Source organism: Astatotilapia calliptera, chromosome 10, assembly GCF_900246225.1.
Source record: "Astatotilapia calliptera chromosome 10, fAstCal1.2, whole genome shotgun sequence".
Taxonomy (NCBI): Eukaryota; Metazoa; Chordata; class Actinopteri; order Cichliformes; family Cichlidae; genus Astatotilapia; species Astatotilapia calliptera.
Window position 1 is genome coordinate 16853601 of NC_039311.1, and position 61019 is coordinate 16914619.

Here is a 61019-nt window from a genome sequence, read left to right on the forward strand (position 1 = left end):
AAGCGTCCCAAATGCAAACACAATTTGAAGGTCTCTCCCTTTCGCTCTACCTTTAAGAGAAAGTCAGTATTGAATTTTGAGGAAAAAAGGTCTCTTTTATACTCTCCTAAGCTCCAACTTATATAGACAGTAAGGTCCACCAAAATAACTCCTCCAGCAACAACAATGAGCTGCCTCAGGGGTCAAAAACTGCTTTCAACCTGAGTGGACAACTCATTGGACAAAGATTGCTTCCTATTTATAGAAGCGATTGCAAATTACTTCACGAAATGGTGTTAGTTAAGAAGGTATGCTGCTTGTCAGAACCCACAGGAAACTCATAAACATCCAGGCTATATATGAATCTTTAAAAAAATGTGTTAGAAGCGAAGGGATCCACTTTCCTGCATTTGAATGTGTTAAGGTATGCCAGTACATTTCTTCAGAACAAAGCCTGCTGTTTTATTATTCAGCCTAAGTTTTTCTTTTCCTTTCCCCCTGTCAGCTGGGAAAGTGATGGATTAATTTGTTCAAAAGCAAGTTTCAGCAATGTTAAATTACAACCACTTTTCTATTGCCTTTAAAAGCAGACATTCAATTTAGCAGCAGCCGTGCCACTCAAAAGTAGAGCTGAAGGTGACAGATAATAGGGAATGTGGTAATACGGTTTAAATGTATTATGTTGTTTTGAAAACTATTGAGATTTCCAGGGCAACCACTTCTGTTTGAGTGATAATAGCATGGTTACGGCAAAACCGAAAGAGCAGCCAGTGAGGGACTCTTTCATTGCCTTTAAAGGACTCAGAGGTAAAATGTGACTTTGAATGGTTTCTGTTATCAGACCCTCTAAATGCCCCTTAACTGTCATGGTTCAGTCCTCTAAAGAATCTTTAAACAGCACTTTTCAGTTGTGCTTTTATAGAAAGCACTATAAAAATATCAAACAAATCAAAAAGATATCACACAGGCCTCTGGAAACATTTTGTGCAAAATTAAATGGGTGGGGGGGAGTAGTATTACAGATATAGTTACATAAGCCTAAAATAACTGCGGGTAACTGCTATGTCCTCGACAGATCACTGCAGCTGAGTCAAACCTGCTCTTTCAAGATTCGAGGTTAGTGAACAGTGTACAGTAGCGCAGGATGTACTTAGAGATGACATGTGTGTATTCCGAAACAATCTGTTTATTCTCTCTGGGGTCTGGAGAGTGATATCTGAGCAGTGAGAGGCATTTCTGCTGTGGCAAGCCATGATTTCTTAGGAAGAACTGTTTACTTATCCTTGGCATCACTGGTATAGTGGAACCTCTAAGTAACCGCAGCGTGTTGATATTACACAGGAAACAGCTCTCAAAAGTCCCTGAAATTTGTACTAATTGCACTGTATTTGTATATAAGAAGACAATACCATTACTCTGGGGATATGTGCATGATTGCTTCATATTTAATGGTGTGTTTGCACATGAAACTAATGACAAATTCTATTTTAATCTTATTCTCAACAAATGCACACCAACCTCCACTTACAGGTTTAAGCTCTCAACAATCTAACCAAAAAGCAAAGGCATATTATGCATTTAGTTAAAGTTGGTTCAAAACTACGGGGAGGCACAAACCCAGCCAGAGGGGGATCACAAGCCGGGATAAATTGGAGGGTCACATCAGGAAGGACATCCAGTGTAAAATCAGTGCCAAATCGAGTATGCAGATGCGTCCGCTGAGGCAACCCTTCAGGAAATAAGAGAGCAGCCAAAAGTACTTTCTAGTTTACAAATAAGCTTAGTCTATCATGTGATATTTAGCCATTAAAAATTTGTAAGACAATTTTAAACTATAAAATTAAGTAAGGCAAGCTTCCTTCTTTGCAGTGTTTTTAGCACACATCCTGAGCTGTGAGGACAGTCATTCACCAGGCTTTCTTTATAAAGTGCCCCTGAAAAAAATAAGATCAATTCTTACATGATAACGTGATTTTAGAAAAGCACAATCCAAGCAGGAATTACTTGGACAAAAGGTATTCTGCAGAGCAGATTAGTTTTATATAAGAGAATTTTTAAGGCGACTCGTTTATCTTATGCAAAAGTGAAGGGATAGGAAATAAAATCCATTGAAGTTTTCCACCTACGACAGTGCCTAGCCAATATGAGGAAATAAAAAAGCAAATTACAATCCTTCACTGTGCGTTGCTGAGACAATCTTCTTCTTTTCTATAATTTTTGCTGACTGTAACAAATATGAACTGTGCGTGTTGGGGATCCGGGGTGGGGGGGCTCGGCCTCAACGCATCTCCAGGGACAACTGAGACAGATCAATTTTAATTACCCAGTAACCTCTCAGAGAGCATGAGCGTAATGATGAATCAAACAGCTTGGATGGCCACTCTTACCTCAGGGAACTCCCTGAACAACTGATACAAAATATAGCTCAACTCCCACGGATGCAAGCAGAGGAAAAGAGGGGTTATGAAAACCTTTAAGTTACTTTATGCAGTAAGGCTCGACTCAGCTAAAGGCTGGCAGAGGAGGTGAAGAGGAAACATGGGTCTAACCTGCGGCTGTGTGAGAGTGTGAGGGAGTGATATGAACAAGAAAGAGGGGGAGGAGACAGACAGACAGAGGGGATGCTGCAAAGGGAGCTGTCACTGCCAACTGGATGCTCATACTGGAATAGGAGCCATGTTACATTTCACAGACAAAGACGGTGCCTGTTTGCTTTGTAGCTACAGAAACTACCTGCCACACATTCTCCTGCCTAATCTCTCACCGTGACCAGAAAAATTGAACCGTCTCGACTGTACTACAGTCCTGCTTATTCATAAATGGCCAACTACAAAAGTTTTCATTGTGATAAGTTACTGCAAAAATCTAAGAGGACAGAAAAACACACACACCAAAAGCACAAAATGTGCTGCAGCAGCAGAGCAGTTCAAACCAACAGCTCTGTGCCCACTCTTCAGTATGCTCGAGCGTTTGTATTAACAAGTAAAGCAACACCGCATTTCTGATAAGGGTAATTCACCATTAGCAAGCATCTCTTGAACAAAAACAGAAAAGAAGCCCCCTGCTTTTGAATCCCTCTGCTACTGAAGCCATACTGTGTTTCGCCTTGAGGCAAAATTCAATCAACCAGTGTAAGAAGCGTTGCCTTCATTACAGCGAAATGTCTATAGTGTCACTAGGCAGCTTAAAACGATTTAAGAGGCAGGAGGAATCTTCTGCTGGTTTTCTACCCCTCTCCACATCGCATTACATGTTGTTTAAAAGTCTGTTCCAATCAATCCCCTTTTAAAAGGCCTTTTATGGGAGCAGAATTAACCTCAGGGCTATTTTTAGAATCAAAAACATTTCATGTTTTCTGACCAGTCGGCCACACAAATGCTGTGTAGGAGAGGTATTTTAACGTGCTCTACACACAACCAAATCTGCCTCACACCTTCTTAAAAAAATGCTTATTCAAATACACAAATGTTATGTCTAAGAGTATTACTACTATAGCAGATTGCAATGACTGACTTTAAATTCCATGTCTTTGATTGAGCAGTAAAAATAAAATATTCCACGTTGATTTTGAATGTGTAATTCAATTAACTACCTTCTTTTCTGGATCAGCACTCAGCTGCTTTGGATGTATGTTCCTAAATCACTTTCAGGTGACTAATTCAAATTCATTGGGCTGTAAAACTGCAGGTGATCGTGCTTTAAAAGCAAGCGTTCCTTGTTCTGGTGATAGATCGTAATAATTATGAATGAACCAGATTTTAAAAAAAGGCTGAGTCGAGGGAGACAGAGAGTTGCTTTAAAGTAGCCTACATGTGGGATTCAGGGTGAGAGCAGGGAACCCTGCAGCCTCAAGGGTATAGTCATTTAATCTGACTCCACAGAGTACATCAAAGAAATTAGCAGCAGAGACATGACGCATTAAATTAATTTTAATTAAGAAATTTCTCAAGAGGATGCCGAAAGTGCAAATAGAGAAGGGGAGATTCTTTCTTTTTTTTCTTTGAAGACTAAGTTGACATGTATTTGTAAGCATGCATGAAACAAAGACCCTATCGAGCTATTACTGGTAATCCACTGTGTGTTGTTACAGTGAATATACCGTCCAGTATTTCTGAATGATTACGTTGACTAGCTGTGAATGAGCAAGAGCAGAGTACAAAGGAAGATGGATAAGCGGTCAAAGCCCATATATCTTTCTTGTATCCAGTCCGCACAAACAAAGTGTGGATCCAGTGTATCCGTCCTGGCAGAAGCAAACAGTGAATAATCAAACGCTCTCTGTAGCCAAATGAGTGTCCCCGGTGACATTTCATTGTGACCGGACCTGCAGTTTAAATGCATTTTCTGCCAACATAAACTCTCACACAGCAAAACACAAAGACTGGCCGGGAGACTCTTTGAACATGACTGTTTAAACTTTCAACAACGTTACACACTTTTAAGAAGAATTTACAACACAGCCAAATGTGTAAATCAGGGAGGGAGAGAGGAACTGTGTTTGAAGAAGGCCTGGTGAACTGTTTAGTGCCAAATCCAAGGACCTGAAGTTTGTCCACGTCACTGATAATTAAGACAGAAGGGATGTGAGCTGCCTGAGTCAATTCTCTTCCTATAGGCATCCATAGTATAACTGACATAAACAAATCAGTAAAACACAGTGAACCTGGTTTAAGCCTGATTAGGTGATAAATCTCAAAGAGTTATTCTAGTAATTCCAATTCTTAAACATTCAAATAGTAAGTGAGTCCGGTGAATATTCTACATATGTCTCTTTTCTCTACATCAATTTGAGTTGAATTCCGAATATAAGTAATCCGGATTGATATTTATGTGATTTTTAGTGAATTTTCCTGGCTTCTGATGCTAATAAAATTCCCACAACTCATTGGATAAGCAGCTGAATGTGAAGGTGGAATCATGTAGTTTGTCAAGTGTAACTTTCATTCAGTGGAAGTGAGACTAAACGCCTGGCTGACTTGCTTGCTAAGATGTTTTTTTTCTCCCTTTCCTCTTGCAGTGCCACTGTGTTCGATGCGTCTCCAAGTGCGCACAACCCGTCTGCAGCAGCATTATTCCGCAGACCGCCTGCCAGGCATCTGGCTGCTCTGCGTTTATTTCTGGAGGCGCTGCTTTTCGCTCAATCACCTCCAACAGGTGGATAAGAACACTGGTGGATGTACACCCTGGGGAAAACTGGAGGCGTTGAAAAACCAGGTGTAATCCACCGAGGGAACTTGGTTGTTGTTGCCTATTTTCGTCTCCAGGATTTGTTGCGCGGTGAGTTTAATGCGGTGTGAGCCGGTCTGCGTTTTTTCCCGCACCTCCTCCTTAAAAGACGGAATGGAAATCGTGATTAAACCTGACCAAATGTGGATTCTCAGGAGGAGTGCTAAGAAGTATCCAAAAAACGAGAAGGAAGAATGCGTACTACACTAAAAAAAAAAAAAAAAAACAACAGGAAAAAGACGCGCTGACATCTCTAACACTAACAAGCGGGATTTTAACACTGCTGTTTCTACATTTATGGGGATACAAATTCCAAAAAGTTGAGGCGAATTATTTTCATGCTGTTTTCCACAGGAAGACCACTGAGCTCCCTGAGCGAAGTTCCAATGTCCATCATCCCAAAGGTTTGTCATTTGCTTCTGTGTACTACTACTGATCTTTGACTATATAAGGCTCTTCAGCAGACAAGAGTAAGGCATGTTACCCTCGGAAGGTTTCTGATAAAAAATTAAAACCGTGGCAGTTTAATGATTGTTTTCACTCGTACTGTAAGCGCAGGATGGGCTTTAAATATGCTGCATGGTCTGTTGGAAATCCATTCGATGCTGCTTGAGAACTACAACTTTCAGAATAAAAGATTCCCTGCCGTGGCGTTGGTGCGCTGCTGCACCGTGTAATCAAACAGCTGAGATTTCCCATTTCCAAGTAATGAATTGAATTCGGCAAACTCATTAGGGGAAGAGAGCCAGTGCACAGAAAGGCTACCTCTGTATGTGCGCGCGCGTGTGCGTGCGTGGTTGTGTGTATTGGCTCGTGCGCTACTGAGCGTGGGCGCCTGCGTGTGCGTTTCAGTATTTGCACACAGAGCTATGAGCAGGCCGTACCTTTTGTAGTGTTTCTGCTTGGTTGGCAGCTTCCCTTAATAGCGGCTGTCTTTTGAGGCAATTTCTGTCGCAGGTTCAAGCAAGCACCAGAAAATATAACATAACCCTCACATTGCAATATGTAGCCTGATCTAATCTGTGTGTCAGATAAACACTAAAACACACTCTTGTCTAAAACATTATAATATTTTGGCAAACAAATGCAAACCAATATAGTTAGGTCACAGAGAACCCCGATGACGTAACTTACTGTGTTGTTTTTGAGCAAAATTAAATTATAATTTTGTTTTTTTAAACACAGATATACATTGTTTTGTTTGGCTTGTCCTTTGCTACTTGTTTTTATCGTAAACCACTTGTTGTACTGAAAGCAGAGTTTAGTTTTCTGCTAAACAGACTCCTTATGTTGACAGTTGCATGCAATTACTTATACAGGTAAACTGGTCTCTGTAAAATCAAACTAAGGATCTCAGATGAGGTATGAAGTGCTGCCATCAAAATGCAGGTCCAGGCAGGATCAAAGGAAAATATTGTTTTCCTTTAATATTATCCACTTTTAATACTTTTACCCTCAATCTTAAACATTCTCTGCTCCTATAGATGATCAATCATGTTCAACATCTGAATTCTTAACAGCAGACTGAAAAAAAAGTTCTCACACCTAAAACTGAAAGCATAACCAATCACACAGCTTGTTTATTTAAATTAAATCTTTGTTACAGTGTTTTACAAAGTACCCTTATCCTCCTTTTAACTGTGGCTAATGCTAGAAGATTGATATCACACTGATGATTATGAAAGAAGGACTTGACCACTTGAAGCAAATTAACTCAGAAAGACAGGAAACACAGGGGAAACAAACTATATCCAAACCTACCATGTTCTCATATCAGTAAAAGAGCCAATAATGATAGCATCAAAAGTTTTGAACTGTGCCTTTAAATGTGCTATTTTAGGATGTGGGACTATGGGCACAGCATGAATATTTTTACTCATATTTATTAAAGAAATCGCTGCATTTCGGCTTGTTCTCATAAACTAATTAGCTGCTGCGGGTCCAATCATTATTTTTCAGATAGATGCAGTAATGAGTTGTCCTGAGACGGTGGGAAGAGAGAGAGGGGAGCCTTTAGGCACTAACTACTTGAACCTCTTGTTTTTTGTTATGTTTACGACTGTGCAACGTTTTCCACTTAATGTTGTTTTTGACTCACCTGGTTTATATTTCGCCCTCATCTCCAGCACTTTCTGTGTTCTTGTCTGCTTTGCTCATTTCAGTTTTAAATTCTCAGAGGGCTGTCAGAATATCTTGGAAATATGTTCAGAGGTGACAGTCGACACATCCGCACAGATGCTAGTTTTCAGTCATTATTATGGTTGCTCCAGTTTTGAATTTTAAAATGGGTTTGTGACAGAAGCATTGTACTAAAGCTGCTTTTCACATGATTTAAACAATATTATCTCATCTTTTTATCTACATTCAGTATTTCAATGTTACAATATATTTAGAGATGTTTTAGATTGTGAAGAAACCAGGGACTGTTGCCAGAGGAAATAAAACAAAGTGCATATTATTTGAGAAGATGCAACGTGTCAGTCAACTAGTAATGATTAAGCACATTACATAAAGCAGTTAGAAACTTGAGATTTAATGAATCGTACCATCCAGTGCAGCTGCAAGTATTTCCTGCAGTGTGTGCTGTGTATCGTGATGGCTGTTTGTGAAACATGTTCAGCAGGAGCAGCCGCAGTCATGTCTACGCTTGATCTTTCTGCTTTATATTAGAGCTCTCTAACAGGACACCAGAGGAAAACAATGCAGTGGAGGTGTTTTTGATTTCTTTCCTACCTCACAACTTAAACATTTTTATCCTTGATTTTTGCCAGCATGTAAACATTGCCTGGCGTTAGATTCTGAGCATTTGAAACTTACTAAATGCTACAAGAACAATAAAAGGCAATTTTTTCTTTATTTCCAAATAAAACCATAATATTTAAATGGTTTATCATGTGTTGAGCTCGACATCTGTCTAGACTGTTCTCCACCTCTCACCCGATGACAGCTGACTCCTGACTGTCTTATTCCACTTGTCTACTTGTCATCTTATATTATATTTCTTCATTATTTATATTACATTTAAAATGACCTTTTATTCAACCGTAATTCTTGCACAGTTTGTAGGAAAACGCTTATAAACAGGCAGTTCTTAATTAGATCATGTAGCGCATGTAATAAATGGAGAGGGGTCAACTACTACTGTAGCTTCATCTCAGTATTACAGCCCTTTCTGCTCTGCATGTGTATCCGCTGTCCTCTCTTTTCCTTCTTTTCCTACTTGTTATGCAAAAACCAACAACAAGCTTATTCTACAGCTTTGTCTCTATCCTCTCTAGTGTGAACCCCGCCAGCCCAGCAGCAGCTGTAGCAGTGTTAACAGGGTGCTGGTCAGCTGAAGCTTAGAGAGATGTCACAGCTCTACTACCGGCGGACTGACAGCTCCTCATACCGGGACCGAATCCCGTTGAGAATTGTGCGGGCCGAGTCGGAGCTGTCACCTTTAGAGAAAGCCTACCTTGGAGCCGTCGAGAAAGGGGACTATGCGAGTGTCAAGCAAGCGCTTGAGGTGTGTGTGTTTGGGTGGAGGAATGGAGAAACTGACTGATAAAGGGACGAATTAATGCAGATGCATCAAGCTCAAAATTATGGATGAGGGAATGGCTCAATATTAAAGCATTAATGTAATTTGATTGACGTGGAAGAGATTGGAAGATTCATGGGCAGGATGCAAAGTCACAATAATTGCTATGCATTTCAAATAATACGCAGGCTCTTTATAGAAACCAGTAGCAGAGACAAAGTGTTGGCAGGGAGCAGCTGCTTTGTAGTCCCGTAGCAACGGAGAGGCTGAAAATTGTAATATATCAGGACATGTCATCTAGCAATATAGTGACAAATGACATCACGATCCACAATAACAATTTGTGATAGTTTGCCCGCTTGGCTTGTCCATATAGAGATTAAGAAGGGACATCTGCATTCTTACAACTTCCTTTTTGTTGTGATATTTCTTAAAATATTGCGTGTGTAGGCAGCTAATGACAGAAAGCTACTTACAAAACAGTAAGTTAAAAAAGAAAAGTATAAAGTGTAAAATCAATGCAGCAGAAACATGGGGTACTCTTATTCCTACATTCCCCACAATTCAACGTGACTGCCAACAGTTCAACTGATATTGAGTTGTGTTATGCCATCAGTAGTGGCGAGCTTAGTCTTGTGCTGCTAGCTTCAAATGCAGATACAAAAGAGTGAGCTACAGAGATCTGGTAAACTCACTCCCACTCCACTCCTCCAGATTCAGAGGAAAAACTACAAACTTTTAGTAGCTTGTTCAGTTACAAAAGGTGCGAAGAGTTTACAGTTCCTTTCAAAAATGTTCATTCCCCGTGTGTCTTCCTCCATAATCTGAACCCCAGAGTCCCAGAGTATGTCTTGAAACAAACTCTGGCTTTCAATCACTTTATTTTGGCAGGAGGCTGAGATCTACTTCAAGATCAACATCAATTGCATCGACCCTCTCGGCCGCACAGCTCTGCTGATCGCCATTGAGAACGAGAACCTGGAAATCATCGAACTCTTGCTGAGCTTCAACGTGTATGTCGGCGACGCCCTGCTGCATGCAATTCGCAAGGAAGTGGTGGGAGCTGTGGAGCTGCTGCTAAATCACAAGAAGCCGAGTGGTGGCATGCAGGTGAGGAAGGGACTGAGGAAAGTGGAAAGAGTTGCATATTAACATAAATTTACAAGAGCCACAAGCGCCTCTCTGCCGAGACTGTTCTCGGCTGTCCAGGTTGGAGACATGCTAGCAGGGAAACAATAGTTGACATTTATTTTCTCTCCAAGTTATTAGCTTTTTTTTGTTTTTTTTTGCTTTTCCAACGAATTGTTTTATGTTTCTGTCCTTTTAGTAGTTAATTGCATTTTTTAATTTTGAGTTTTGTTTTTTGGGTTGTTTTTTTTTTTTTTGCTGTTTTTAAGTGCAGTGTTTAATCCATTTGTGTGCCAGGACCTGTGCCAGTTTCATTTGTAGCCAACATAATAACATTCTCCTGGCTAGTACAGTGTACCATTTAATAAATGCACCGCCTTTATCATTTATCGTAAGCTGAATGCCTGCATTAATGAATGATTAACATTTTTTAAAAAATCCTTTACTCTTTATGTTTAGAGCATTACTTCCAAAGTATTCCCACCTTAAAGCTGCAAATGGCAAAAAGAGCCGGAATATACAGGTGCAGCTCTCATCCTCCCTTTGCCCTCTACTCTCTCCACCCTCAGGCCCTCCCACTAAAAGAGCACTTTTGATACTGTGAGCTGCATCAACATTAAATTGAATTAGACACAGCTGTGCCTGATTGTTTGGATGCCGTTTGCAGAAGGCTTAAATATTTGCAACATTCAATTCAAACATTTAACCTTCATCAACAAAACCTATCCAGTCACTATGAATATGGTTAGATAAAAGAGGGAAACGTCCTGCAAACACAGAATTTTGAAAAGTTTTCTTTCAGTGTCAAATAGAGATGTTCAAAGGTAAATCAGAGTCTTGCCACTGGCAAGAAATCATTCCTAAGCACAGCATGGTAGAGCAATAAGACAAATAATGGTCCTAAACGGCGTTGTATTCTAATTGACACCACATGCAAACTGACTAAGTTAGCAGTCCTGTTTTCAGTATGGTACTGTATTTTTCGGAACATAAGGCGCACTGGATTATAAGGTCCATTAAGTGAAGCAAAACAGTCAGATAAGTCAAACTTTACTCAACTCATTCTTCTAGCTTCCTCCACTTCTGTACCATTGATTCATTAATGTTGAATTCTCTCGCACCTGCTCTATTCCCATGTTGTTGCAGTATAATAATGACTAACCTCATATTTTGGATGGATTATCTCAGTTGTTCTCCTAACTGAAGTTTGGTCTGTTTACAGCATCCTGCCATGCGATTGCATTTGTCCCTAACCATCAGGAACCCTCACACTAACTTATCGAGTGGTAAAAAGTTAGCGATCATCCTCCAGCTTCACTGTGTTTATGTTACGCTAACATAGCTGTGTTGCTAGCGATCACATAGCACATCATTATATACCAGCTAGTCCAACTTTAGTAACCCTACAAAAGTCACTGCTGTTTAGTTTTCTGTCTTCATTGGAAGTGATAGCAGAGCTGTACGTTTTATTTTTTTTCCAGAAATCTCTCAGTCAGAACATGCTATATCATATTTAGGTGGAAACTAGCGAGCTAACTTCCTGCTTACATCTAACTCCGTTAAATTTAAGTTCTGGATTTTAACCTTAATTGTTACACCGGGTAAAGCAGCAACATTGATCATTTTATTAAAGATGAAAGAATTTAGACAGTTTTTAACTCTCAATGATGCCGCAGTGTTCGTTTGACTTTGGGACTGGAAGCAGAGTTTGGACCCAGACCCCAGATCGGTGTGGCTTCGTAGCTTACCAAAATCATACCAAAACATTTTTGGCAGATTTTTGAGCGCCGTGTACCACATAAAATTAGCTCGAGCTCAGTAAGCGCAACCAGAATTCATACGTAAGGCGCACTGTCAATTTTTGAGAAAATTAAAGGATTTTAAGTGTGCTTTATAGTCCAAAAAATACGGTAGATGGATGATCATTATGAATGATAATTTAAGTCCATCTTCCTTGTTCCATATTGTGTGCAGTTATTTTAAATACAGGGTTGTTAACCTTTCCTGTACTATTGGGAAGAAAGTCTGTATGGATTTGCATACATAGTACGGAAAGCCCTCTCTCTGAAAACCCTGTGATTGGCTAGAGTCTCCCACCACACTCAAGAGTTTCTAAATAATAGTGGTGGAGCAAAGAGTATGTGCAGAAGTAGCTTCCTCTCCAACCGCTTGAATTACACTACGTATAGATACATATAAGGTTGTTATTGAATTTCTACCCAATGGCAGTAAAGGATTTCTGGATACTTTAGTTTTAAATCTAAAAACAACATTCAGCAGCTCAGGGATTTTCGTGACTGAATGATAAAGTGTGATTGCCAGTCCCAGTAAAGTACTGCTACTCACTGTATAGCTTATAAACTGAATGCAGTTGCCTGGAGCTTTTTAGACCATCCAGATTAACTGACCCAGTATTGCTGGCAACAACAAAAGCTGACACTCCAAAAAGCTGCTTCATAAGCCTTCTGTGTTTTGGAAAAGGAACAAGTCTTACAGAGAGAGAGGTTTAATGAGCACTGAGTTCACTCAGAGAAAATACACTGTTTAATTTAGGTTTGCTCTTATTTACTCTAGGAAGGTTTCACATTAGTTTGTGGACCGCTATTCATTAATACTCCACTTATAGTAATGAACAGGAACAAAATGTGTAGAGCTTTAGTTTCTGTTGACTTACTGCTCTGTGTGCTTTCACATGCACACATACGTCCTTCTTTTCCTCTCCCTGTGAGCAGTAATGATGGAGAGATGTTCCTCCTGTTCTAAACCTGTTGCAATAAGAATTTTAATAAATGAAGTAAGCTCAAGTTAAAATTAAGTTGAACAATTGTTGAAAAATGGGAGGAAAGGGGAAAATAATAAGCAGGGAAAGGCAGCGTGAGCTCAAAGAGAGAGATTGGGATTGTTTGTCAAATGGATGAAATTTCCAGTCTGAACTGCTCAGCTGTGACATTAATCAGGTGGAACACTTTATCTTACTGCCTTTGTAAGATAGTGCTTTTTCCCATCCACTGAGTAGGCTGTGAAAACAGATCACTCTAGTGCCACCATATCACTCCAATAGAAGCTCATTGATTATATTAAAAAACTCTTTGGAAAAAGCACATCGTATTTGTTGCCAGTGTCTTCTCTGAGATTTATTAATACCAAGATTCATTTTGCGCTTGGCTGGAATTGTGTATATTTGTCTCTCTATTTTAAGCCGTCTGAATGACATGTTTGTAATAATCTCACAAGTGTTTTGGCTTATTTGTTTTCTGCTGAGGACCGCATGGATATCAGCTTTTTAAATATCTCCATGTATTATCCTCTGAGAGCAGATATGCATCTGTCAATGGCAAACAATGGATTTCACACAGCTTCTCAGTTGCATGACCTTCGGGTGGTTTTGAGTTTTGTTTTTATTTTATTTTATTTTTTTTTCATCTTTGTCTTTTTCCGTCAGCCTTTCGATATAAGGGCGCTTATGGAAGGAAATCCTTCTCCTTCCTACATAACACAGAGCACGATGCGGAGTAAATGCATTCATGCTCGCTTGAATCTGAGACTTGAGCTTATTTTCCGCAGTGTAATTCAAAAACCGCCCGGTGTCCCATTTTTACACCAGTTCTATCTAAACATTTGTGATGATGTCGGGTGGCAGTAGAAAACCAGCAGGGAGGCTCAAAATAGAGCACGGTAAAAACAAAAGTAACCGCACACTCTGCTGCTGCTGCAGATGCCATTGTTGTATTTTTAATCAATATGCTTATGGTGGATTCCCTATGAGTAACAAATATGTGTTACTCAGAAGAGTGGGCTTTTTATTTTCCTTTCTCCGCAATTACCATAGTTTCACATATATCAGTTTGCTTGGGCACAGGCCAAGGCTGTTTGATGTAGATTATTTGATGTCCCACCTCTTCCCACATGGAGAACAGAATATATATACTGTAGCTTATTAGATCACCCACCTCTGCGAAATGTGGCGACTCTTAGACATGGCTCTGTGCCACGCTTTAGACTTGCTGCTGCACTGTGACTGCTCTGAGAGTAAGCTACCCAAGTAATTAGTGTCCCTGTGTGATATAATGATTTTTGGATGCTATATGAATGATGAAACATTTTGGAGAAAATGAACCAAAACCCCTGGAGAACAATTCTTCATGCTTTGTTCCTCAGTGAGCAGTGGTGACAAAGGCTTACTATTTCTGTTTCTGCTTGGCTGCTTGCAAGTGAAATATTTTTAAAACATCTCACATCATGTCTTAACTGTGACTTATACTGTCATGCCTATAGTTGGTCTTTTAGGATTTAATAGCTTTATTTAGCTTTGCAAATACCAAAGAGTCTAGGTCTTTTTTTACTTTCTTTTTTGTGTACGTATTTTTGATAGAAAGAAATCTTTTTAAAATATAGGTGTTCAGCTGTTTTTAAACATGAATATGTAATCAGCCAACTACATGGCAGCAGCCCCGTGCATTTAGGCATATAGACATGGTCACTGCAGGCTGCTGAAGTCCAAATAGAGCATCAGAATGGGGAAAAAAATGATCTAAGTGACTTTGAATATGGCATTGTTGTTTGTGCCACACTGGCTGGTATTTCAAGTGATAATCTACTGGGATTTTCCCACACTGCCATCTCTAGGGTTTAAAGAGAACGGCCTGAAAAAAGAAAATATCCAGTGAGTGGTTTTTCTATGGGTGAAAATGTCTTTTTTAACATTTGATAGAATGTTAAACCCAGATAGAGGCAGAATTTGGTGCAAAAGACATCAAAGCATGGCTCCAACCTGGCTTAGTTAGTGGTGGTGGTATAAATGTGTGGGAGGGGTATATTTTTTCGGCACACTTTGGGCCACCTGAGCATTGTTTAAACACAACAGCTTACCTGAGTTTTGTTGCTGACCATATCCATTGCGTTACGACATCAGTGTTAACACACTTGGTCGTAAAACACAAATCATCTCAAAGTGGTTTCCTGGATGTGACAGTGAGCTCCCTGTGCTCGAAGTACTCGCTGTTCTCCGCTGTCACCAGATTACAATCCAACAGAGCACCTTTGGGATATGGCAGAACGGGACTTTGTGCAGGTGCAGCTGACAAATCTGCAGCAGCTGCCAATATGGACCAAGATCTCTGAGAAATGTTTCCAGCACCTTGTTGGGTCTGTGCCACAAAGATACAAGCAAGTACAAGCAAGGTGCTTCCAATAAAGTGGCGCCTGAGTGTATGTCAGTGTTAGCACATACAGATCAAAATACATCAGAACTAATGGGAAAAATGCAGATATATCTATAGGGCATGATTTAAATGAGGAGTTTTGTTAGACTATCATACAGTGCCCTTTGCTGTTTTAATGGAAAAACACTGAGTATATAATTAACTATGATTGTAAGGGTTTAGATTGGCAGAAACAGTGAGCAGGTAATAACTCTGAGGTAATTTTAATTTACATAAATTAAATTCAGGTAGCTGTGACTGCCCTGCAAAGCCAAGACACTATAACTGCTGGTTTATATTATATTAATTCTGTATAATGCAGGACTCTTCTATCATAGAATCATTTTTTAGTACCTTACAAATAGTGTGATACCCTCCATGGGCCCATTTTGAGCAAGGAAAAACCCTAAACCTTAATCTTATATAAAATGTGTATAATGTAACATGCTGTTTTAAAAAAATAAATAGAAGTTGATATAACTTTAAATGTCACTACCACTTAAGTGGGTTTTATAATCTCATAATTATATGAAATTTTATAATGCTGGTCTACCATTTTTGCCACTGGGTGGCTGTGGCTCAGGTAGGTGATCCTTGGACAAGGTAATGAATGACAAGTTTCCCCTGATGTATCCGTCAGAGTATCCGTGTGTGTCTGAATGTTGTCTAGAAGAGCTTAGGCATGGACTAAGGCAAGCACTGTATGAATGTGTGTGACTGAATCAGTGAGGCAGAAAGGCACAATATATAGTAAGTGTCACATTTAACATTTACCATACACCACAGACCATTTCTACGCATAAACTCCTTATCTTAAGCTAATTAGCTTAGCTCGGCAGTGTGGCAAATTTCTCACTTGTGAGTTGGCATGGATGAACTGCATTTAAATTACCTATGCAATTCTGTATATATGCAGTTTTTTTGTTTTTGTTTTATTGAACCAGCAAGACAGCTTAAACAAAACTCAGTCTGTAGACTCAAAAGGTGTAAAATATCAACTACATTGCTATTTTCCCGGTGTTGTTAAAGTTTAGACCAAGCCTTCTCAAGCTTGTCTCTTTAGCATTCTTGGCAAAGCTCTTTCAGTAAAACCAGAAAGTCATAGTCCCATCTGCCATTATTCTGCCTTGAGTTGCTAAGCAGGTCCTTACCTATTCCATGTTTACCCTCCAATCATTCTTGAGCTGTCTTCTCTCTCTTCTCCCATTCTCCCTCACCACAGAATCAGATAACAGGCCTTCAATTAAATGAATTAAAAAGGCACAGCTTACTCCTCTGCTGCCCGCACCTGTATTCCCCTTCTTGAATGATATGGGAATTGAAAAAGGACTTAGCTGGAGTGGGTGATAAGAGGGATAGGTAGAATGAGTTTCTCTCTGAGCATAATTCCCTCTGAAATGTGTTAAATGCTGATGCATCTCGCTTTGCTGTTACTGGTGCCCCTTACTAAAGCCTTGATATGTAAGGCATTTTTTCTTTTTCCAAGAGGACAATTTCTTGTTTGGATTTCAACTATCTTTACCTCCAGGAGCTAAAAGCCCCAGGTACTGTGCAGGTCAGCGTCTATTGTATTTCTTTGACAGCTTTGTTCACATGTGCTGTCATTCTCTCATCTCCCTGCAAAGGTTCCACCGATCCTACTGGACAAGCAGTTCTCTGACTTCACCCCTGACATCACTCCTATCATTCTTGCTGCACACACCAACAACTATGAAATTATCAAGCTTCTGGTGCAGAAAGGTGTGTCTATGCCACAGCCACATGAGGTGAGTGAACCATATCTAATATCTCTATGCAAGATACCATAGTTACACATATAAAAGTGTGGGTTCAAAGACACAAATTATGGATTTTTTCTTCTGTATACCACCACAGTGGATTCTAAAACGAACATAATATGTGCTTGAAGTGCAGGGTTTCATAAAAGTAATTAAAGCCATTTGCAGAGGCTCAGAAGTCATTGGGGTAATAAACAGTTTTATAACCAGGTGATGCCTGTTTCCTGGTTATTCCATGAAAACGTAAGTAGATAAAATATATGGATTCGATAACAAGATTAACTTAAATTTATTAGGTTTTAATTTGAATTCTCACTATGAGGTCCACAGAGATCTTGATGTGAGTGAAAGAGGCTATCATTAACCCGAAAACACAAAATAAACCTATTAGAGGCATTATAAAACTTTAGCTGGTGTGGCCAAATAAACACTCTGTTACATTCTTAAAAAGAAAGAGTTCACTGACCAGCTTAACAACACCAAAAGACAGCATTAGTGAGAATTATGGTTAAGAAAAACAAATTCAAAACATCAAACCAAGTCAGAAATACTCTTAAGGAGGCAGAAGAATCACTGTCAACAATCAAGACAGAGATAAATAGAGAGTTTTTAAGACAAGGTGCAAACCACTGTCTAAAGAACACAACAAGTCCAGGTTAGACAGCCTCTCCTAAAGAATTTAAGAAAGCCTGCACAGTTCTGAAGGGAGATAAAGTTACGATTCACTTGTGCCAGAATGATGGGAAGACAGGAGAATAAAGAAGGAGAGAAGCAAGTCCTGAACCGAAGCAGGAACATCATCTGTCAAACATGGTGCAGTCATTTTTATGACATGACCATGTATGGCTGCCAGTGGAGCCAGTTTACTGGTGTTTATTGATTGTATGACTGCTGATAGAAGTAACAGGATGAATTGTGATGAAGTGTACTCTTTGCTCTCTGCTCAGATTCAGCCAAATGCTGCAAAACTGATGGGATGATGCTTTACAGTGCAAATGGGTAATGACCCGAAGGGTGCTACAAACGCAAAACAAGCATTTCTCAAGAGAAATAAATGGGAGATTCTTCAAAGTCATTTGCATGGTATTTATCCAACAGAGCATGCCTTTCAGTACTAAAGACAAAGCATCTGAAAATGGGGCACTGTGTAAAAAGATGGCTGTAATTTCTGAACTATTACTGTGCTCCTATTGGTAAACCCAAGCTGAAAGTATGCACTTTGTTTAATTTAAAATCCAATGTGGTGGTGTATTTTTATAAAATGTAAACGTGCACATACATCTACAGGTTAGGTTGTCCCTTGAAGGTCTGAGTATCATACCTTGACACAACAGCGGCTGATTTGCAAGACTGGAAGATGAGCCATTGCTAAACACAGAGAAGCCTCATTAAAATGTGTCCATGCGTCAACAATTTGTTTGATGTTGCAGGTGCGCTGCAACTGTGTGGAGTGTGTGTCTAGTTCGGATGTGGACAGCCTGCGGCACTCGCGCTCACGACTCAACATCTACAAAGCACTGTCGAGTCCCTCACTAATTGCGCTCTCCAGCGAAGACCCCTTCCTAACCGCATTCAGGCTCAGCTGGGAGCTGCAGGAGCTCAGCAAGGTGAGGGAAAGAGAGGCAGCTAATAGTGGAGCTTGAGCATCAGTTGGTAAGATTTGATTCTGAGGAGCTGAAATACCAACAGTATGTATATTAATTAACCTTTTAAACTTTATATAATATGACTGTGTAACAAAAAAATGACCTTTCAATTTATTAGATAAGAATTCAAATAAATCCCTTATGTTGAATCTAATATTTAATAGGTTCAAGGTTCAAGGTTCTTTATTTGTCACATGCATAGTTATACAAGTATAACACACAGTGAAATGTAACCTGACACGCTCCTCGACATGTGCAAAAGTTGTGTGTGTGTGTGTGTGTGTGTGTGGGGGGGGGGGGGGGGGTGGGGGGGTAGAGGACAAACATTATATGTATATATATATATATATATATATATATATATATATATAAAAACACCCAGCACGCCCCTGCGGGCGGTTTATCCTTCAAGCTCGGGTCCTCTACCAGAGGCCTGGGAGCTTGAGGGTCCTGCGCAGTATCTTAGCTGTTCCCAGGACTGCGCTCTTCTGGACAGAGATCTCCGATGTTGTTCCTGGGATCTGCTGGAGCCACTCGCCTATCTTGGGAGTCACCGCACCTAGTGCTCCGATTACCACGGGGACCACCGTTACCTTCACCCTCCACATCCTCTCGAGCTCTTCTCTGAGCCCTTGGTATTTCTCCAGCTTCTCGTGTTCCTTCTTCCTGATATTGCTGTCATTCGGAACCGCTACATCGATCACTACGGCCGTCTTCTTCTGTTTGTCTACCACCACTATGTCCGGTTGGTTAGCCACCACCATTTTGTCCGTCTGTATCTGGAAGTCCCACAGGATCTTAGCTCGGTCATTCTCCACCACCCTTGGGGGCATCTCCCATTTTGACCTCGGGACTTCCAGGTTATACTCGGCACAGATGTTCCTGTACACTATGCCGGCCACTTGGTTATGGCGTTCCATGTATGCCTTGCCTGCTAGCATCTTGCACCCTGCTGTTATTTGCTGGATTGTCTCTGGGGCATCTTTACACAGCCTGCACCTGGGGTCTTGCCTGGTGTGATAGACCCCAGCCTCTATGGATCTTGTGCTCAGAGCTTGTTCTTGTGCTGCCATGATTAGTGCCTCTGTGCTGTCTTTCAGTCCAGCTTTGTCCAGCCACTGGTAGGATTTCTGGATATCAGCCACCTCCTCTATCTGCCGGTGGTACATACCGTGCAGGGGCCTGTCCTTCCATGATGGTTCCTCGTCTCCCTCCTCTTTCTTGGGTTTCTGCTGCCTGAGGTATTCACTGAGCACTCGGTCAGTTGGGGCCATCTTCCTAATGTATTCTTGGATGTTCGTTGTCTCATCCTGGACTGTGGTGCTGACACTCACCAGTCCCCAGTCTCCAAGAGAACATGGCTAATAGAGGTGATCCATAAAAGGTGTATAAGCAAGACGTAAGAGATTTCCTGATGCAGAAAGTTATCTATTACTATTAAGTAATAGATAAACAATAACCATTAAACACATGAAAGTTCCTGTTTTTTTCTCTATTTAATATAGAATTTTTTTTTTTTTTTACAAAGGGTCCACAGGAGCAAAAAAGGACATTTTCAGTGAATGTGTGTATGTCCAGGCAGTTAACTACAAGAAACTTTTTCTGTAATTTAAAAAACGTATTTATTTGTGCGGACAGATTTCTTTCATTTACTACAGCTCTATTAGTTTTATGTAGATAAACTGAGACGTACTGCTAAACTTGCCCTTCTTTTTCTTTTAGTAATGGGATTAAACACAAAATTAGATGAGTTCACATTGACAGAAAGGGGAGGTTCGCTGGTTTGGCCCACTTACGATCAAAATCATCTGTATGTGTCCCATGATGTAAAATGAGTTTCACATCCCCAAGGCTTTTCCTGACATATTTACTCACATTTTACGTACTCCTGCTCTTCAGCACTACAGTGTTTGTTTTAAATCTACTCCACCTTTTGCTTCCAGGTGGAGAATGAGTTTAAATCTGAGTATGAAGAGCTGTCCCAGCAGTGTAAGCAGTTTGCAAAAGACCTCCTGGACCAAACAAGGAGCTCCAGAGAGCTGGAGATGATCCTCAACTATAAAGATGATATCAGCTTATTGGAAGAGGAGGGCGCTAATGATCTGGCAAGACTCAAGCTAGCTATCAAATACCACCAAAAAGAGGTATGTGCAAAGTAAAATTATTATCCAGCAATGGTTGCATTGTATTGCATGTGTAATGTGGCTCCATGCTGTAGTGGGTAACACATTCACCTTAAACATGAAAGAGCCTCAGTTTGAGACCAGGAGGAGACACAAGCTGGCGAACTTGCTGTGCCGGTCCCAGCCCAGATAATTCGGATGGTTGCATCAGGAAGAGCATCTTTTGTAAAAAGCCGTCTTCTGTGGCAACCCGTTGGAAATAAGGGAGCAGGGAAAAGTATAGTAATATTCAGCCTCTGAATAAATACTAATACCGAAGTGGGTGTATGACATGAGTGTCATATTTTGATATATGGCAGGCCTTCATACGTTTAATTTATACCATTAATACACAGACATATGGTAATGTGTAAAATTCCAGATGGGCAATGAGATGGGTTGCTTGTTTGTTTTTTCATTGCCGGGGTTGCAGGAAGGGGAAGGAAGCAGAGAATGCCATCCTGTTAGATATCAACAAAATGATCTTTTGCAGACACACACACACCCACACAAACACTGCATCTCAGTCAAGTGTGCCCTCCTTTACCTTAAGGCCAATGAGAGTCAGATAAGACTATAATATTACAGCTGTAGCCTTCCAAACTGTGTAAAATAGGAAATTATGCAGGTTTTCCACTAGTATTTTTCTTTCTTTCACATTGCTTAACAGTGTTTTCTTCGTGATCTATTGTATAGCTGTTTTTGTTTTTTAGATTTTTGTAATAAAATGTCAACCTGCCAAATGTGAGAGTTTTGCTGAACCAAGCCAACGTGGTCTCGTCTGTGCCACTGTGAGCTGATGAGAAGTGCTGTAATTATGTTAGATTAGCTTCGGGTTTAATGACATGAGGTGCAAAGGTCTTATAAGGTTTTTAACTGTTTTCCCTTTGGCAGCTCACTCAGATAACAAATGGGAATGAAGATGCCCGGATTAAATAACCAGAGTATTACAGTTGCAAGGCAACTATCTAATAAATAAATCCATGTTTGTATTGTAGCTGTAGACTGAATATGTTTGCTAATACCCTTAAAAAAGCATGTCAGAAATTTAGCTCAACATTCATGTTCATTGTTTAGGTTTGAGTTAGGGTCGGTTTTAAGCAGAGATGGGCAGTAACGTGTTACTGTAATCTGATTACTTTTTTCAAGTAACGAGTAAAGTAAGGGATTACTATTGCAAAAACGGTAATTAGATTACCGTTACTTTCCCGTAGGAATGCTGCGTTACTGCGTTACTAAAACCATGATTTTTTGCGAGAATGTCTCATGACAGTGACGTAAGCGAGTGCGCCGTTAGTGACAACAGCTGTGTGCAGATCAACAGTGGATCATATATCGATGTGCAGGAGAGAGTATGAGCGTGCAGCGTTTAAAGCGTGGAAGTACTGACCTTACTTTGAGTTTGATTCCATAAAAAGTGACAAAAACATTAGCGTCCATTGTGCGTGGGAAGAAAACTTCTTTTTACAGCGAAAAAAAACCCTAAACTTCCAAGCAAGCACCGAGTGTGCAACGGCGTAATGGGAAACTCACAGAGACACTCGCGTATTCTTCAACTGACAGCGGCACACCTGCACCAGGGTAAACCTCCGCCTACCCTAGTCCTGCTTTACAGGTAAAAATAGAGCAACAGGACCGCTGAGTCTTTGACTTTATTTATTTTCTGCTGTGTTTTACTTGCCTCTATTTGAAAGAGTGAGTGTAAACACAAACAATATTTTATTTTATGTGCTGGAATGTGTAGCAAATAGGTTTCAATGTTAAACTAATTTATTCAAGTCAGAGAATGTTGCATATAATTAAATTTTTGCTTGATGCATAAATTTAAAAGATTAAAACTGATAAAACAAGTTTAAAAAAAGAGACTTTTCCATTGTATGATGGATTATGTAGAAAAAGTAGAATTGGGCTGAAAGATCTATCACTTTATCACCTCTTCAGGTTGTAAATCGGGTTTTTAAAAAGTAACTAAGTAATTAATTACTTTTGGAAATAAGTAATCAGTAAAGTAACGGGATTACTATTTTGGGGAAGTAATCAGTAATTAGTTACTGATTACTTTTTTCAAGTAACTTGACCAACACTGGTTTTAAGTAAAGGAAAAAACAATGAACTGTTAATTACATGTATCCACCTTCCCTGTACGATCTGGAAAGTCTAATACAGAGCAACTGCTTTTGAAGGAGCTGTAAACATGCCATATAAACACTGATTACATTCACAGTCCAGATTTGAATTTCCTAGGGAGTAAATTGGGATCTTTTATTTAGCAGCTTTGTAGGCGCTGCATTGCAATTCAAATGGATGCAAATAATTGTGGTGGAAATGGTCCAAACGTGGTAACTCCAAAACAATATTCAGTTTTCTGGTCTGCTGATTTCATCCTTTTATTTCCACTGGGATGTAAAACCTTCCCCGGTGGGTAGAGCCATAAACAATAAACATGCAAATAAGTTGATTTAATTCTTGTAAAGTGTATCTGTGGATTTTTGCATCTGCTCAATCTTCAGCATTCGTCTCTAATTAATGTGGCACTCCCCTTCGGTTAGGTCCATGTCGTTATGAATGTTCCTGTTAGTGTTAAAAGCTATCGTAACACCCAAAGGCTAATGCAAAAGCCGATCACACTTTCCAGTGTCGGGATGGTGAATGTAGGAGATTTTTCGGTGACTTGCTAAATTATGGGATGGCTAAAAGCAAGAAGAAGGGGTTAAATCGATTTTCTACAACAGAATTGTTACGCTGCATATGAAGGTGAGGTAGGAAATGAAGAAGCAGACGCATCCCTCCCAGGAGCGACTAATAATTCATTCAGCTGTCTTTAGCTGGGAGCCCTGCGTGGCTGTCAGAGATGATGCACTTTTGGGGCAGTCTCATTTTATGACACTGCTCTTTCCTCCTTCATCCATGCAGTTGTTGCGCATCAACAAACAGGCTGGCGGATGAGCATGTTGAGTCACAGAAGGACAGTTTGGGGCCGTGCGAGTGCACAGGTGGACATGATGATGGACAGTTCCCTGTCATCTTACCGAACCCCTCTGCTGTTGCCAGTAAATCTTTCTCTGCACACACTGTAAACAAACAAGCCTCGCGCTGCTTTTGCCGCAACTGTGCCTCCTAGCATCTCCTCATCCCAGCAGTGTTTTAATTATCGAGTCCCAACGTGCCCTTCTCTTGGATCGGCTATCTATAGCAGCTTTCAGTCGCTCCAGCATTTTGATGGAGAGCAGAGTGTCAAGGATGAGAGTAACAATCCACCCAGTCGCCCTTTTCAAATGATAAATGTCCTCGCCACCTGGAGTTGTTAAGAATCCTTTCAAGATGAAGTCATTGGAAATGCTCAGTCTGTGAGAAATTATTATAGCATGTGGTAATTTGATTAAGAAGTTTGTTGCTGTCTCTTTGCAGTCTTATTGTTGTAAAACTGCCTGAAAAGTTTCTATTTCAGTAAATTTAATACTTTCACTGTTACTTTTTTGTTCTCTTGGAACAGGGGTGTCAAACATAAGCCCCGGGGGCCACAATTGATCCACCAAAGACTCCAATTTGGCCGACTGGGCGGCCTTGGAAAATGTGAAGCATCGCATTAATTTTGGACTTTTAACTACCTTTTCATATATTTTACAGGTTTTCCAGCTAATAAAGACCACCCCCACAGTCATTTATGCTACGTCAAAGTAATTTAGTAACAGATAAATGATTAAATGTTCCTATCTACTAGAGAAATTTCTTTATTTACAATGGATTCACAGAAAAAAGACAAATTTGTGTTTTATAATTACAGAACAGTCTGGGGAATGAGCTATCAGCTTTTCTTCCGTAATTTTAGACATTTATTTCTTACAACTTTAGCCCAAAGAGCAGAGCTGACAGATTTCTTTTCATTTTGCTATGATAGAAAAACTATCATGTGGAAAAACTGATCAGTAAGGTGTTTTGTGTTATTTTTAACTCATTTTGGACTCTGTTTTATGCCTGATTTCTTGTTTGATTGAGGAGTATATGCAGCAGTTATGAAGGTAGTGCTTTTTGTTGTGTAGAAGAGGCAGAGTCATCTCGCAAAGACATGAAACAGGATTTTACATGAATTTAAGGCGCAAGACAATATTCAATAAACTGTAACCTCATTTGGGGAGATTTTTCTTCAATAAACTTCTCATTCGTTTGGAAAACGGAAACATGGCATGAATCGGCCATTGAAAAACATTTTCATCTGCTGCTTCACATCAGAAAATCACATCTGTATAGTGCACATTTATGCGCGCACACACGCACACAGATAAGCAGAGTTCTTAATAGGAAATGCCTTTTGTTTGCGAGAGATGATCCGTAAAGTTTTGCCCCCAGTGAAGTGTTGAGGGTTAAATGGACACTTACTTACATGCAGAGAGCAGTTAGAGTGTTCATTGTCTGTGGTGCGATCTCTGCTCAGTGCTTTGAAACACTGGTTTCTGATCTGAAAACCTTTTAAAACTCTCACAATAATCACAACACTCAGTCTGCATGGAAGACTTTTTTTTTTTTAAATAGTGCTTTCGGTTTATGAATGGGAGTCATTAAAAGTCTGTTTTTGACCCTCGGCTGAACAAAATGAAGGACGTTTCTCATTTGTGTAAAGTGCAAATAGGCTTGTTTACATTTGTGCATTTATCCTCGCATCTGTGTGTGTTTTTGGCTCTGTGCGCTGATGTGCTCCCAGGGTTTAAAAAGGCCATTTATAACAGTTTGAAGAGAAATCTCCATAGGTTTTCTGTCTAAAGAGCTGAACTCATAGGGCAGGCAGCGCTTTGATGCAGCAGGAGGTCAAATCAGATAGATGTGATCAGTAACCCATAAACATTAAAGAGCAGATTATCTTCTCTCCCTGGAGCGTTCAAATGTTGATTACTTAAATTTTATACAGATATTCTTGGTATAAATGTAGGTGAGGTGAGTAGACTGAAAAATCACAGTACAAACATAAACAGACTGTCTCTTTAATATTTAAAATTGTCTGAGGCACTGAGGGGAACCCATCAATTTTACATGCAGTAGTTTGACGTTGCCCCCTTGTGATATCTCATAAAAACTGCAATTCAGATTTTCAAGCCATCTTAATGTCCCCATTAAGTAGAAATTAAATTGCACCAAGAGTAGTAAGTGTTGTGTAGGGAAAAAAACATTTGTGCTCAGCTGATCCAGGAGCAAGAATCTGATTTAACAAGTCAGTTTGCTGTGACCAAAAGTTCAGCCTTTGTAAAACTCAGAAATAAAGGGAAGCAATAATTGTATCTCACATATGTAGGTTTAACAAGTTTGCAGTAGTAGGATCAACAGAGGGGCCAGATGGATCTCTTGGGTTTTCTGTCAGGTCTTTACTTGAATTTTTTTTTCTTGTTTCTTAAGGACATGAGTTTCAGATACTGTGTGTCTACTGTAAATAGATTTTTAGACCTCCCACTTCTTCTTTTGTCTTTAATTGTCCCAGGTTCCTGAAGTTTTTTAAGGACACGCTGCACACAATATCTCTTTGGCATCTTGTTGGTGAAAAATACTATACTTTACAAACTGTTTTATCTTTGTGTTGTGATGTGTTTTTGACAGACTGTTAGTAACAAAGTGTGAAAGATACAACTTAAATTTGTTTCTTTGCTAAATTGTCTCTTATGTTTACACAATATACTATTTAATATCATGAGCTATTTTTTTTTATTGCTGAATGATTCATGGCTCAGTGTTAAGTTGCTTAACAAACAAAATATTCCTTTGAAGGTGGTCAGGTACAAAGACTGCACTGAAAAAAGAGCCAAAGATTTCTGATGAACTCAAAGCCACTTAGCAGCAAATTATAAAGAAATGCTCAAGACTTTTGCACAGTATTGCATAGATGATGGATAGGTAACTGTAGTGTGCACCAAAATCTTCTATAAACTCAAATCTTCCATAATACACACATTTTAACTATAATGACAGATATTAGATGTTTACATTTTTAGATATGTAATTACCCTTGCAACTCTGAGAGAGTAGTGGACCAAAACAATGGATTTCATATAACCTGTATTTCAACCTACACCCATCTGAATGCTGTTTGCTTGTCACTGTGTGTCTGTGATAGCGACAAAAAAAACTTTCAGCAGTTCTTTTATGTCGGTAGAGCTGCAGGGGAACATGTCTTTGCCGAGCTAGAAAGCACCAACAGCTCTCACACAGTTACAGGCACTTTCCTGGCATTTTAGGCTTGGTGATAGGCAGTTTGCTAGGAGACATTTTTCAAACTGGACTTGGATGGTTTGAGCTGTGCAAAAAAGCCACTTAAAGCAAATATGTCACTTTACTGTGGCTGGTTTTGGTAAGTGACTGCGACAGATGAGAAATGGCTGTACAATATTTCAATAGAAAGGTGAACTTTTTTTTATTTAAGAGCAATCAAAGGTACAGCCAGAGAGATTTTCTGTAGAGAATAAAACCTGTTCTTTTAACCTGGCTCTTAAATAAAATAGCCAGCAACATCTTACTTAGAACGCAGTCTTTTAGTTTATACCAGACAATTTAATTCAGTCTCAGGCATTTATTACTTTCTAATTTCAGCCCACGTGTTGAGTAAATACTCACATTGATTTCCTATATATCATGTTAATTAGCATAATTTCCTGCCTCGCCATCACTGCCAGTGTTTAATGTATCGTGCTGATTATCGCAACACGTCAAGAAGCCCAAGGAAATAGTGTTTACAGTTCTTAATCAGGATTAAGGTTCTGATGTTTAATTAAAGATGCAAGTTAAAAATAAATTCCTCTGTTTATAAATGGAACACTCAGAACTTTAAAGACCTGAAATGACGCAGGTTTGATGAATAAGTGACAAAAGCGGTTTTTAAATAGTGGTAAATTATATTTATAGCTGTGGTAGAATTTAAGACTTTCTATTTTTTATCATTATTACTATTTCTATTTTACTTCAGTCTGCACCCATGGGTTCACTGCAGTAAGGCCCGTGCTCAAAGAAATCATCTGAAAAGAAAAAGTTGGGACTTTTTCTTCTCTTTATTCTTCAAATACAGTGTCGTTGTCTCTCACACACATTCATTCAGTCTTCCCTTTCTCTTTATCCCGCTCTCAAATTTGGTTAAAAAAAAAGAAGAAGAAAAAACGAGTATACCACTTCTTCTTCTCCTCTCATCCATAAAATTCAGCCCTTTCTATCCTTCTGCTCTGCATTTCCTCTCACATTTTCAGGTAAAACTGTAGTTGAAGTATGGAAATATGAGCCATTCTGCTTCAGACCCCAACACAGATAAGGATCTGTGGTTCCCATGGAAACGAGGCTGCAGAGTTGGTGAATTGGCACCCGCCGGTGCTGGTCAACACTTGATATACTGATATGGAAGCTCATCAGGATTTTTCACAGCATTGTGTGCTCCTGCATAATTTGCTTGCATATGCATGCATGCTCATGATGTAACCCTCATTTGTAGCAGAATTTGTTTTGCTTTAACCGGGTATGCCTCCATATACCTACACTCAGGCGAGAAGCACTGAAGCTAATCTGCTTTTCTGATGCATCGCTATTTTAGCGTTACTGAACATTTTATTTCTGCTCACTCACATGCATTCACAGTCACGTTAGGTATTTGTCTTTAAATTAAGTTCCAATCATATTCAGACCAGGGCTTTAAGAAAATCTCAGAAAAATCCTATGCAGTCATTCTTTTTTAAACATGTAGAAATATTTGAGATGGCCCACCTGCCTGCTTAAAGCCACCTTTGTTTCTGTAAGACAGCCAATATGTTTTTCAGTCTAAAATACTCATGCGTGTACATGATAACCCTTCAATTTTCTACACCACCAACACATCCTACTCAGTCTTTTGTATTCCGTTAACTGAAGCTTGCTGCAGGTACTAATTCCAGGATACTGACACAAGGGCATGATGGTCGGTGTAAAACCTTTAAATAGTCTTAGGCTGAGGATGATTTTTCCAAGCAGGCCTATATGCCTGCTATACACAGCTAATGTAATAAAAGTTATTTTGAGCCATTTAAAAACAAAAAAATCAAACAGCATAGATGAAACATTTAAACCTCTCCCCATCCCTTCTTATATCCCCCCTTTAAGTTTGTAGCTCAGCCCAACTGTCAGCAGCTTTTGGCATCACGCTGGTATGATGAGTTCCCTGGCTGGAGGCGGCGTCACTGGGCGGGAAAGTTTGTCACCTGTGTCTTCATAGGTCTCCTCTTCCCTGTGTTTGCTCTCTGCTACCTCATCGCTCCCAAGAGTCGCTATGGCCTCTTCATCCGCAAGCCCTTCATCAAGTTCATCTGCCACACGGCGTCCTACCTGACCTTTCTGTTCCTGCTGCTCCTCGCCTCCCAGCACATTGTTATCACGGAGCAGAACAGGCAGGACAGGCAGGGCCCTCCACCCACCGCTGTGGAGTGGATGATCCTGCCCTGGGTACTGGGTGAGTACAGTGGTTTTGTACTCTGCATTAGGATGATTATACTGTTTGATAGTGTACTGATGGTGAATGTACTGGTGAATTGCTGAAGGTAAAAAAGTAGAGAGCTTATTTGTGGTCAGTTAATGTCACTAAATCTTTAAATATTGGGTTTAAATTACTCTTGCTATGACAACCATACACCTCAGCTGATGTTTCTATGGAAAAGTCAAATCCAAACTTTCCAAACTTCCAAACTTTACAATTGTTAATGGGAACAAGTGATTTTTCTTTCGTTGCTGATCGACTCCAAATACTACACAAAGTAGAACTGGATCAAAGTGCTGAATGAACATTAAGCCTATAAAAATGTTATTTTTTCATCCTGCCTCGGGCATCGCAGCAGATTTTGAGCTCAGTGACTAAGTGCTTCTTGTTGACATGCTTTTCTGCCCTCCACAGTTTTTACTATTTACTTTTTAGCCATGCTACCAACATGACTTTAGGCATTGACTTTAGTCCTTCCATCACCTTTGGTCCAAAATAATCTCTTCAACAACAGCCAACAAATCCAATGGGGGTTGTATTGGAAAGGGTGTCCAGCACAAAAAAATCTGCCAAGTCAAACATGCAGAGATGCCCACTGTGGCGACCGCTTCTGAATAAGGAAGTAGCTGAAAGTAGCTTTTTGATCAACTGTTTGTAGTTCAGGCATAATGTATTATTCTTCCTGATTGTTTTTTTTTCTTTTCCTGCACTGCCATGAGGTTAACTTACTTTTCTTTAGTTTTGAGTTAAATACCATGTGTCCATTGAAAGGGAGATTTTTAATCTCAGTGGGACTTCCATCCTCTATTTATCCAGATAAAATAATGACAGTTGCATCCATTGAAATATCATGAGACTGAGGGTGTCCGTCAAGTAGAATTGTGAAAATGCTTTTTTGATTTTTTAAGCTGTTCAGTACTTTGGTTTATAATCAAATACAAAATTGAATGGCATTTACCGCAGCCTTAGCTCTCTTTCATCATGTGTTCGAGCCAGCCTGTAAATGTCAACATGGGAACATTGTAAACTGTGATAATGAAATTTGGTAGACATGTTTGTTTGCTAATGTACAGTAGCTCACATCTCCTCAAAGGGCATGTCAATAAAATAGCCAGCCTGAGTCAGGGGTGCTACAGTAGCTGCAGATTGAAGAGAACATAAGGAGTATTTTTATCTTTACAGTCCTCAATTTTTTAAAATAATATGCAATCATATAAAATGCTAATACTGGACACATGCTCTGTTTTTCTATAATCTAATTTCTAGGATTCATCTGGGCAGAGATCAAGCAAATGTGGGATGGTGGTTTTCAAGACTATGTTCATGACTGGTGGAACCTGATGGACTTTGTCATGAACTCTCTGTACTTGGCCACTATCTCCCTGAAGATTGTAGCCTATACTAAGGTAACCACTAGTGTTGACAATAGACTAAACAGGCTGTGACCTTTCTTTATGCTCAAGTTATCTTTTCTTTTTCTTTTTTTGCTCATCCAGTACAGCGGAAGTAAACCCAGAAACCAGTGGGAAATGTGGCACCCGACACTAGTTGCTGAAGCAGTGTTTGCCATTGCAAACATTTTCAGTTCCCTGCGCCTCATTTCACTGTTCACGGCCAACTCTCACCTGGGGCCACTGCAGATTTCTCTGGGGCGAATGTTGCTCGACATCCTGAAGTTCCTCTTCATCTACTGCCTGGTAAATGTTTGCGCACGAGCAGAACAAAGACAAGAAGTGGAACAGTAAATTATATGTGACAGAAGTAGTGAATGAAGTTACATAATTTCGCCCACACGCTGCATTTCTTTTCAGGTTCTGCTCGCCTTCGCTAATGGCCTGAACCAGCTGTACTTTTACTATGACACTAAGGCTTCAGATGAGAAAGGAAAGTGTAAGGGCATCCGATGTGTGCATCAGAATAACGCTTTCTCCACGTGAGTTTGCATGAATCCTGTCTTGCTTGCTCGAGTAGTGTGAATGTGTGATCTTGTGTGTGAGAGAGAGTGTCAAAGAATCAGAGAGCTGTGCGTTCGTGTATATCGCTGTTACTTGTTACAAAATGTGGGAACTCAGTCAAATTTTCAGTTGCTAAGAAAAGCTGGTGTATTAGCAGAATCTCATTAACACTAAGTGAAGGGTTCCTTCAGTCTTTTTTAAACCATCCTGCAACTGAATACATTTTCAACTAGCAAGGACACATTTTATTTACTGCATGTATCTGTACTGTTTAGCAAATTTGGCTTACATCGCATACGTTGTCTTGCAGATTATTTGAGACCCTGCAGTCTCTTTTCTGGTCTATCTTTGGTTTGATCAGCCTGTATGTGACCAATGTGGATGCTGACCACCAGTTCACTGAATTTGTCGGTGCCAACATGTTCGGGGCCTACAACATCATTTCATTGGTGGTCCTCCTCAACATGCTCATAGCTATGATGAACAACTCCTACCAGCACATTGCTGTGAGCACTAATCAAAAACACTGCAAACAGTCATGTAAGTGTAACAGTTCAACCAAAACATTCATTCTTATCAAATATACCTCAATCTGATTTCAGGACCATGCAGACATTGAGTGGAAATTTGCAAGGACAAAACTGTGGATGAGTTATTTTGAAGAAGGGGGTACTCTGCCAGCTCCTTTCAACATCATCCCCAGCCCCAAATCATTCTGGTACCTCATGTGCTGGATCAAGAAGCAGGTGTGGAGGACAAGCTCCAAGCGCCCTGACACCATTGGTACCCTTGGGGTAAGGCTGGTGTCAAATGTGTTTGTATGGTTTTCACATACAGAGAGAGAAAAGGGGGGTTGGTTGGTTGGTTGGTTTAAAAAATGAACATAAGGAATAATAAGCTGAAAGATTTTATTGCTGTTATCTTTTTAACTTATAACTGAGAAATTCAGTTATACTAATTCATATTTTGTAAATAAGTTGTGGTTGGAGGTTTATGACTTTACAAAGGCCATTCAAGGTTTTATCAACTCCAAAACCAGTTGATGTGTGTTTGGATCATTGTCTGGTTGGAAAACCCAATTGTACAAGTTTCAACATTCTAGTTGCTGATTTTACGTGTAATTGTAAAATTTGGAGGTTCTCCACCTTCATTGTTCCACCCACTTTGTACAATTACCAGTACCACGAGTAGCAAAACAGCCCCAGAGCATGATGCTGTCACCACGCTTTTTGCCTGGTACAGTGTTCTTAGGTTTGAAAGCCTTACCTTCACTCCTCCAGACATACTTGTACCTCTTGTGACAAGCTCAATGTTTGTTGCACCTGACCATAAAACTTTCTGGCAAAGGTGAAAGTCTTAGTTTTGGAGCAGGGACATCTTTCTTGGACCCTCTCGGTCCATGGATGTAAAATATGCTTTACTGTGGAGAGTAACTTGTACTTATACAAACAAAGTTGTTTGAACTCATAATGTTGAAGTCTGGAGTTGTATAGGAATGGCTTCCAGAGTGCTTCCTGATATGACCAGGCATAATAGCGGTGATTGAGAGCTGAATTTCCATGACTTGAGCTGAATTTTATTTAAAAAATAATCAGGCAACTTTACTTATAAGAGAGAGTCAAGATTTGCTGCTCTGCTTTGTCTTGTATGACACTAAATGAAATAACCCAGTGAAATAAGTGTTAGTTTCTGTAGAAAGTAGAATTTTCACTTTATTGCAGCCTAATTTTAGAGGGAAACTTTTTCGTGTTTGATGGCGCAGCACTCAGGAGACACACATATCGAGCCTCACAGATAGCAGAGTTTACAGAAAAGTGTGATACTGTGAAGAAAAACAAAATATGTTTTAGGTTTGTTTTTTTTTTTAACTCATCTCCCACTCTTTCTCTAACCAACCTCTGGCATCTGATGTCTGTGTAGAGGCGAGCTGCAGAGAACCTGAGGATAAACCATCAGTACCAGGTAAGTGCAGTCTCTTTGAAAGCAAGCTGAAAATAATTACAGTCTCTCACCACTGTCTGTGTAAGTGTGTGCGGCAGACACAAATTGGCCTTTTTAGGTTTCCAGCACTCAGTTTTCATCTGTTCATTTTCTTAATTACTTTTACAAAAGGGGGGAGGGGAGGTGGGGGTCAAAGGGTGAGAGGTGGATACACACAGGGCAGGTTCAACGCAGGGCTGACACCCTGAAGCGGACGTTCCATAAAAAGCTTTTATGATGTTTCACAAAATCAGCCAAACAACTGAACTCAGTAGGATTTAAATCACTTCTCATTGTAGAGGAGCACATTTGTCTGTTTCCTGTCTCATTCATTTGAAGTTTGTATTGAATAAAGTTTCAGATCTTTTGTGTTCAAGATTTTTTTTTTTAATTATTGTAGGAGGTACTGAGGAACCTGGTGAAACGTTATGTGGCTGCCATGATTCGAGATGCCAAGACAGAGGAAGGCTTGACTGAAGACAACTTCAAGGTAGTCTTCTTGAATGAATATGACATTCATGTTATTCATTCATTCATTATACATTCATGTTATGTTATTTATCATCATGTTTGTATATTTTTCTTTTGCATTTTGGTTATATTTAATCTTTTTTTCCATTATTGTAATGCGTTGACTGTTAATGCAAATCCTTTAAGGACATGCCTGGAAGTCATCAGACAAACTAATAACAGTCATCTTCTGACAAGATAATGATGATAAGACAATATATATGTGGATGTATGAGGAGATGGTTTAAGTGCTCACTAATCCAGATTTTCATCATAGTTCAAAGGTATTTGAAGGGCATTGTGACTGTTTTTCTTAGTTTAACAGACATAACCATGATCATACAAAGATAAATAATGCATCAATTATTAGTCTAGACTACAGGCATTTAGAGACATAGTGTTGCTTTGTCTCATAACTGTTTTTGAGTCAAAGCTAGCTAGCTAACTAGTTACAAAGCTAGCTAGATAGCTTTTTTAGCTAAATCAATACAGCTCAGTTTTTGCTGATACCAACAGCTAGTAGTTATAAATTTCACAGTCAAGCTGCTCTTTGTTTTTTAGGAGCTGAAACAAGATATCTCCAGTTTCCGTTATGAGGTGATGGGAATGATGAAGACAGGAAAGTCAGCTTTAAATGTGGCAAAGGCCAGTGGCAGCTCAGTGGAATCCAGCCTTGCGTACCCTAATTCCTCACTCAAGGTCTCTGCTTGCCCACAGAGCACCCAGATGAAAAGCAAATTTAATCGATTCAAAATCGCTACATCCATCCTCAAGCTGGGCAGTTCAACAGCTGCACCCAGGCCACCTGAAGCCTCCAATGGTCTACCTAATGGATTCATGTCCCTGGTCTCTGATGAGAGCTCTGGTGAAATGTCAAGCCAGAGGAGAAGCAACTCCAAAGATGTATCTGACTTTGGTTTGTTTCAGAAACACCAAAGGGGCAACAAAGAAGCCTCATCAAGCGCAGCAGAAAGCTCGAGGGAGATGTACTCTTTGTCAGAAGAAGCAGGGGAGTGTGGGGACTCAGACTTAGAGGAACATATCGCTGGAGAAAAGAGTGAGAGGAAACTCCTGGAAACAAAAAAGAAGGAAGAAGTCGAGGAAATTAAGGAGGAGTCGAACAGCAAAAAATGCTTGGACCAGTGTGAAGAAAGAGAAACCGAGGAAAGAGACAAGGATTTAACCTGTACTGACTCAGTAGCTGATGAATGTATGTCTGGCTCATACAAAGACGATGCCTAAGATGTGATGCGATGTGATCAGAACTACAGGCCCAGTAATGCTGGATTGAAGACAGAGAGACTGACAATCAACGTGAGCCTCGAGTGAGAATTGTGAACATGAGTCGAACTTTTCCAGTTATTACTAAACTTATGATCAGCTTTGAACTTTGGAGACTCAGGGAGGCCTTTGGTTTAACTGTTTTAAACGCTGTTATATTAGCAGTGGAAATGCAGCAACATTGTTCGAAGCTCCGTGTAAGCATTATGAGGAATCACATTTAAGGATTACTATATTTCGTTTTAAGACCCCAGAGGTGATTGGACAATAATGATTTCCTGAAAGAAAAAAGCTTTTTCTCCCAGCTGATATGTGCATTTCAGTTCAAATTGTCCTGTTGGTTACCATATAACCGTCTCTCTCTACCTCTTTTTTTTCCCCTCTACCCATGAACATTTAACTCTCCCCATCAGTATCTTATTAGAGCAATAGATGTGTTCTGTTTTAGACGTGACTTTCTGCCTTACTCTGTCTGTTTCTGCACTTTACACACTTTAAAATGGCATACAGTTTTTTCAAAGATCGCTCAAACTCTGATCATTGCAACAGCAATTCTGTCAAAGTTTTCTATGCAAGAACTGTGGATCATGATTCTCATCACACTGATTAGGCCGACTGTAAATTCAGCGCTGACAGTTCATCCCAAGTATTTTCTGTAAAGTAGGGCGTGGCCAAACTATCTGAGATAGACATTATGAACACAGCCGATAAATTATTTAAAGCAACGTATTATTCAAGTTTTGTCACTCAAGAATAAACTCATTATTTTGAACAGATCTGCTGTTTTTAACTGTTAGTTTAAGATGTCATGTTAGTTCGAATGAATGGCATTATAGAAACTGAAACATAAATCAAGAATAAATATAGAAATACACTCTTAATTTCCTGTCTCCTCTTTTGTTCATTGCAAATCCCAGACAGGCATAAACACAGTAACTGATACTGTCAAAAGTTAACTGTATATCTTCATAGTAGATTATGAGGTTATGCTGAAACAAATGCATATGTATAAAAATAATGAAATGGTTAATAGTTGTTATGCAAACTGATATTTTTTTTAATTGGGTCACACAATACCTTTCTATTTAAAGGAGTCAGACAAGCATCACCAAATGGTCTATTTTACTCTTGAGGCGTGTCTTTAGGCTTTGTTACTTTGTTACTAGCAGCCTGGCTTTTTTTTTTTTTTTAATTAATTTTTTTTAAACACATAATTTTTGTCATTTTTTGTGGATTTTCTGTATTTTTGACAAATGGCAAAGATAATATAGTTTGGCAGCCACGAAGTAGTATTTTTGTGACTTTCAAAGAGCTAGTAGCCAAAAAATGGGCATATCATGTATCTCCTTACTATCTACATTCAGATGAACACTATCTGAAAATCAGTTCCTTAAATGGATGTGGGCCTTCAGCTCACCATATACTGTTTGCAGAGTAGAGGTGGGTTTCAAGTAGTGCTTTGTCATACCATCAGTGATAATACTAGTATAAATTCATATAAAACTATTGTGATATCACTGGTATTAGCAATACCATGCCTTTTCTCTGTAAGGGTGAGCACATTGATCCAAATATCATTAGTATCAATACCAATGCTGGTATTTGTATCGGATCAGTACTAGCATGATAGGATTGATATGTTGTTTCTATCCTCTAAGTTCAGTATCTAATCCACTCTGTTAAATTGATTGTGTGTTTTTTTGTAAATGAAAAAATATACTTCAAACGTATACTACTTTTTGTGTTGGCTGTCACGTCTGTGTTATAGGCTATAGCACATTTGAACTACAGAAGAAGCACCTTAAGAGAATAATAATGGATTGGATTTATATAGCGCTTTTCAAGACATCCATAGCGCTTTACAATGCCACTATTCATTCACTCTCACATTCACACACTGGTGGAGGCAAGCTACAGTTGTAGCCACAGCTGCACTGGGGCAGACTGACAGAAGCGAGGCTGCCATATTACACCATCGGCCCCTCTGCCAGTAGGGTAAAGTGTCTTGCCCAAGGACACAACAACCAGGACAGAGAGCCCGGGGATCAAACCGGCGACCTTCCGGTTACAGATGCGCTTCCCAACCCCCTGAGCCACGGTCACCCCGTAGGGGCGCATTAGAGACACACATTTACATTACAGGTCTTCAAAAAAAAACAACAACCTAGTTTCAAAATACATGAAAAGCTCTAAAGAGGGCGATTTGCTGTGTAAACTCATTATTTTGGAAAACAAAAATCACAGTGATTTAATGGCCATTAAAATGTCTTCAGAAATTCCAAATTTGTGATGATTCATCTCAGAAGAACAAAGAAGTTGAAAGTATTGATATCAGTGCTACTGGGCCTCTTTTTATTTGGTTGTGATATCAATATCAAATTTGAAGTGGTTCCCTGGCACACACAAAAACAAGACAACTTTAGGTATTGTTAAACTAAAGTGCTAAACTGTTAAGTTATAGTCTTACTTAAAGTTTCCAAGTGAAACACTACCTAAGATGTTTTTGTGCTTATTTCCGCTGAAATAATTTTCAAAGCTGGTAGCACCTCGGCAGTACATTGCCAGCTAAGCCTGTAGTAGTAGTAATAGTAGTTATTCTTAATGTGATTAAGTTTATGAAGTTTATCACCCCGTCAACAGCGTGAACAGACCAAACACTACTGCTGTATTGTCATGTACTGGTGGTTAAAACACGTGACTTCCTGGAACAGATGTCACATAAGGTGAGCTAAAGTACTGTACAGAACTCCTTTCATGTTTTTCTCTTTTTGCCTCAGCAACAGTTGTCGTGAAATGTCATTTCCATTAGTTCACAATCAGTTTCCCAAAACCACACACTGCAAGGGCTAATTTGGCAACATTTTTGCTCCACTTTAACATCTCTTCTGCTCCTAAGAACATCATGAGTGTGAACATGTATTACAGTGATTATACACTTGTACAAAAAGTGGAGAAATGGGGTTTAAGCACTGTAATTAATAGAAAACCTGTGCTCTACACAATGTAACAGTAACTATAGTATGCACTGTCTGCATCATAAAAACACAGTTCAAAACTTTTACAATTTCTGTAAAACTATGAAATTATTTAAAATTTCATCAGCTGCCGCATATGTTTCCCCACAGACTGGATATTTTTTGTTTTCTCTGAACTTTCTGTTGCTTTCCTATTTGTGCTGCTTGGCCTCTAATTTCTAATTTCAGTGAACAAGTGACCGAGCAAGTGAAAAGGAAATGAAATATTCAGCAGCTGATGAAATTTTGCTCCATGTGGGATCAAAAGGCTGTACTGAAATGCTCCTGGGCTTATGATAGATCTTCCAACTTGATTGAACCAAGCTGTCACAGACACAGAAACACATGAATAGATATCTCCTATCATTGCATATTTAAATGACTCACAATTGTGTTTTAACTGCTGAAGTCTTATACAGTAGCATACTCGTGGTTAAGAGCACTGATGTGACTTTTAAATATGACCTAAATAACCTGAAAAGTCTTTTACATTTAAAATTGAGTGTGATTTGTTTTCTCAAGGAAATAATTGATAAAGAATTAATAAATAGTAACATTTTGACCATTTTATTTAATTATAAGAAAAAACTATATATATAATAGGAGCAATTTACCTAACCCACAAAAAAAAAAAACATATGTTCAAGGATCTAGCAACCTAAGGACCAAACTGCAAAGCTTGCCAGTGGTTATAAATGTTCGCACACTCAGGGTTCTGTTAGATTTATTAGAGTAAAGGCTGTGCTGGCTCCTTGGAAATTGTGGCCCGCTCTTCAACACTCAAAGTCTAACATTTACTACCTAGTCAAAACTTACTAATAAAAATGTATGACGTTGTGAAAGGTTTTATGTAAGTCCCTGTCCTTACATATGACTGTACTGACAAATAATTCCCAGTAGGGGGAGACGTCATACATAGCACAAATTTCCTGCTGTGATTCCTGAAGAAGGTAGAGTGACAAATCCAAGCACTATACTTACTGTATAAAGAACTGCTATAGATACACATGAGCTTCATTTATCGATTTTAGAGGATAACCTGTTAATATTAAAATACAATTACAATTACAGCAAAATTTCAAAAACAGCGGACTCAAAGACAGAAAGATGTTTCCAAAGTCAGGAGACTCTTGGAGACTGTTCATCTGTCATTCATGGAAAGACAGAGGTTGTGTGAGTTCATAAGAGCGAGTACATATTTGCAGTTTCAGAGCAAAGCTGTCTTAACCTTTGTTTTTAAAACATAGTTCTCATCCCAATCCCTAACCCCCTAACCCCTAACCTTAACCCCCTCTCTTACTTTACTATATTTACTGTAAAAGAATAAAACACGCACTCTTGGCGTATCCGTTTTCAAACAACAGCAATGAAAGAAATGGCTCTTGGTCCAATAAATCAGCCTTGTCTGAGTTGTCTCGACCTGCATGTGTAAAGTGTGAAGCACACCTGTCGAAAAGTCAAGACTGTACACGAGGATGTCCGGAAAGCCTGTATTCATGATTAATTTATTCTTTGAAGCTGTATCAGATCTGGCTTCAATGTGGGAGACAGAGACAGCTGAAGGGAAAAAGTTGAGCTGATAACGATGAACATGACAGCAAGGAGGATGATGGGAGAAGAGGAGCGCAAAAGGGAGTTCACGGGACGTTGATGGAAACGATGAATCAATGTGATAAAAGTTAAAGGGGAGAACAGTGGGGTCCCAGGGGAGGTGTGATAAAAATACAGTCAGGTTTCCTTCAAGGGTGTCAAGTAAAATACCAGACTGTGCAGATTCACCACAGTAGGTCTTCATGCATGATTTACACCTCTATTTTATAGCATTTTATATCAATTTTATTTACATTTTGTTGCCAGAAGTCTCATGAAGAGAGATCAGAGGTATGCTTAGAGCCCGTGTTTAGTTGTTATTGTCAAACTAGTGTTTGGATCTGTATCTTAAAATCTGCTTTTCTTTATGCATCTTTATTGGCATCTTTTTTGATTGCAGTGCAAATTCTGTGGGTGTTAGCCTCCGAAAAAAGATGAATCCTCTAATATTTTACATACAATGAACAAATCATCACTGGTTTGCATACTTTAAACACAATTCACAGTTTGGAGACAGGCGGGCACTGCAGCTTGTACAGCAATGTAAAGTTTGAAGTACAGGGTGCCCTTGGTGCTCTGGGATGTGACGGTGGTCTGCAAATTCATGCAAAATTCATACGAACATGTGGGAGGAGAGTTAGTGGTGGAGGAAGGATTTCGACTGAATAGAAGGGTGTATGCGGGTGGGAGAAGGATATAATGGTATGGAATAGACAGTGAAGAACTAAAAAGGGAGTGGGTGTGTTAGAGAAGCTTGTTCATATAAAAGCTCCCTCTCTCATTTGTGTTCCCACATATCCCGTGTGTTTCTGTGGACTCCTGCTTGTGTGTGCGTGTGTGTGTGTATGTGTGCACTTGAAAGACAAGAGCAGTGTGTGTTTGAGCCCTTGCAGCACTGAGGACTGATAACTTTACAGGATGCATCGGCTTCTGGTGGTGACCTTAGTGTTGGTGGCCTTTTGCAGTCTGGAGACCACAGCTTTTTCAGCTTATGACAAGATAGTCACCCATAGCCGCATACGGGCCAGGGATCAAGGGTAGGTAGACTTAATATTTTTCCTATCACCTTGTTTGCAGGTGCAAGAACATAAATTGTATGATCTGGCAATAAAACAGTAGCATTTGTAAAAGGTTAGACTACGTCAATTTTTAATATGGTTTTAAATCTTACTGAGCACTACAGTTTCATGAACAGATCAGTCATATTGATGAAAAATAGGAAATTCCGCTTGATCATCAACATATTTAACATGCAAAAATCAACAACTGAAGTCCAGAGAAATCCAAATACTGTAAGAAATAACCCTTTCTAAAAAAGTTTTAGTGTATTTCTTATTGAAATATTCCAAATATTATTAATTGTGTATTTATTAATTATGTAATTAATGTAATTTAAAATTCACATGTAAATTGAATAAGATGAATCTTCTTTAAAATCATATTTTGGATTAAGACTGATGCCAAAATGATCCAAATAATTCGTTCCGCTTCTTGGGTGGTTTTGACCTTACTGTAAGTACAGTACACTTGCGGCACACATTACTGTAGCAGATACTGTACATTAGTGCTTTGTCTGCTTCATTAATAAAGCACCATTATTACTTGCTGAAATAAATGTCTGCTAACTTGAAAAAAAACCCACAAAGCAGACAAAAAATGCACATGCATCAAATTTTGGTTTTGCGTAATACACCGTATGGACAAAAGTACTGGACCACACCCCTTTATCTTTAAATTCACGTGTTTGGGGTATAAAATCTAGCAGCTACTCACACAGCCTGTCCTTACAAACATTTGTGAATGGGAAAGGTTGTTGTTAAGAGCTCACTGAATCCAAGTATGGTACTGTGTTAAGACGACAGCATTGCAACAAGTCAGCTCATGAAGTTTCTTCCATCCTAGAAATACCACAATGAACTGTAAGTGGTATATTTGTAAGGTGGAAGCAATTAGGAACCACATCAACTCAGCCATGAAGTAGCAGAGTTGATGTGATTCCTGTCCTGCAGCTCTTAGTGTTTAAAAGCTACCAAAACTCTGATGACTGCACAGCTCTAAACCTCCTCTGACATTAACATCAGCACAGAAAGTGTGCTCAAGGAGCTTCATGCTTATCAGTTTCCATGAGTGAGCAGCTCCTGTACTCGTCATTTGCCGGTGACCCAGTACTTTTGTCCATATAATGTCTTATTAACATAAATATTGCATATTGACATGTGTAAATCGCTTTTTTCGGCCATGCATTCTTTTCCATTTCATACATACACACCTCCCCACATCTTCTCATGGTCTTTTTCGTCAACTTGTCTATCCTTGTCGCCTTCCTTCCCCCTGCTACGCTTGTACAGTTCCATATCCTGACCTTCCTGATCCTGTTCCTTACGTTCTTTTGTTACTCCCACCTCACCCTCTCCTCCCTCTCCTCTCTTACAGACCCAATGTGTGTGCTTTGCAGCAAGTCACAGGGACCAAGAAGAAGTACTTCAGCACATGCAGGAATTGGTACAAACGCAGCATCTGTGGCAAGAATACGTAAGTGTTTACTGAAAGACCGAATGGATCTAATTAGCGCATCTTTTTATCATTATTTGCACTGAATTAGACTGGTCTGATCAAAAGTGCAAACCACACCCAGCTTCATCACCCATCTATCAGCAGAAGCCCAATATGTTTGACCAAACCCTTTCTGCACCCTCAGACTTGTACCTCAGTTTATCTGAACCTATAACATCTAGCTTTCTCCTCTTAACCTTCGCTTTAAAATGAAGTTGCATGGTTCAAACCAGTAATGTCTTTGTGCATTTATGAAAATAATAAGAAACCAAACTTTAAATGGTCTGTATTTATATAGCGCTTTACTAGTCCCTAAGGACCCCAAAGCACTTTACATATCCAGTCATCCACCCATTCACACACACGGCAAGCTACATTGTAGCCACAGCCACCCTGGGGCGCACTGACAGTGGCGAGGCTGCCGGACACTGGCGCCACCGGGCCCTCTGACCACCACCAGTAGGCAACGGGTGAAGTGTCTTGCCCAAGGACACAACGACCGAGACTGCCCAAGCCGGGGCACGAACCGGCAACCTTCTGATTACAAGGCGAACTCCCAACTCTTGAGCCACGATCGCCCCGTCTTTAGGGTGCTTGTGGTGGATTTATTTATTTAGGTTATTTCCTGCAAAATAATTTCATAAAACATTACATGAAACGCACCTAAAGGAGTGTAAGGCTTAGTTGGAGCTGTTCTGGTATACTTAAGTGCAGAAGCAGCAGAAAATAACATACACACTTAGTCTCTGTCGTTAGCCCACATGCACACACAAGAACACACATGTAGACATACACCCGTCTGTTTTCAGTCATGCAGTCAACTGGAGCACCTGTTGCGGTATTGATAAGGCTGAAAATGGGGTGTGAGCTCAGGGGTGAGTCATTTTCTCCCAAAACAGTACAGCAGTAGACATGAAAACAACCAGGAATTACTGGTCAAAACATGTGACAGTAGATTACGAGAAGCTAGTAGGGGTTTCTAAGATAAGAAACACAATTGCTTGGCCTCATCATTACATCACTACCAAGTCCCATTAGGCTATTTACAAATTATTTTTGTCAGATCTTTATGTAATGTGAATATGGCATATTTAAAATGTTTAAATTAAACAATTTCTAAAATAGGATTTTGTTAGCCGAAAAAATAAATTTCAATGCATTTAACTTTTTTCTGGTTTATAACTTAATTTGTTAGTTCATGCAAAAGGTTTGTAGTGTTACAAACAGCAAAATCTACATCAAAGATAAGTACGTTTTTCCCACAGAAAGCACTTTGCTAAACAGCTGGAAGTGTTCAGTATATTCTCCTCTCATCTGTCTCACTTTGCAGTGCACCACTGGTGATAGATTGGATCACCCAGAGAGATACCCTGTTTTGCTTTGGTTAGTTGTTTTGTTCTTTTCCAGCGCTAGTGGGTCAGTCACACACTTTCACGTTTAATCTTTTTCAAATGGTTTTGTTGCTGTTGAGCATCCTGAACATATTTCCAAAACTAAACTTTGATCTTACACCGCGGGTTAAAAGCATGTGTAGTTTCAGATCACTATACCAACCTAAAAGTATTAACTATTAACCTAACATAGTTTGGGAATTGCTCATGTTTCTCTTGATATAATGGTACCATAGGATCTTTTGAGGATTTCATTTGAATTGAGCTGTTGGATGAAAGAAACGGTTTTTCTGTTAAAGAAAACTATTTGCAGGAAGCACAGGATGTGTGATTAAAATTAAGTGGACTTTATAACAAACCACTGTAAAAGTCAGATTCTTAAAGATGTATTTAGAGGAAGTCCACACCCATCTATAGAAAAAAAGCTCTTCTACACAATATTAAGACCAGACGGATGAGGATGGAACAGAGACTGTTCATTAGTGATTACAGAGGATTTAAAAAAACACTCCAATGTCTTTATCTGGTGCCAGAAAACCCCACCTAAAGCCTTTCTATGAGTACAGTGTGTGTGTGTGTGTGTGTGTGTGTGTGTGTGTGTGTGTGTGTGTGTGTGTGTGTGTGCGTGTATGCGTGCACCAAAGCCCCATATTTGCACATCTGCTCATCTGGAAGCCACATTGAGTTGTTTCATGCTGTGATGCAACCAGGGGCTTGGCTACAGTGCACTGGCTAATTCTGTTTCAGGTGTCTGTTGAATCTATTATCCTGTCAGAGCGTAGCTGGGGAGCAATGACTTCATACCTTCCTGACGGCCAGTCGTGGAGGGGTATTTATGTATTTTATATTACCGAAATTAGTGTCAAGGCAAAGAGGGATTGCTCTATAAGCAACATGCCTCTTTGCACAAAATGACTAATTCAACACATTCAGCAGAATCAAACACACACAGAGACGTTTATCTATAAACACACAAATACTAATTAAATGGATTAACTTTGCCAAGCTTGAATCTTTGTAGAAAGTGTGTGTGTACATGCACATGTGTGATTGTGTGTGAATAAGGTTTTCAGTTGAGGGGACTTGAATCTACTTGCATACTGACTGTGGTTGTGTTCCTTGCTTGTTTGTTTGTAAGAATTACATTTTTATGTTACATTTTATGCAGTTAGAAGCTATGGTTGAGGTTGGTGTACTTGCAGTAAGCTATTTTTTTAAAAAGTATTGCTTTGGCGTAATTTATCAATACTAGCGATTCCTGAATAGAAAGCAAACTATTGATAGACTGGTTTACTGTAAATCATGAAAAACTAATGTGCACATGTGGAAATACAATTTTTCCATGAGAAAAAGGCAGGAAAACCTCAAGTTCTGCAAAATGTAATGAAAGTGTAATGAGCTCAAAGAAAAAGTCGAAACTAATTTCCGGAGCTGAAAACTCAGGAAGTGTTTCAAATTAAACCCCAGTACAGGTTATTCACTTCCTAGTTTGTCTTAGAAAATGTTCGTTAACTGGGGACTAATCCTAATCAAAATGCTGTCAAACCATCTATGGTTTGTTTACTCTCAGTAAAACTTCTCACATTAGAGCTACAGTACTGTCCTGTGTCTCATTATATTAGCCTTCTCACACCTCATTCTTTCATTCATGCCAATGCAAAAGAGTGCCAGCTGAGCTCCTGTTATGAGCACAGCTTATCTGGTGCTTATCTTGCATTTTGTCATGGAACGGGGAAAGTAGGACCCAAACAAGGGACTCTTGGATGCAGACAGTGAGTGTATTTACAGTGCAGTAAATAATAACATGACAGTCAATCCCATGCGCGTTCCCCATGTGCGTTCCCCAGTGTCCGTGCTCTGTGTCTCTGCTCCCTTTGTGCTTCCATACAACGTGCTCGCTGCCCTCTTGTCTTTGCAATCCTCTTGTAGAAATCACAGAGGCAGCCGTTAGAAAGCCCACAATTATGATAGACTTACCCTTTCGACTGACTTACTGGGAAACTGACGGGAAGTCTTGCAACGATCCAGCATCCACGGGAAGCTCAGCCACTCTTCTAAGTAGCTCCCCCAGACGAGGCTGATCAGCAGCAGGTGTGTGCCATCATCCTCCTCGGGTGTGGCCAGCCTGGCGGGGACACACTCACCAGGCCTGACGGTGCCTGTAAACCGGCCATCTGGATACACACACACACATATAAACGCCTATACACACAAACACACACAAATATGGAAAAGAGGGACACAAGCACCACACATAAACAGCCCAAGACAAACCCATAAAAAAAAAAAACAGTCCACAAACACTCATGAACCCTGGGTCACCAGATCCAGGTCCATGACACATTTCTTTGAGTTACGCTTTTACAAGTTTTGATAAGCCTTTATTTCCACCTAAAATCTAAATGAAGACACCCGTCTGTTTTTTTAGAAGTGAAATTAAAGAATGAAAATCTGTGAAAATGTTTTCTGGAAAATTTACAGACTACAGGATTCGACTTGACAAGTGAGACGTCTGACAGCAGTGTACCACAAAGAAGAGAGGAAACTAAGTAACTTAGAGTTGTCCATAAAAATGTAACAGATAACAGTCTGTTTTTTGATAATAGTGCTTACACATGGTCCTGTAATTTTTTTCTTTCTTCTTTTTAAGACAGAAAAAAAGTTACTAGAGATCTTCCCAGTCACCAAATTTTTCTCGATTAACCTCCTCTTGGGACTTTTTGAGCTCTTTGTCACTTTTCTTGTGGAAACACAAACCATGTAAATGTTTTTTTCTCCTTTCCAGTCTGCTTAACTTGTTGGTTTTTTGACAGTTTTTTTTATGTTTAATTCATGTCAAACTTTTTCATAAGTTTACTATGTGGTTTTCAGGTCAGCCAGTGTCAAGAGTTACTTCCTCATTTGTTGTTTTCAATGCCCTCATTCCCAGGGCTCCTCATTATCTCACAGCTGCACAGGTTTTTTTTCAATGACTCATTTATTTTAGTTTGTTGAGATGGTATAGTTTTGTTTCGGTTCATCACCTTGTGTTAGAGTCATGTAGACTCTTGCTCTGTTTGAAATTTATATGATAAAGATGCACAACCCTGAACAATTAAATTTTTTATTTTTGACATTTTATATCTGGATTAAATTAATCTATGTTTTTAATGATTATCTACTTATTGAATAACTCACTGCTCTTTTAATGGTTTGGCAGGGTGGTTGTATATGAATGCTGTCCAGGTTATATGAAACTCGAGGGTACGAAAGGATGCACTGCAGGTAGGTGGATGGCTCAACAGATTCATTCAAAATCAACTAAAAATTACAATATATTCAATATGAATATTTCCTCTGGTTTCTCACAACTCTCAACCTTACCACCAGTGGCTCCCATTGACCATGTGTATGGTACACTGGGCTTTGTCAAGGCTACAACCACACAGCGATATGCTGAAGTCTCTAAACTGAGAAAAGAAATTGAGGGAAAAGGCGCCTTCACCTTGTTTGCACCTAGCAATGATGCCTGGGATGAGCTGGACCCTGTGAGTAAACCTGTGTTTAAAACCTTAGAGAGAAATGCATTTACAATAATGTCTGCTCAAACACAGTTATACTTTGATGAAACTAACACTGTGATTTTTAAAGGCTCAACGATCTGCACTAGAGAACAATGTGAACATTGAACTCTACAACGCTCTGCATTACCACATGGTAAACCACCGTGTCCTCACCAAAGACATGAAGAATGGCATGACTGTCAGTTCCATGTACAATGAAGAGGGACTGCACTTCAACCACTACCCAAATGGGGTCAGTTTATGAACGGTGTAGACAAGCACAATGCTGCATGATTATTACAATTATATCTATAAGAGTCAATTAAGCCATTGATTGTTTGATCTTCATAAAATATTTACTTCCTAAGGTTGTTACAGTGAACTGTGTCAGGATTCTCAATGCTAACCAGCTGGCCACAAATGGTGTGGTGCATGTCATCGATCGGGTAATCAAGGCCGTGGGGAACACCATCAAGGATCACTTGGAGCTCAATGAAGACCTTTCTTCTTTTAGTGTATGAAACTATTCTCAAAAAAGTTTACAGTTGTACAGTTCACCATTAACAAACAGTAACTTTTATCCAACTCATTATAGCATCTGATTCTTAGAAAAATGTTTACATCGTGTCTTGTTCCCCAGGCTATCGCATTAGCTTCCAATGTGATGGACAAGCTGGGTGAGCCTGGCCAATACACTTTGTTTGCTCCAACTAATGATGCCTTTGACAAAATGAACCCAGACTACTTGGAGAATATCATGGAAGACCCAGCTGTTGTTAAAGGTACAGTAAAAATGTGATGCCTTAATGAGAGCATAAAGTACAACCACAACATTTTCACATTGTTCCTGTGGCCTGGTAAATATGCTAAAAAAAGGGCCACTACTACTATGAGCTACTATGAGCTACTATGAGCGTGTGCGGCAGCTTCACACAGCTCATAGTAGGCCCGCAGACAAATTGATATGAAGTGGACTTTGAACTTTGAACTTGTTTTTGAATTGACAAATCCAAAAACCACACAAAAAACAGCTTATCTGCTTATTTGCTGAGTCATGAATACAGGCATGAAGTCAGTGACAGGTTTCTTCTTGGAATAAAATACAATACAAATTTTGCTTCTGTTTCTAATGCATTGCTTTTGCAGGCTAAATTTGTTGGCTTAGCTTGATAGTCGGGCTCAGCTGTAGCATAAATACATGCCTAAATGTGAATAATGAGCACAGAGAACATTGATGTTTGATTCATCTGCATACCTGTAATTCCTGAATAACACATCACAGCACAGGCTTCACATAATAATTAGATACTTTAGGTGTGTCATTTGAGTTGCAAACCTATGTTCAACTTGTGTTTATGTTTATTTAATTACTCAATTAAATGTAATTAATTTAGCCTCTTTCACACTTTGACCAACCTTGTCAGCCCTGGTGAACTACCACCTGTTAAAGAGTGTCCAGTGTGCAGAAGCAATCATGGTAGGATTCATGTATGAGACTGCAGAAGGCAGCAGCATAGAGATTGGCTGTGACGGTGACAGTCTGACTGTGAACGGCATCAAGATGGTCCTGAAGAAGGACATTGTAGCGACCAATGGCGTCATCCACCTGATAGACCAGATGCTGATCCCAGACTCAGGTACAAACACATTTTGAAGTTGTTTAAATCGTTTGGCGTCTTCCTTTTAATGGGTCACAGGCATATCTTTTTTGTATTGTTCATGTCAGCCAAGGAAGTGAAATCGTTACTGGAAACCTCCCAGAGCACTTTCAGCAGCAAGTTGTCTGAACTGGGCTTAGCTGAATCCCTGGGTCCAAAGACAGAGTACACCCTCCTAGCTCCTTTCAACAATGCCTTCACTAGTGAGTTGAAACATGTTCTTATCTATAGAAAAGTAGCACTTTTTTGTGGTTATAATATTTTGTCTTTTACAAACCAAAAATATTATAATGTATGCCACACTTTTAAATTGCAAGGCATTTTGCCTTATTTGATCAGGATCTAAAACTATCCATCTTATTTAAATCTCTGACATTTCTCTCTGTCAGGTGAAGTGATGTCAATGGACACAAACACGCTGAGACTCATTTTGGAAAACCACATCTTGAAGACAAAAATGAAACTGAGTGAGCTTTACAACGAACAGACGCTGGAAACAATCGCTGGAAAACTGCTACGAGTCTTCATTTACCGCACTGTGAGAATTCTGTGTGTGTGTGTGTGTGTGTATTGTTACATTAACCAAGTGAAATCTGAAAGAAAAAGAGAGAAACCACAGAAAGTAGTAACTTAGTCTGATTTATGTGAGCCTTACCAAGTGTGTGGTATATTGTTGCTGTCTTTAAAAATCTGTAAACATCTAATTACTCCAGCTTTTGGCAGATGAAGTGTGTTTCTGCTCCACTAGATAGCATATTAGAGTCAGCTGGGTTTAATTTTTCCACAGAAACATTGTCATATTGTGATTGATGACAATCAAAAAAAAAAAGAAAGGCTTACAGCCCTCCTCCACACAAGCAAATAGTTACCAGATTTGTACAGTGAATTTTAAACCTGTGGCTTAACTTTATGAATGCTCCTTTTTTGACAGGCTGTGTGCATAGAAAACACATGTATGGTCCGTGGCAGTAAGGAGGGGAGCAATGGGATGCTCCATTCTGTGAGGTCTCTTATCAAACCACCTGAGAAAACTATCTATGAGCTCCTGATTGCTGACGGACGTTTCAAGTAAGAGCAAAGTATCATACTAAAATACTTGTTGCTGAAAATGATTTCTCTTTGAGTCAAGTGAGATTTTTATCTCCAGTAGTGGGGATGGAAACAGTGATCACACATTGCTTGTGTGCGTAATAAAACATCTTTTTCTGATGCTGTTGATGATTCACTTTCAGCAGAACATTTCTCACTGTGTAATTAAAGGCACCAGTAAAGGTTGGTGATGAAGAACTGAGGAAAACAAATCTGTGACTCAGTGGGACCACACGAGAATGCAAATCTCATTCAAACCCTCTGCCTGAACTTCCCTGCTAACACTATAATCCTCCCGGCTTAAAAGGGAAACCTTTTTTTATCTGTTCTGATATTCATTGTGTTATTGCAGTTAGAACCATTTTGCTTGTGGAAATACACAAATATAGAATATAAATTTCTTTCTGTCTGAACCACAACACTAAGGCTGTGGTGAAAATATACTTCCAGTGGACCATTAAAATCACCTGATTTCCACTAACCAATTATTGTAAACACTTAAACTGTACATTGCTCTTAAACGTTGTGCCTATTTTATTCCTGCATCCCTGATTTTCTTCTTTTCTTTCTGTTATTTGAATGACTGTAGGAAATTCCTGTCGTTAATGGAAACAGCAGGTCTGTATGATCTGTTAAAGCAGGAAGGCTCTTACACCGTCTTTGCACCAACGGACGATGCCTTTGTCGACCTCAGCAAGGAAGACATGGCTCTGCTCAAAAGTGAGTACCCCACTGCAGTGAGCACATATGCACTTATCTTTTGAAAAACCCAGCAATGCTGTCAATGTATCTTCATCTAATAGGGAACTATTTGATGCAGAAATGAGAAAAAACCATTGTTTAACATTGTGCAAAGTATGAATTATAATTCCTTCATATTGACACCGACAGGTGATCTAACTGTTCTGAGAAACATCCTGCTGTACCACTTCAGTAATGGGACCTTCATCAATGGAGGATTAGAGGGAGGAGTTACCAATCTGCTCAAAACCTTCCAGGGCAAGAACCTGCAAGTTAAATCTGTATGTCATCTTTTAGAGTTTTTTTTTTTTTTTAAATAAAAAAGCCAGCAACGAGTTTCTAAATCCTTCTGGGAATGTCATAGAGCGTTAGTTTCAGATGTATCAGCTAATGAAACTCATGAAATCACTCTTAGATTAATGTTTAAAATTCAGCCCACGGGCAGAAAAACTTTTCAAACTCAGCTCAAAGTGTGATTTGCCTCAGTTTTGCATGTTGGACAATTGTAGGATATTAGTAACGTTAATAAATGGAATTCCCAGCTCTCACACTGCATTCTTCTTAAATGACTTAAATATTCTTAAATTTGTGTGAAGGTAACGTTTAATTGTGTTTGGTTTTACCAGGTAGACAGCTCTATCCATGTCAACTCTGTGGATGTGCCACACAGTGACTTGATGGCAACAAACGGTGTGATCCATATTGTGAAGAATGTTCTTTATCCAGGGGGTAAGAACGTGTGCTGTGTGTTCACCTGTATGCCTGGTTGCATTCTGCTTGTTTGATATATATTAAATGTGACGTGTATTACTTACAGACCTTCCTGTGGGCCGTCAGGACCTCCTGATCCTCCTGAGGAAGCTGATTAAGTACATTCAGATAAAGGTAGTGAAGGGGAAACCCTGTCTGTGTATTTGTGTAGAGGTTTTACTGGTTGACTTTTGAAGCTTTCATTCTGTTATGCTTTTTGTTTTTTAGTTTGTCTCTGGATTTTCTTACACTGAGATCCCGCTCACCTTCATCAGTAAGTTCCCATAATATCACTATCACTGTATTATGTTTAGATATTTTTGCCTGAGCAGGAACCTAAAACTAATTTTATTACTTTCTCAGAAAGGACTATCACAACAACTACTCATTTTGTTGAAGGTAAGACCTAACTACACAAAGGACTTGAGTCTGCACTTATTTGATTTACAATCTGCAGTGATCATAAATAACAGACATTCCTTTAAAACAAATGCATATTCTTTGCTCAACAATACAAATATGCATAAAGTGAAATCTGTCTTGCAATGACATTAATAATTCATGTCTCATAGGAGGTTTCTCAGAGAAGTAAGTACGTACCAGTTAAAAGTCTGGACACTCTTACTTGTATATTAGACAGGGATTGTAGGTCTTAAGACATATTATTTGTTGTTATATTTGTATGTTTTTTAATCAAACAAATGAATATAAGAAGGAAAAATCAGTCTTTGCTTGGATCTTTTGTGGTAATACTTATGTAGAGGCCATTGTTTTGCTGGGTGGGTTCAGAAAACAAAGGGTTTTTCAGATCTCAAGGGGATTTTCATTTTTATCTTTTAAGAAACCATGTTCATAAGATTTAAGGGCTACAATAACTAAATCTAAAAATACAACTTTACAGTGATTATACAATTGATGTGCGATTACTCATCTGGGTAGAGAATCCTAACTATTCCTCATACTAAGCTACGTAAGCTAAATACTTTATCATTCTTGAAGTATTTATAAAATCACACACACACACACATGAAGAGAGAGAGAGTATGCATAGTATGCAAACGGCTACCATACAGCCATCATAATTCATTATACAATGAGAACAGGACAAATCAACAATTGACAATGACTAATTAATATTAAAATCTGTAATATAATGTATTGTTTGGAGTTTAGTCTGTTACTGTTACTATTTTTACCATTTCTTCTTGGAGCAACTGTAACCCACATAATTTCCTTAGGGGTTAATAAAGTATTTTGATTCTGATTGTTTCAGGATGACCTGCCATTATCCAATGACACATCTGCTTACCTGCATCTTTTGCTCGTTTCTCCTCCTCTTCTTTTCTCTTTTTTCTAAACTGAGCACCTGATGGCTTTGAACTTTTCTTGTCCATCTTGGTTTTAATTTTGCACTGCAGTATGAACACCCATCCCTCAACCCGAGGATCACCACAACATAACCTAATAAACCTACACCTTAGTTCACTTTGTCTAGGGTGTATTTCTGCCATTTTGCACAACCCAGGATTCAAATCATGAATACATATGTGCTTGGACTGAAAACATTATGAATGAAATGTGGTCTATTTGGAAGCAGCAGGTCTCCCTCCCCTTTCGACGGGTTGTGTGTGAGACTTTAAATCATCAAACTATAAAATATAAATTTTAAATTGTTATTGATCCCTTTATCCCTAGTGTATAGTTTTTTTCTTACTCTTCTTATATTTATTGTTTGTTTACTTGCACTGCTGTAACTGGAGCCTCGTCGTCTCGTCTCTCTATATACTGTACTATAAGGCGCACTGAGGGCTCTCGCACTCACGTCTCGTATACAGAATTTCGAAAAACCATCGGCGCAAATAATAAGTCTGTATCATAATGTCTGGTGTTTTCATGTTTGTTGGTTTGTTTTTATTTCGTTTTATTTTGCGAGCTGGTTATTAGATGCTGCTCCAGCCAGCCAGAGAATCCCCCCACCGCCCCGCCCTGTCCTCCTTGTGCCGCAAGCAGCAGGCGCACCTAGCAAACGGAGGGCGCCCTTACTCCCAGCAAATGGGCAATAGAAAACCGATCGGTGCCTATGCCATCCCCAGTATGCGCTGACATGATGTCGGGGCAGCATGAGTACGAGCAATTTTTTTATTTATTTTTTTGCCGCCCCCCACAACGATGCCGCTCCGGGCAACCGCCCGTGTCGCCTGTATCAAAACCCTCTACTGGACATGATCTTGGCTCTGATTACTAAAAAGGGCACTTATCAAGCAACCTCAGGCCAAAGAGCAGCCTTCTGATAAAAATGGAAATCTTTCACCTTTCAGCTGGCTCTTGTACATATACTGTCTCTCTCACACACACACACACACACACACACACACACACACACACACACACACACACACACACACACACACACACACACACACACACACACACACACACACACACACACAAAAAGTGATATTTTTGGCAAACGTTTCTTGGGGAAGGTTCTGGGGTTAGATGGGGATATTTTGTCAGATGTCACATCTCATTTATTATAATTTAAGCCAGTAGTTTTTAAAGCTGAAAGACTCTAAACCAACTAAAGAAAAAAGTGAAAAATTCTCATACAGTCCTGATTATTTCTCAAAGTGTGTAAGTGCAGGACTGATTAAGGCCTCCTTTTTTCAGTGCTGCAATCACTTACCATGCTCATGCCATCTTCTTGGTTTGAATGCATGTTCTTATCTGCTTGGAAAACTACACATAATGTGCCTTCAGACTCCTCCATAATAAAGAATTTGAGGAAGTTACACCCTTATTCCCTACATTCTTGACCGATGCTGAAATTACCTTTCCCTCTCTACAGTTCCTGAGTCAACAGTGATCCGCAATGTTACCCGGGTTATTTCAGTGGAACCATCTATCACTACCGTAAAAAGAGTTATCGAAGGGGACCCTTCACTTCTCAAAGACATCAAAACGAACTTTTCAATTACTACCAAGATCATCAAAGGGGACCCTACACTTACCGAAGTCACCAGAGTCATAGAACGGGACTCTGCAGCTTCCAAAGTCACCAGGGTCATCAAAGGGAACCCTACACAGACCAAAGTCACCAGGGTCATTGAAGGAAACCCTACACAGACCAAAGTCACCAGGGTCATTGAAGGAAACCCTACACAGACCAAAGTCACCAGGGTCATTGAAGGAAACCCTACACAGACCAAAGTCACCAGGGTCATTGAAGGAAACCCTACACAGACCAAAGTCACCAGGGTCATTGAGGGACAGCCTTCTATTACTAAAGTTACAAGAGTTATTGATGGTAATTTTCATAAAAAATGCTTATATCATTCATTTTCCATCATAGATGATCAAATTTGAAGCTAACAAAGTTTTTGGAACAGATTTGATGATGTTGCCTTGAATCACAGGTGCTAGTGTTGGTGGAGATGGCAGCACAGGTGAGTTTCCTTTGCATGTTTACTGATTTGAAGACTGTAGTAGCATTAATCTTAGAGCGTTCATGCACCTTCTAACAGATCTGCATGATGATATTAGCCACTGTGTGTCACTCTCTTTTAATGCAGATTTAATTTCACCTTTAATCACATTTTTGTGTGGTGATCAGCTACTAAGTCAGATACTGTTTGCACCATTCTTTGTCTTGAGTTGATCCTTTTGTGAATGCCTCATCTTCAGTAACTACTCTCTCTTCCTCTATGGTGTATACTGCATTTCTTAAGAATAATGATGACCAGAAGAAGAGAGAAGGGATTGTAAAGCACATGCATTGACTTGGCTCTTTTGAGCACAGTTGTTCAGCCATGGTCTTCAACATTTTTTTTTTTATTGTAAGGCCTGAAGTTTGGATTTTGACTGCCGGTAGAATGAAACCAGGGATGTGGATCGTTTACATCCAGTCCTTCTCTGGCTGGCTAAGTGGCAGTCAAAGCCGCCATTGCTGCTTGAACCTGTCATCTCAGTTTCTCAGATTTGTGAAAGCATCCACGACTGCTGTGTTCGACGGGGTGAACAATGGCAGACTCAAATCCTGACAGAGATCACAGGAACTGGGCTGCAAGGTTCTACAAGACACTTTCAAAGTGTCTTGTAGTGGTGGAAGGAAATGTGATCCTTCAACAGACTAATCAACATAATCAACAAACTAAACAGACAGGGAGGTGTTGTTTGATGACGGTTTAGATGGCTGGATCATAATTTGAGTTTGGAATTAGAGATAAAACATACAAGCAAAACACTAAAGGAGAGAGGAGTTAGCAATTAACTCAGCAGTAAGGCTCATGACTGAGGTACCCAAAAGACGGACAAGTGTTGACTGGAGCAAGATTTACACAAAAATGAATTAGTCCTCATTTCGGACTGGATACATCAAACTGCTCTTTATTGTTTTTGTGTTTGTTTGTGCTCGGAAAGCCCTGTTTAACAGCCTGGTTCATGGGATTGCACAGAATATGATGACAATCTTTGGCAAGCATGCAAGGAACATAGGTTCATTTTTGCAATCCATCTGCTGGATAGACATCCAATTCCATCCTAGTATAGATGTTGTTGTTTCTTAGGGGAGGTTGCACATCCTCTATGTTGTGGCATGTATGTGTGAGAATTGTGCAGTGTGCAAATTATATTATTATATTATCAGACCATTGGGCCATTGTCTTTTGGGTACAATAGCAGGTGATCTTTCAGCTGCTTTTCTGGTGTCTTGCAGCTTATTTCTTGGGCTAATGGTACTGTGCGTCTGTGTGCAATTTGTGTATGTTCATACGATCGTGGCTCAAGAGTTGGGAGTTCGCCTTGTAATCGGAAGGTTGCCGGTTCGAGCCCCGGCTTGGACAGTCTCGGTCGTTGTGTCCTTGGGCAAGACACTTCACCCGTTGCCTACTGGTGGTGGTCAGAGGGCCTGGTGGCGCCAGTGTCCGGCAGCCTCGCCTCTGTCAGTGCGCCCCAGGGTGGCTGTGGCTACAATGTAGCTTGCCATCACCAGTGTGTGAATGTGTGTGTGAATGGGTGGATGACTGGATATGTAAAGCGCTTTGGGGTCCTTAGGGACTAGTAAAAGCGCTATATAAATACAGGCCATTTACCATTTACCATAAGCTTACCCATGTGTGCTTGACTCTGTGTTGGTGGTGGCGGAGGAGGTACAGTATTTTATGGGGTGTATGTGCCTGTCAGTCTGTCCATTTGTCAGTCAGTACTTGTACAGTTGCTAAGTCGTTAAATGACTTTCAACACCCTTCTCCGCTGCCGGTCTGAAGGTGGAGCCAGACACACCACGGCGAACGAGCCTCAGATCATTGAGGGTAATGTGTCCTCCCATAAACACTTTATACCAAATAGGTTTATTTCAAATGTTTAATTTCCTTAAAATGATCATGATTATAAATCTATATTCAGTGCAAGTGGATACCTCAAGGTAGGAAAGTAATCATGAAGCTTTTTTAAAAACTGATTTGACTCAGAACATGATTTCGGATTTTAGATGTAATGGTTTTGTTTCAAACGTTCAGGCCCAGACTTTTCCAGGATCACTACAATCCACGGAGACCCAAGTCTGATCGATGAGGAGTCTGAGAGAATTAGCAGAATCATTAAAGGTAAGTGCTTTGACTTTAATTTTGTGACATACTTGTCTGTATATCTCTAATATACAAACTAACCATATTATCTCTTAAATTCGCAGAAGGAGGTAGATTTGCTGCTGCCAGGAAAGCTCCAGGTAACAGTATAATTACTTGCTGATGCATTCACAGCCTTTATCTTCTTAATACATTTTGTTCGCTCTGCTTCGTCTTTTTCAGCTGGAATGAAGAGGCGGGCAAGGCTGGTCAGGCGTCACCATAAGCCAAGGGAGTGAATCTTGCAGAAAGATAAATGCTTAGGGCTCACCACAAGGATTGTATGCATCTCCAGCGCTCCTGGTCGAGCAGTGGTGGATTGAAAAACCGCAGATTGAGATTAAATTAATTTAGCCATTTCTTAATCCAAAGAACCATTAAGTTTGTTTGTTATTCCATCTGAGGCACAGTTCGTGTAATAGCCATACGATTAAACTCTTTATTTCCCTAATTTTGGTGTGTAAGGAATAGTGATTTTTAATGTGGGGGCAAAATAGGGTGAAAGGTGAGGTATATTGTACGAGAATTGTTGTTTGTTTGTTTTTTCGATATCACTTTGCAAACAGATTAGTACAAAAGAGTTTTGTATTCTTTTGGTTTGTTGTTTTTTGTCATATGGTGCTCTGTTTTAAATAGTGTTTTGCTACCGGTAGATCTTCTACTGTACCTCTGTAAATTATGGCATGATCATTTTAAAATGCCACGATGGGGTTTTTTCTATCATGACGGCGATAGATCGACAGATGTTTCATACTTTTGATCGGGAACTTGACTCGTGTATGTCTATACACAATCAGACTTTACAATCCTATGTTTGTACCTTACAAACAAGTGACCAATAAATGTGTGAATACAATGCAGATTATGACTAAAGAAATTCCTTTCATCTACTTTTCCATTATCTAACATGGCTATTCTGTCTGTAGAGCTACATCGTGTATATGAATATACTGAAAGTAAAGTGCTGGTGAAAAAACCCCCAAAAAAGCATAAAGCAATCAAAAGGTTTTCAAGAGTATTGACACTAAATCAGATGAGCTATCACTTCCTCAGACAGATGTCTATAAACCTAAGTTTAATTTTCATAAGAGTCCATAGACCTGAAATCAAATGTAAAACTGAATAACGTTTTTACTATTTTTTAAATGGTTTAAATAAGAAATGTTCACAATTATATCTCATGTATATTATTACATTATCCAAAGTATTATCACTTACAGTATATTTTTAATATGTTAATATGAGTATAACATGCAGGTTAAAAAGAAACAAAAAAAAAGTTTTACACAGTTATTATTGTGTACTTAGTCCTGATTGTGTCTACTAATGTACAGGTAACAGCTTCAAGAATTGTAGTATCAAGCATGCTTCATCTGCAAATCTGACAATAGCCCTGGCAGCTACCTGTTGAGCTGTGATGACTTTGCTGTCATATCTTACGATCTTTATCTGACTAAATTATTCAAAATATTTTGAAAGCAAAATTTTGGACCAATTTCACTTTTGGATTTCAACCAAGGAGTGTCTTAACTGTAGCACATGCACTGATTGACCTCATGTTTTCCTGGTTTACTTTTGCTTCTGAGAATCACCATTACGCAAGAAGCTTCTGTCCATGGTGTAGCTCTTTAGTAATATCATTTAAATGACTGGTGGCAACTTGCCTCTGAAAAGTTAAAGTTTGCACAAGGAATGGTTGCTTAACATCACAAGGCCCTGATAAAACAAATTGCAGCTTACTCTGTGTTTTCAGCATGTTTTTTGTTCTCTTCTTTCATTCACAGACATGGAAAAATACTGAATATTGTTATTATGAGGATAATTACTTATGATAATAACAGAGACACATTATTATTATTATTATTATTATTATTATTATTATTATTATTACTACATAACAGACCTGGCCCACCTAAACTTATAGTGAGGGTGTGCTTGGAAAGCCTGGCAGTGGCCCCGGTCCGCAAGATCTTCAACGCACACCTCGGGAAGAGTTTCAACAGCATTCCGGGGGAGACTTGGGACATTGAGTCACCTCTATTGCTGAAGCCACTGCGTCCACAAGGTGGCTCGTGCCTGTCATGGTGGTAACCCAAGGCCAAGCAGAACACAGATCGGGCAGTGGCTGAAGCAAAAACTCGAGTGTGGAAGAGGTTCGGATAGGCCATGGAAAAAGACTTTCAGACTGCCTCAAAGAGATTCTGGAAAACTGTCAGAGGACTCAGGAGGGGAAAACAATGTTCTACCTGCACTGTGTGGAGTAGAGCGCTGTGACTTCGACTGGGAACATTGTTAGGCAGTGGAAGAATACTTTGAGAAACTCCTTAATCCAACTCCCACGTCTTCCGTGGAGGAAGCAGAGTCTGGGGACGAGGGGACGACTCGCCTATCTCTGGGGGCGAGGTCACTGAGGCAGTTAAACAACTCCTTGGTGGCAGAGCCCCTGGGGTGAGTTTCTGAAGCCTCTGGATGTCGTAGGGCTGCCTTGGTTCACAAGCCTCTACAATGTTGGATGGAGATCAGGGGCAGTACCCCTGGCTTGGCAGAGCAGGGTGGTGGTTCCCATCTTTAAGAAGGGTGACCGGAGGGTGTGTTCCAACTATAGGGACATCACACTCCTAAGCCTCCCTGGGAAAGTCTATGCCAGGATGCTGGAAAGGAGAGTCTCTCTGTTAATTGAACCTCGGATACAGTAGGAACAATGCGGTTTTCGTCCAGGCCGTGGAACACTGGACCAGCTCTTTAGCCTCTCAATGATACTTGAAGGTGCATGGGAGTTTGCCCAACCAGTCTACATGTGTTTTGTGGACTTGGAGAAGGCATTTGATCGTGTCCCTCAGAGTGTACTGTGGGAGGTGCTTTGGGAGTACGGGGTGTCTGGCCCATTGCTACGGGCCATTCGCTCATTATACAACCGTTGAAAGAGCTTGGTCCACATAGCCGGCAATTTAATGGATTCGTTCCGTGGGTTCGGTGGATGATGGACTCAGTGAGGGCTGCCCTTTGTCACCGATTCTGTTTGTAATTTTAATGGACAGAATTTCTAGGCGTAGCCAAGTGGCGGAAGGCTTTCAGTTGGGTGGTCTTAGAATCTCATCTCTGCTTTTTGCAGATGATGTGGTTCTGTAGCTTCATCGGGTGATGGCCTCCAGCTTGCACTGGAACGGTTCGCAGCTGACTGTGAAGTGGTGGGAATGAGATTCAGCACCTGGAGAGGTGGTGGAGTGGTGAAGTTTAAGTATCTTGAGGTCTTGTCCACAAGTGATGGGAGAAAGAAGCGGGAGATCAACAGATGGATTGATGATGCGGGCGCTGTACTGGTCCATTGAGGTGAAGAGAGAGCTGAGTGTAAAAGCAAAGTTTATCATTGATTTACCACACAATCTGCATCCTTACCCTCACCTATGGTCATGAGCTGTGGGTAGTGACTGAAAGAACGAGATCCCGGACACAAGCAGTGGAAATGGGCTACCTCAAAACGGTGGCTGGCCTCTCCCTTAGATAGGTTGAGAAGTTCGGGAGGGGACTTCTAAGGGAGGGGCTCAGAGTACAGCCACTGCTCCTCCACATCGAACTACTTGAGGTGGTTCCAGCATGCCTTCTGAGCGTTTCCTGTGTGAGGTGTTTCGGGCATGTCCCATTGGGCGGAGGCCCCAGGGCAGACCTAGGACATCATGGAGAGATTATATCTCTTGGCTGGCTTGAGAACGTCTTGGTGTTTCCCCCATAGCTCCCCATAGCACAAGTCACCATCAAGTGCGGGATCTACCAAGGAGATGCTCTGTCCCCACTGCTGTTCTGCATAGGCCTGAACCCCCTCAGTGAGATCATTAACAAGACTGGCTACGGATACCGACTACGGAATGGAGCAGTTGTCAGCCACCTCCTGTACATGGATGACATCAAGCTGTATGCCAAGAGTGAACGAGACATCGATTCACTGATCCACACTACCAGGCTATACAGCAATGACATTGGAATGTCGTTCGGACTGGAGAAGTGTAGTCGAATGGTAACAAAGAGAGGGAAGGTAGTCAGAACTGAGGGGACTGAACTACCAGAAGGCAACATTGCAGACATAGAGGACAGTTACAAGTACCTGGGGATCCCGCAGGCAAATGGGAACCATGAAGAGGCCGCTAGAAATGCTGCAACCACCAAGTACCTGCAGAGGGTCAGGCAAGTCCTGAGGAGTCAGCTGAATGGTAAGAACAAGATCCGGGCCATCAAC

General features: G+C 39.9%; 2 protein-coding genes across 5 annotated transcripts; both read left to right on the forward strand.

Annotated features, from left to right (window-relative positions):
- Positions 1-1046: 1046 nt before the first annotated feature.
- On the forward strand, positions 1047-35741 carry trpc4a (transient receptor potential cation channel, subfamily C, member 4a). Of its 3 annotated transcripts, none has more exons than XM_026181908.1 (16): positions 1047-1095; positions 4997-5256; positions 5560-5609; positions 9620-9838; positions 16683-16823; positions 18266-18442; positions 20425-20625; positions 28741-29086; positions 30377-30516; positions 30607-30807; positions 30922-31043; positions 31376-31571; positions 31668-31859; positions 32986-33027; positions 33446-33535; positions 34117-35741. In XM_026181908.1, exons 2-16 carry the CDS (start codon positions 5154-5156, stop codon positions 34795-34797), a joined length of 2901 nt encoding a protein of 966 aa, XP_026037693.1. In that variant the 5' UTR covers positions 1047-1095; positions 4997-5153; the 3' UTR covers positions 34798-35741. The 3 variants fall into 3 exon arrangements, with proteins under 3 accessions (XP_026037693.1, XP_026037694.1, XP_026037692.1); XM_026181907.1 differs by lacking the exon at positions 1047-1095 and adding an exon at positions 8484-8713 and having other exon boundaries at positions 5243-5256; positions 34117-35740; XM_026181909.1 differs by lacking the exon at positions 1047-1095 and adding an exon at positions 8484-8713 and having other exon boundaries at positions 5189-5609; positions 28900-29086; positions 34117-35740.
- A 4424-nt stretch (positions 35742-40165) lies between these two features.
- On the forward strand, positions 40166-57648 carry postna (periostin, osteoblast specific factor a). 2 transcript variants are annotated; one of them, XM_026182230.1, is made up of 23 exons: positions 40166-40477; positions 41874-41972; positions 46584-46648; positions 46754-46911; positions 47015-47179; positions 47295-47441; positions 47567-47708; positions 48351-48563; positions 48653-48787; positions 48974-49122; positions 49516-49652; positions 50263-50393; positions 50565-50695; positions 51041-51143; positions 51232-51299; positions 51393-51438; positions 51528-51563; positions 54013-54471; positions 54581-54610; positions 56429-56473; positions 56681-56767; positions 56854-56889; positions 56972-57648. In XM_026182230.1, exons 1-23 carry the CDS (start codon positions 40359-40361, stop codon positions 57025-57027), a joined length of 2757 nt encoding a protein of 918 aa, XP_026038015.1. In that variant the 5' UTR covers positions 40166-40358; the 3' UTR covers positions 57028-57648. The 2 variants fall into 2 exon arrangements, with proteins under 2 accessions (XP_026038015.1, XP_026038017.1); XM_026182232.1 differs by lacking the exon at positions 56429-56473.
- The last annotated feature ends 3371 nt before the right edge of the window (positions 57649-61019 follow it).

Bases quoted from the DNA above. Each gene is read 5' to 3' on its own strand.
- postna (XM_026182230.1), top strand. From the start codon at position 40,359: ATGCATCGGCTTCTGGTGGTGACCTTAGTGTTGGTGGCCTTTTGCAGT. The intron at 49,653-50,262 runs GTAAGAGCAAAG...GAATGACTGTAG, and splicing joins ATTGCTGACGGACGTTTCAA to GAAATTCCTGTCGTTAATGG. The intron at 50,696-51,040 runs GTATGTCATCTT...TGGTTTTACCAG, and splicing joins AGAACCTGCAAGTTAAATCT to GTAGACAGCTCTATCCATGT.
- trpc4a (XM_026181907.1), top strand. From the start codon at position 8,555: ATGTCACAGCTCTACTACCGGCGGACTGACAGCTCCTCATACCGGGAC. The intron at 9,839-16,682 runs GTGAGGAAGGGA...CTCCCTGCAAAG, and splicing joins AGCCGAGTGGTGGCATGCAG to GTTCCACCGATCCTACTGGA. The intron at 18,443-20,424 runs GTGAGGGAAAGA...TTTTGCTTCCAG, and splicing joins AGCTGCAGGAGCTCAGCAAG to GTGGAGAATGAGTTTAAATC.